Raw genomic sequence first — 72,089 nt, 5'->3', positions numbered from 1 at the left:
TAAAGTGTCTTAATTCGATTTTTTGAGGGAAAACCAGATGAAGGGTGAAGAGTATTGGGCAGGAGGAGAGGAGTACTTGTGCGCTAGTGTATCTGCCTGATTGCATCGCCACACAAGCGTGCCTTCAAAGCCTTCCCTCCCCACCGCCCAGTTTGACCAGATAAGGGCGCCCCCCCTCCCTGTGGTTCAGCTAGGGGACAGGAAGACACACAGAGGGGTCAATGCTAGTGCCATCTGCTCCCCGTGTACAACGGTGTACATCAAACTGCTGATGCTAGATCCAAACATATTGCCCCGATTGATCTGAGCTATTGAGCGCACAGGGTGAATTGCAGCCAACTTATTTATTTGGTTGCTTGTATAAGTTTCACGAACGCAGTAATTTAATGTTAGGTGTCAAATGAGAATATACACTCCCGTTCCAAAGTTTGGGGGTGCTTTGAAATGTCCTTTTTTTTAAGGAAAGCAGTTTTTTTAAATGAAGATATTGTGAAACTATTCAGAAATATGCCCCATACATTGTTAAATGGATGAATGACTATTTTAGCTGCAGATGTCTGAGTAGAGAGGATAGAATTAAGATCTTAAGCCTGAGCCCGACTTGAGCCCAAATTTGAGTCAGGTCGGGCCTAAAATATCAGTCATTGCGTTCAGGCAGGGTTACTCTTTCGCAAACTTTTTTTTTTAAATTAACCACCCGTCATTGTTCTTTGTTTCTTTTTATTTGTGCGATGGATTCTGCCTCTCTCACACGCAGCACAGTCCGCGTTTGAAACAAAGAAAGAAAAACGAAACAAAAAAGAAGAAACAAAGAACAATGACCGGTGAATAATTAACAAAAAAATCAGCAAGAAAGAAGCCCTCCTCTTCGGTCCCTCAAATCAAGTTAATTCGTCGTGCTCGGGCTGTGTCGGGCTTCAATACCCTGCAGGTCTGGACTTTTTAGGCCCAATCTGACCTCTAATAGAAGCCAATTTCCAACAACCAGCACTGTAGTGTTCTCATAGTACATTGTGTTTGCTAAATGTGTTATAAGGCTAATGGATGTTTAGAAAACCCTTGTGCAATTATGTTAGCACAGATGAAAACCGTTTAGATGGTTAGAGAAGCTTTAACACTGACCTTCCTAGTTAAGTATCCAGAGCATCACATTTGTGGGGGTGGCTAAACTTTCAGAAAAAAAGAATTTTCATGTAAAACTTGACAGTCTAGTCTGGTTCTAAGAAATGAAGCCATGCGAGAAATTTCCATGGAACTAAAGATCTCCTACGTTGGTGTGTACTACTTCCTGCAGAGCACAGCACAAACAGGCTCAAATCAAAGAATAAAAATAAGTGAGTGAGGGAGGCCCTGCTGGACAACCAAGCAATAGGACACGTACATTAGAGGCTTTACTTTGATAAATGGACACCTTAGAGCAGTGTTTTTCAACCTTTTTTCCATTTTCCATTGGAAAAATTTTGCGGCACACCACTAACCAAAAATGTTATAAAATGACACTAAACAGTATGTTTAATTACAATATAATTTATAATACCCCCCAGTTTTTACAGCAGAGACACTTGACAATGACATAATATTTGCAGAAAATGAATGATAAATGTTTTATAAAATTTTAAAAAGCGACATTGGATAATTTCTCACTGCACACCTGATGATCTCTCGCGGCTCACTAGTGTGTCACAGCACTGTGGTTGAAAATCACTGCCTTAGAGGTTCTTAACTAGCTGCTTTGGAAAAAGCCATATCTGAGTCTGGCCAACAAAAAGAAAAGATTAGTACAGGCAAAGTAACGCGGATATTGTAAATATGTTTAATCTGGAGTGCAATTGTTGTGTTTTTCCTAACTGAGCACACTGCAAAAAAATACTTTTTTAACCCAAAACATTTGTTCATCCTAAGTATTCAAAGTGTTTATTGTCATACGAACAATTCCCTGCACAATGAAATTCTTACTTTGTTGTCCACACAGTTGGCAGCGTAAAAAAATCAAAAAAAACTATATACATGTATACATAAAAGAATATTTCGAATAACAAAAGATCAAAATACAAGATTAACTTTAGATGAGTTAAGGTAATAAGATAAAAAATAAGATAAAACACAGTTAAAATTGACTGTAGAGAATAGTCCAAGTGTACAAGAATAGTTCAAGTATAATTATTCTAAGGACGTTTGAGCTTGTTGATGTTAAAATAAGAAAACTGATCCTCAAAATAAGCTAAATTACTTTATCTAACAAATTGTCAATAATTGTGCTTATATAAGAAATATTTTCAAAACAAGGCTGAAAAAAAATAAACAGATAAAATGAACATTTTAAATGTGCAGGACAGTCTTCCATCTGCCAGATGAGGCTGGTTATTCTATGGTAAAATTTTACAAGAAAAACAAGTCTTTTCTATCTTAAAACAAGAAATCACTACAAAATAAACGATTAAAATAAGATGAAAATGTGGCCTGAATTTATTTTTTGCAGTCTACAACGCAAAATCCCAAATATTTGTTTGTTCTTTTGGGATATTTCTTTCTTTTTTAAACATATAGTCGCTATCATGTGAGAAAAAATCTTATATCCTAAACTTCTCTTTGTTTACTCATTATCTAGTTATTTTTCGAATGAAATTTGAAAAACAATATTATTTAAAAATAATTGGTCTGGTGAACAACCAGACTTTACAATAAAAAACCAAATTGCTTAAAATGAGAAAAATATCACATCAAATAAGTCCGATTTTTGGCCAATGCGAATAAAGTACACTTGTTCATCAAAGAGAAGAAAATAAACCACCACAGTTAACAATGCACATTTCAGTTATTTATGACTGTTTTTCAATAGGCATTCCAGCTGCACTTCTAGAACACAGAAAACTATTCACATTCCCACAATCTGACTACTTTCCCCAAGCTCTTAGAGTACAAATCAGGCCATGTCAGCACCTGCCACAGCGGTCATATCGGGTTGCACACAGGCGGCCGCGCTCACGCCTCAAAGGCGGCTCACTAAGGCACTGTTTTATCTTCATTCAACACTTGTTTATGACATCTATCGCGATACGTCTTTAGCTGGATTTTTTCTTCGTCTGGGTCAACATTACAAAGTCGTTCACATCAGCCATGTGGAGTAGTCATTATAATTTCATTGAGGAGAATTTACACTTGTGTTTTCTGTCAAAATTCCACAGCAGAACTTCTTCCTAATGATCTCCCTTGAAAAGGTGCTTTCCGGTTTTTTGCCTGAGGAGATTTGCTTCTAGACAGGGAGGGCAATGCACGATCAATTATCAGCCACAACATGACAAGTGTGATAGTGGTTTGAACACTGTATCGAATGAATGCTTACTTTTCAAAGACAACAAAGTAAATATATAGATACAGGCAGTGCACTGTGTCACGAAACCGAATAACACAGCGATGAGTCAGTTTCGAGGCAAACACGGGCAGAAACAAGAGACTTTGGGGAGTGAAACTGCCATGTGGGGGCTTGTCAGTGAGCCAGAGAAAACAGAATCAGCTTAGTTCAAGAGCGATGGAATACTTACACAATAGCTGCCCTAATACCTGGTCAAATAAACCTGAGATGGACGCCTTTTAGAAAAAAGTGTGAGGACCATCATGTGGCTGCGGCAGACTTGTCATCTCTCTGGGTTAGGCTTTTCCCGGTAATCATACGGTACAGAACTTAGTATTAGAGCGGATGGGAAAAAAAACGGGCTGAGCATGTCATCTTAAATTTAAGAAACTCCCCAACTAGCCTACTGTGGGCAAGAGACAAGCTTGCCTCCAATTTGCTTTGGTGTGACTGGGCAATAACAAGGGAGGTTTAAAGTTACCCATCCATCTGCTGGCATGAACATGGGAAATCCAAAGGATTGACGAGGGAATATCATGTACTCGACCACAAGGTGCTCAGATCAGACGTATGAACTGGAGCTAGTCATATCACTGTAATAGACACTAAGACAGGAAGTGACTCAAAGGAGAGAAACTGGGAGACCACATACAGAGTAGAACAATGTGTCTCTTATGAAAAGCCTCTTGATGATAAAAAGAAAGGACAGTGGAAGGTCAAGTGTCAGCGCCTTTTTTGCCTGACAAGCAGGAGAGATGAAGCAAACAAAGCCAAGAAAGTATTACAACCAATGAATGAATAGGTAGTAGGGATGCACCGAATTTGCCCCAATACCTGGTCAAACAAACCTGAGATGGATGCATTTTAGCAGAAAAAATGTGAGGACCATCATGTGACTGCGGCAGATTTGTCATCTTTTTGGCTGAGGCTTTTTCCTACATAACTTTGTATTTAGAGCGGATGGGAAACAAATGGGTCATCTTAAATTCAAGAAATTCCCTAACTAGCCTTCAGTAGGCAAGAGACAAGCAACCACAACCCAGACTTGAAAAGGTGTTCTTTCATCATTTCTAATCTTTGGAACATAAACAGGGAGTGCATCCAACCCGGTGGTACTCCGGGCCAAGGGCCCCCCCCATGACGACGGATGAGGGACAACACAACACTGTGTGAAGTCCCGAACATCCAACTGTGGGAAAGAAGAAAGCATTTCCCACTATCGATTCTAATCTTTTGGGTCAAGATCCTCACGTTGAGGCGCACTTCGCAAAACAGGAGGATGGAGCTGCTATCTCTACTGGCAATTACTTTTCTTGTTTGTGTTTGAAGGAACTTCTGAGAACATCTGCGCGAGTTTTTTACTAAAAAGAATGTTCGAATGTGTTACTGCACACATAAGACAATCAGCTATAAATCAGTGTGTGGCCAAGCAAGCAGTTTTATCCAAAACAATACCTATGATTATGTCCGGGACTGTTTAGATCAGTTCTTCACAGTTCGAATAAGTGGCCTTCCACTTCTGGGTGTTTGAAGCGTTGACCTATTCAACATTTTTTCCCATTAAATTGGATTAACTTGACTTCACAGGTCTACTATGTTTATTTTGTAGTGTTTCCTCCGTTGGCTCCATTGGAAATTTCAGTTTCAGTTTCTGGCTTCAGAACGTGGAGTCCCAATCAATAAATCGCCTGTGAACAGTGATTTTGAGCAGTTGGTCAAAATGATAGGAGGCTACCTGGTTTGTTCGTGGGGTATCCTATCGTGCCTCCTGCCCAAAGTCTATTGAATAGGCTCTAGAATAGGCTCTTTCTGGTTTCGGGTCCGAACTCCACATCTCGCATCACTAAACTCAATATAAACTGTGCCATCAAAACTGGAATTAAAGCGTACAACTAAAATTTCACAGGCATTTATCTGTAGGGTGGAAAGGTGAAAGTGTTATGTACGGGTAAAGTAAAAATAAACTTATCAGTAGAAATCATGCACTCCAAAACCAGGATAAAACTGAATCACTTACGTTTGGGCATGGTTTTCAGTTTTAACATGGTTTGCTAGCACCCTGCACGGATGTTTTAGGAATGAGCTAGGAGCAGCAGACACACGACTGCGCTTCACCCGATTTTGCGCTAAAGCTGTTTTTGGTGGGATATTTGAAAGGATAAGGCCAGTGAGCTAATGCAGACATACTGCCGTAATCCATTTTTTACCCCCCACTCGAACAGCTTCCCTGTGCTTCTGCTGCATATCTGTGACAGATTAGGGCAGATCACTGAGGATTACTTCGACCAGACACATACTCTCCATGCTGGCCAAAGACAAGCCATACTTTACCCCTGTGTTCCAAAGGTATGGGGGGTGGTATTAGTATGGGGCAGATTTGAATTTCAAAAGGAATAGATGAACATATTGACGGTTGCTGTTATAAAGTGTGATACGTATAAAAGTAGATCTTCACATGCTCCACGGTGCCACAAGAGGGTTAACCTGCCTGTCCTTTGGGATGTTGTTGCAGAGTGAAATTAGGTCAGACCTTGTTTTCTTTACGATCTGCCTTTGATTGTAGGATTTTAAAAAAGGTGCCTACATACTGCTGCTAATGATCATATCTTTCTAAAATAAAAAATACAATAAAAACAAGGGGAGCACTCAAGAACCATAGCCAAAAGTCATAGAGGGATATAATTATAACTTTGTCTTTGTTCTGTTTTCATGGTTTCCAATTTAGTGCTGTCTACTGGTCACTTGCGGTATGACACTTCATCTTTTTATTAGGCTATTAGGAGAGAAGCATTCTGTCAAAGGGATTTAATCTCATGTATTTGATGCAAGCCTGAGATAAACTGTATGTGACGACTTGCCACTCTCAAATGTTCCTTCTGATGATATTTAAAAGAAAAGTTTTGGAAATTAATTTAAAAGGACAGAAACTTTTGTTGCAACTGTAACCGAGTCGATCTGATCAGACCCAGGGAGAATATTTGACTCACATCCATCAGAATAGTGCCTTCATCTTAATTCAGAATTTTGATCAAATGCAGTATATGCAGATTTGATAGAGTATGTGTTTTTCCCAGTAGAAATGAGACATAAATCAATTGCAGGGTCATACAGTTACCATGGTAAACTTTTTATGTATGACCCCGTTTGTTATAGTAGTGGAGAGAATTTGAATGAATAATATAAAGCTTAATGGAATGGAGCCTTGTGAGATAATGACTATTAACCAGTCATACTGAATGTTTTGTGAAAGCAAAAAGAAATAGATGGAATTAAGGTTCACCACAGGGCCGTTTGACATTCACCTAAAATGTCATTAAGGTGGTTTCCTTGCAGATGTTAAAATTCCAGGAAAAAAACAATATTAATATTCGTAACAAAAAAAATGCTTTGACTCAAAAGGGTCGGATATTTGAGCATAATGATAGTGTCTGAAATAACGTCTGCCCGGACACCAGGGGCGTGCATCTTTTACGTCGGGTGTACAACTTACAAAATGTCTCCGCCCGGGTGGAAGACAACTTTTTCAAGGGGAAAAAAAAAAAAATATATATATATATATATATATATATATATATATATGTTTTTTCAAATCAAACATTTGCTTTATTCCGATTTCGAAATCTTCGTTCGGTTAAGAAATTTCGGAATTTTGGTCCGTTTAGCAATTTGCATACTCGGCAGCCGATCAGAAACCTGCATCGAATAACTTCGTGCTTACGGACTTTCCCGAGCGTTATAAAGTCGCGGATTTGCATATCATTTTCCAAAGTAGACACACAGAGAACACGAGAAAAATGGATAAGTGGTTAGGAATCGGGCCAGAACCTCAGCCCCAGAAGAAAGATTCAAAAGAAGCTAACAAAATGTATGATGCTACAAAATGTAAACGTACATTAAAAGCACTCCCGAGCAGGCAAGATGCTTGGCAAACATTGCATGAATAAGGATGAGTAAAAACAGGTACATACTGATGGCAGATGGAAAACAGTGATGTCATATACATGCAATGAATGTTATAAGTAGATTTATAATAAACTTCATTTCAAAGAGTTGTTCTGTTATATATTGTGATTTTCTGTTTTTCTTTGCGATTAGTCGTCTTATTGTGTTTCAAGTTGTGAAAAATGGGGCAGGCAACATCATGGCTGGGTAGGCAACTTTTCAGAGTCCGGTAACTTTTTGTCACGAGTTTCAGACACTGATAATGATGAAAACGGAATTTTTTTGTTATGCAAACAATGACAGGAATGATTTTGTGACCGTTTGGTTACTGTATATTTCTTATTTATATTGTTAGTTTACCTAAATGGGAAGTCAAAGACATATTATGTAGTTGACCCGTTCTGAACTGATTTATTTACACAAAGAAGCCCCAACGGACTCTTTCATTTGTGAGTGAATGCCTGGAAGGTAAGGTGTGTGCGCTTAGGTGTGTTTGTGTGTGATTGTGCATGTAAGAGTGAGCGAGAGAGTGATGGAGCAGGTGTACGAGAGAGGGGGTAGTGTGTGTGCATTTGTGCATGCTTGAAGGAGTGGGGTGGGTTCGCAGACTGAGACCCCACCTGGACTCACAACAAGCGGGGACCCGGCTGGGGGATGCGGACACGACATAATGTTCACTACAAAGGGGCCGAGGTGAGGTGCACGGACGGCATAACATCGGCAAAGTCCTATTGTTCTGTCCCTGTTTCATCTCTCCTCCTCTCCAAATATTTGGAGGAAGGCTGTGAATAACATGCTGGTACTGAGAGTATTGCACGGTGTATATTATTGAAAGGAACTCGGGCAGTCGCAGTTTTTGAGTCTTCAAAGACACTGGCTTTGTTTTGTTTGGGTTTTGTTTGCTCCTGTATTGAATCGTGTACCGGGATTTCGTGGATTTTGCATTGTTCCAGGATTTAGAATTGTTGGACAGCTGAGCGCCCACTGGCTCATTTATTTTTATTGCATCATGTGACTCATTGTAATTGCGGCATGTTGGCTAGAATGAGGCAAAGATAAGAATGGCTCGGTCCAGTTTCCCACTGTCAACGCTGCTTGTGAGGGAGTTTTCTCGCCTAATTACAATCATGAAGACATTTGAAGACAGATTCCTGATTTAGTTAGAAATATAAACATTTTAAATTGCCAAAAAAAACACAGATTTAGTGCTGAACACGCACCAATTCTCAAATAACTGAATCAATGAACCGATTTGGGGCTGGGCAATAAATCTCATCTCATCTCATTAGCTGCACCGCTTATCCTCAGTAGGGTCGCAAGGGTGCTGGAGCCCATCCCAGCTTTCTCCGGGCAGTGGGCAGGGGACACCCTGAACTGGTTGCCAGCGAATCGCAGGGCACACAGAGACAGACAACTCGCTCGCTCATTCACACCTAGGGACAATTTGGACGGGCCAATCCACCTGAAATGCATGTCTTTGGAATGTGGGAGGAAACCGGAGTGCCCGGAGGAAACCCACGCAAGCACGGGGAGAACATACAAACTCCGCACAGGAAGTCCGGTAGCTGGATTTGAACCCACACAGGAGGTTCCCAAGACCTTAGAACTGTGCCGCACACGCGCTAACTACTGCGCCGCCGTGCTGCCCCAATAAATCAAATAAGTTAAATTAATTTAATATTTTAAAAAGTTGCTAAATCATTGAAATCAAAGAGGGGAATTTAAGAGTTTCAACAAAAACCTTTTTGATAAGTGGATGAATGATAGAATAATTAGTTGTGATTAGGCAGAAGCTATGAATAGTTGTTGTTGCACAAGCTATTCATGTTACGTTTCTGTTAAAACTGTTTAATATCAGGTAACGAAAAAGTAACACAAATCGCTACTCTCTCTAAATTGCAAGGTTGTAACCAATCGACATTCGGGACTATTATTAAAAATAAGGAGGCAATTGTAGTCACGGAATCTTTTAAGGGCATGACAATCCTCGCGAGTTGAAGGCTTAAAATCTGTTTAATTTTTATTTAGCCATCGCTGTCATATGTTTTAAGCTACATCAAATGGTTGTAATTTTTCGCCTTCTTGACTACTTTCTTAAATACTTGTAATTATTTAAAATGTAAGCACTACCAGTTACACGCTGCTGCTCATCAATGCCTAGTTATGGCTCATCTCTGAGGAGCAGGAGGGCGCATTTACAGTGGAACCTCGCTAGTTCGCTGTTCCACTTTTGCGGGTTCAGAGCTTCGCGGGTCTAAAAAATATACCTTCTCAATTATACTGTTTACGTTTTTTTAAGCATTTTTGAAGGGGCGCCGATTTTCAGTTTTCGCGGGTGGTCTCGGTCCCCATTAACCGCGATAACCGAGGGATTACTGCATACAAAAAACGATGACCAGATGATGAAGGTACTGTATCAGAGTCAGATCAGGAGCCTTCTCCTTCTACAGGTAACCACGGAAACCAGCATTTTTTCATGTGGGGGAGCGATCCCTTACCCCCCCAAAACAGCCTGGAGAGGATGGGCGGTGCCAGGCTGTACTTGCCCAAGACACACCACAGGAAATGGTGCCCCTGCGACCCAGGTGGTTAAGCCCTGTGCACACCTGACGACAACCGCATGCAACACCACTAGCAAACAGCGTTTTGCTTCTGGTATCAGGTGTGCACAAGCACTTTTTGGGGGAGAACGGCGCGGCGCCAATGGCCCTGAGTATCAAACATTTTTGATCATTTTGGTGCTCAGTCACCAAATTCCCTTTTTTTGTGTATGTGTTCGTCTTGCTATATTTTGTATGTTTAAGGTTTATGTATGTTTAAGGCTTGTATAAGTAACCTGTATTGTTTTGAAACTGAAAAATGAACATTTAATAAAATAATATACTCTCTAACGTTACAAAGCAGGCTGAATGATAAAGCATAGTACGTAAGTAAGTTGAATTTGTTCGTAAGTTGCTTCAGTGCTATATTTTGTATGTTTCTCTATCTACTATCTATCTACCCTGGTGGCCGACAGAAAGACAAATGCATACACAAAAACAAAGAAAATTAAAAAAAGGGGAAAAGTAGCAAAGACACATAAAATTATTTTTTTTAAAAATTGACAATGGCCAACCCAAATGCCCAAACACCTAGACAAGTTAAGCACCTCGGCACACAAGTTGGTCATGCTTTCGTCCCCTCCAGAATTTGTATAAGTAACCTGTATTGTTTTGTACTAAAAAAATAAACATTTCATAAAATAATATGCTCTATAAAGATATATAGAGTTGAGCTTGACTTACTTTTGGAAGATGCGCTTCAAAAGTTCCGACTTCCTCCTCTGTGGTAAAAAGTGGCCGAAAAAAAAACGATCCAACCATTTTCTCAACCGCATCAAGCTTTCTTATTCCACTTTCATTTCAAAAGAAACGGCTCGCCTCTTCTTTACACTTTACACTAACCATCTTGAATGGATGCACGAGATATTAAACAATTAAAATGTCAAAGTTCTTAGCGCACTGGAGATAGTATAGACATAGTATAGACAGTATAGAATGTTTACACACAAACTAGGAAGAGGAAGCAGATTTATTTTGTCTCCGGGGTGGATGCTGGGTGACCTCTCGGAGCCCCACAGGCTGGTAGCGGCGGAAAGAAGCACTACAGTACTGTGCTGTACTCGGAATGAGGTGCACACAATACAAAATCTAACTGAAAGCAATGTCCGGATATTTTTCGACATCCCGAAAAAATGTTCGTATCTACGGTTTTACGTAAGTCAAATTGTCGTAAGTTTGGGAGCGTCTGTATGAAGGCTTTTTTTTTTTAACTCAGTTGGGCATTGTTAGCATATAGTTTATAGAGAAATAGATAAACTTTTTAAGGACACATCAAACACACCCCACCTTTAAATATTTTTTTAGGTTAATATTGGTTTAACATTTGTCCAAATTGACTGATAAAATTGAAGAGGCACAGCAATACACCTATTCTCGTTTATCAGAACATGTTTAAGCTCTAAGATGAAAAGCTTGGAAAGCCTTCGACGTGTGCATACGTTTGTGCTCTGCTGAATGGGTTTAGCTCGAAGTTCAGGCATTAATCATGTCATCTCCAGGGTATGGGAGGGAGGAGTATAAATCTTAGAGTTTCAGCATCATGTTATACGCCCGTTTGATGGTCCTTTCTTAGGGACACCAACAGTGATTGAGCCCTGAGGGTGCCCTACGGCACGGTCCTGTTGCCCGGGTCTGAGTGACAGCTCTAATGAAGCCTGCCATCACAGAGCAAGGGACCACTCCCGAGCAGGCAAGCCGGGAACTTCAATCAGCTTTCGTGACGTCCGAGGACTGTTGATTTTTTTGCATTGGTGAGGGGGTGGGAAGAGAAAAACAAGGGGGGGTTGTATTCTTCCTTTGAATACTTCTTCATTAACTTCATGTCATTTCCCTGTTTTGCACAGATGAGAACATTTAATTTTTCATCAGCAAATAGGAGGAAAATCAACAAAAATCAACCTGTATTAGATTGGATCGTATGAAAACAGATTTTGTCATTTGGGGGTGTTAACAATTTCAGTTGCTTGTCAATGTTTGCATGTCAGCAAAATTCCTTTTTACAAAGTTTAGAATGTTGGCAATGGTTTGGCACATTAACATTTCTGTGACCAGAATGCACTAAAAAATGAACATGACTTAGTCATCCTTCAGAGCTAATTTTTTTCAAAGTGTGTCTGTGCTCTATCTGACTTTGTTCATCCAAAAGAACTTCGTAGGTTACTAAAAGTGCCCCAAGAGGTCTTTAATATAGGTTTTTAAGCTTTTCTTGATTAAACCTGCTTTCTACATTAGTAGGAGAAATCTTCATTTGAATATGGACTTAAAGATGCTACTGGTGAAGTGAGAAAACATGGGGGGGAATTTCGACACTCCTATCATTACTTAATTATTAAGAGATGTATCACAATCTTTTATTTCTTATGTCTTAAGGAAATTTCCTGAACTCAAAAGAGATGCACTGTTATAAGACAATCACAATGCAATGTCCATGTTCTTTATGCAGTTGTTGGTCCTACACGAATCAATAATGGCATCAAATTCCAGTTAATCTCTCACCACAAGCTATCCAGGGGTAAGAAAATTCTTAAAAATCATTGTCCACCAAGTTTCCAACGTTTTGCTCCTCATACACAAGTGACTCAATTGTTATGCTCACCAGTAAGATCTGGAGAAGCCTTTTAACAATGCTGTTCATCGTATAAAGTGTGTTAGTAGAGAAAGACTTGGAAAACAAGTAAGAAAACGCTCCCAAATTCCAATATACAGAAAACGCTCATTTATAAAGGAGGTTATGTTCCAAAAGAGAACCCATAATAGGTGAAATCAGTGAAATATAAACAGATTTTTTTTTAAACTGATTATGCAATTGAATATTATATTTTTTCATTGAAACCAAAATACAAAATCTTTATACAGGCCCAAGAATTAGTTTAACAAATTAAAGTACTGTACACTGCACCTGTCAACATTTTTTAAAACGTATTTTACCTGTTTATACGCTCTTGTGGAATGTTTAGCCAATCAGATTGTAGAACACAACGCAAAATGAAAATCCATGAAGTAGGGAGACGGTGAAATTTGAACAGTGTCATAGAAACGAAATACTGGAGTTTGCTTTTTATTCATTTATTGTCAGTCCAGCTAAGGGACACATATCTGATTTTCAGCTCTTTCAAAATAAACTAAATACATTAAAAAAATTGACACAAAAGTGATGTTGTTTTAAGTTATTTTGGTGAAGACTTTTTTTTTACCAGGAAGTAAGAAACCCTCGCATTCACTCATGTCCTGTACTAGACTCATGGTGCATTCGAAGACCAGACACGCAGTTGTAACCTGCAAATATTCAAAGAGAAGTTAGGGGCTCTACATGTGTTTGTCCATTCTGTTTCATATGGTTGACTTCTCAGTATTTCTTTAAAGTTAAAGGGACGGTATGTAATATTGAGGGCCACCTAGTGGAGCAAATAAAAAAAAATTGTACAAAAAAACATTGATATGAAAACTACGCAAAAACACATGGACTATCATGCCAATGTTAATTTTCATTAAAAGAAATCTAGGTCGAGAAATTTGTATTTCTTTTACACTGTAGAATCCATGCCTAAAAGTCAACACCATGTTTGTCTCGGTTCTCGCTGCTACGGGCACCCAAAGCGGCCAAATCTTGCCATGTGTTTTGAATGTTGAAAATAAAAACAAACGAGATCCCGATTTGTCAGCAACTTGAAGGAGACACGACCAAGAAGAAATATTTTGCGTCCTCGCTCAAACCATTGATTCACCACACCGGTAAGAGTATTGTGTCTCTGTGCTTTGAAGAAAATATTATGCCACTTTGTTTTAATCAACTCATATTTTTAGTATTGTTTTCCGACTGCTACTGCTAGCCGTGTTATTAGCTTATTGCTTTCCGATAAACAGGACTCCCAGCCACTCTTGACTTATTCTTACTTGGCAGTTAGAAATAGTTAGCATTTTAGAAGAAAATATTATACAACTGTACTCTGAGTCGATTTTTCTTTCTTCATAGTCCTTGTTTGTGAGGCTAAACATTTCGAGATAATTGTTAGTTGTTAGACGCCCTTGGTGTTTGATCTTGATTTTGTGTTATAGGAACACATTACTTTGGACAACGTAATCTCGTAATGTTTATCTTTGTATGACAATTGTTCGTGTGCGTGAGAGAGAATGGGATACATGTGGTGACATGGACTGCTTTCTCAATTTTAGATATGAGTTGTGACACCTTGGCTGTCAAGCATTTCCATGTCAGACACAGGCAGGCAAATTTTAACTCACATTTCACACAAAAAATGTTTTATTGAATAACTACATCAGTGTCTCAACTTCCCTTTCAGAGATGTTCGTCATGTGGGAAGGTGTGAATCCTTAAATTAAAGTCCTCGGGCATAGGTTTTGGACTTAACATTTGTATCTTACCAAAAATTATTGTATATGTATGTAAATGACAAACACTAAGACTATTTTCTTCAGTAGCCTACATGAGATGATTGATACAGAGACATATAATTACTTCAGGAACAGTTTGTAAGTGATGGTCTTGTTTGCGTTCAAACACCATTCTAGTAAATATCGTTAAAATATTGTGTCTTTCAGCACTGGGCAAAGGATCGTTTTGCAATATATTCACCTGGACCAATTGAAAAAGACAGCTCAGAAGAAGAGTATGTGCCATCAATTTCATTGTGGTGTGTAAATGAACAACTCATGAACAACTATCGCATAATTATATTACAATGGGAGGTGAATTAAAAAAATCAAAAGGTCCTTGATGAGCTTTCAGGCAAAAGTACTTGAAAATGCCAGGAGGTACACTTTGTATGCGTTAAAAGAAGGTAAATTAAACAAGAACATCACATCACAGCAAGTACAAAACCTAATGAGACCTCAGCCTATTCCTATAACCTTTTGTGAACAATTAAAAAATTACGTCACCATTTTGAGCCTTGAAATTTATCATCATATTGATAATTACCCCTTATGTTTTACAAGTAGATAAGGACACAAGACGGACAAATAACATTGAAGTCAATGCTAGTAGGCTGCTAGCTAGCCTGCAGTTGGAGCACATTGGATTCTCTATCTCTATCACTTACTTTCTCTTGGGATGACTGAATGAATGTGCGATAAATATGATAGACTTACTTCAATACATCAGGGAATACTGGAAGTCAAGTGTGATGATATGAGGCTAGCGTGCTAGAGAACGTTCCGAAAAGGCTAGGCTAACAAGGCTAACCTGGTGAATTAAGGCTACTGTTTGGTCAATGGACTCGCCATAGTTAGTTGTTCTTCCTTCTACTTTGTTTGACTAATTTCCGGTCGCATTATACAATAGGGTGACACCTAGTGGTCAAATATTACATAATGTACCTTTGAGTTCACCCCGAAAAAAAAAACACATTTGAAAATGAAAAAAAAAAACGTAACCGAGCATTTAAAAACTATCAATCACAGCAATTTAAAATGCATTCCTGCAAAAAAAAAAGGAACCTTGGAACAAGGCTCCAAACTGCCTGCGACCAATTTAATTGCAAATTAAGCTAAAATCACAAAAAAAGATTTTAGGTCGCGCAACTTGGGTGTAGGATAGCAAATGTATCTCGAGGTACAACGATTTTTTTTTTCTATCAAAGGAAACACTTCTACACCTAATACAGTCACGCTACGAAGAAACAAACACAGATGCGACCAAATCCTGTAACATGCAACCAACTAAAAAAAGTACTTCTGATCGGAAAGCTAGTGTGTCATAAAGATGGGAGTTGGAACACTTGCAGCTAGTTGAAAATGTTTGGGTCCACTTGCCTGACCGCAATTATACTCCCTGAACAAATTAGTCCTAACTGGCTCACAAGATAGCAGTATCTAAGTTTCACACATGTTCCTTCGCCGAGCGTAGAGCAGTCGAACCTCAGAAGACTCATTGCCACTTTGTTCTATTATTCACCACCCCTGGCTTCAGAAATCTCTCGCATCTCCATGGGGTTGCGTCGAAGATCCTGACGGCGAGCATCACGTGCCGCCGAGAGCCTGTTTACGTGCGGGTTTGGACTGCATAGATCGCTCGAGTGTACGACCACGCCCTTCGCATCCACGTGGCATTAAAAATATATCAAAAACAGAGCGACCCAAGTGACGTTTGTTAATCACATGTTGTCTCGTGTTTTGTTGCCATCTTTCTAAATAAGGCAATGGCATTTCTGTGGCCTTTTTAATCTATGACTCACAAAAACAAATGACTGGAATGCACTTTTGTTCTCGAAACACCGCGTGTCTATTGGTCGTCGGCGTCACAAAATGCGCAGAGTGCTCATTTGTACCAGGATAAATCGGCGTTTGGAAGATAAAAGCAAACATGTTTGTTTTTTTGTTTATGTTTTTTAAGCTAGTCTCCGCTCCCTAAAGGCATTTAGAGCACTTTGGTAATAAGGCGCAGGATTTAGCGGGAGCAGGGAAGAGCAGAGGACGCTTTGATGTACTCTTAGATGAAGCGAAGTCTACAGCGATGTCAACGAAAATACATGCAGCTCAACGAGACAAGACGGGCTCCTCTCAGCTGGTCCCAAGCCAGCATGAAAGACGGCAACAGGGGGGCTTGTATGGACCTTGTCGACAGACTCGCATAAACATTCTCCTCGCAGAAACGCCAACCGGAGAGATGTTTTTTTGTGTTTTTTCATGGTCCCGTCTATCTGAAGTCAGAAATGTCCCTCAACGGCATGCAAACTAAACTTTTTAAAGAGTTTCTTTTGATCCACTGCTTGATTTTAAAAGAAAAATCAGATAGAAGACATCATTCTGTAGAGCAAATGTTAAGCAAGTAACAAAATAACTTCATGGAAACTGTTTCATTCAAGTTTGTACTACTTGCTATTGTTGTTCACAGGAATGGCTGTTTGATGCATTTTAATACTAATGTATGAGTGTAATAAAAAAACAAATTCATTTTGCATTACAGCATTGAAATATACAGGAAAATCTCCCCATTTGTTAAATTGTGACTTACAAGGAAATTTGAGTTCACTGGTCAACTATAGCATTCCAGGGTGAAATTTGCAGGAAGTTTACTTTTGAAGTCTTTAAATGTTATGTATGTGCAAATGTCACTTTGGTACTTTGCGTATTTATTCTGCGGCTGTTTGGCAACCAATTAAGGGTCAGCCACCGCAAAGATGGATGTTATGACTATTCCACTTCCTTCTTTGAGTGTTCCGACTATCTGTGAATCATCTCAACCAAACAAAGGAGATCCCAGACACGGCTGCAGATAAAGCGGATGATGAGGGAATGCTGACCTCTAGTGGTCAACAGAGTGACTCTTCAAAAGACAAAAAGCATCACTGCAGAAAGAAAAAATAACAAATTCTCTCATATAAAGAATATCAACAATTACCGTGACTAATACAGAACTTGTCAACCATTTGTTATCAATTAATTATCGAAATGGTATATGTCAAAATGCTGGTATATAGTATTTAAAAATGTGCAAGTTGTTTATCAGCCTCTGTTAATATAATTCTAAGAAATATGCATCAAAAACATTAAAATTGTATTCTTCGATTTGTGTATTTGCTTATTAGTAATTGGACCCTATTACTGTAAGTCGAATGAGTTTCCCACTAAGGGGAAGTGATTGTTGTTGTACCCATCAACTTTTTACCCAGCTGTCAAGGTGTATAAAGTATCAATTCTAAATACTGTATGTGTTGTTAGTGGGTTTCAGTGCCATTATAATTCATATTGGTAAGGATAAAAATATTTACAGATGCTGCCCTACGTACGAAACATAAATTTGTTTGTAAATTGTTTCAGTGCTATATTTAGTATGGAATGTATGTTTAAGGTTTATATAAATATGTTTAAGGTTTATATAAGTAACCTGTATTGTTTTGTACTAAAAAGTAAACATTTCATGAAATAATATGCTCTATAAAGAAAATAAAGTTGAGTTTAACTTTCTTTTGGAAGATGCGATTCAAAAGGTCCTCCTCCGTGTTAAAAAGTGGCCAAACAAAAGCGTTCTGACCACTTTCTCAACCGCATCAAGCTTTCTTATCCCACTTTCATTTCAAAAGAAACATCTCCTCTTCTTTACCCTTTACACCGACCATGTTGAATGGATGCACATGATATTAAACAATAAAAAATTTCTTAGTGCGCTGGAGATAGTATAGACATAGAAAGTATACAATGGTTACACACAAACTAGGAAGAGGAAGCAGATTTTTTTTCTGGGTGGATGCTGGGTGACCTCTCAGGGCGCCACAAGCCAGTAGCGGTGGAAAGAAGCACTACAGTACTGTCCTGTACTCGGAAAAAGGTGCACACAATCCAAAATCTAACTAACAGCAATGTCCGGATATTTTTCGAAATCCTGACTTTTTTTTCGTATCTACCGTTTTACGTAAGTCGAATGGTAGCAAAGTATGGGAGCGTCTGTGTGAAGGCTTTTTTTTAACTCAGTTGGGCATTGTTGGCATACACTTGTACAGGGGAGCGTTTTTACATTTAACAATGTAGATGCATTAACAAATGGCTTTCCTTTCTTTCTGCCAAATTTAAACAGTGTAATTTACTAACATTTTAAAAAGTACTCGTTATCCATCACTTTACCCATTTTTGCCCCCCAGTGGTTAGCGCTTGTGCGGCACAGTTCATGTCATGGGAACCTGTCGTGGGTTCAAATCCAGCTCCAGACTTCCTGTGCGGAGTTTGTATGTTCTCCCCGTGCTTGCGTGGGTTTCCTCCGGGCACTCCGGTTTCCTCCCACGTTCCAAATACATGCATTTCAGGTGAATTGGCCGGTCCAAATTGTCCCTAGGTGTGAATGAGCGAATGAGTTGTCTGTCCCTGTGTGCCCTGCGATTGTCTGGCAACCAGTTCAGGGTGTCCCCCTGCCCACTGCCCGGAGATGGCTGGGATGGGCTCCAGCCCCCCCGCGACCCTAATGAGGATAAGCGGTACAGCTGATGAGATGAGATGAGATGATATATATATATATATATATATATATATATATATATAAAGTCGGTGCCAACATATTGCCTTTCAAGACATGCTCAATTAACATTGTGATCCAAAAAGTGTGAATTATGTATGGACCAAGTATTAATAAATAATAACAAAGAAGCTCTCGGGAGGCGCGGCCTGGTCAATTAGGAGAGAAATAATGGCGATCAGCTCAGTAGCTGATCATCAAATATGCATCCTCCATTATCAGGGTCCTGTCAGGCACAATTACCGTGACATTGCCTTCATCTGCTACTTCAAACAGAAGATGGTCCTGCACTCTTTCACACATATGATTGCGTCTACTTTATTAACAGAGACACATTTTAACTACACTATCAGCATGAATCATGATATATTTTTTTATAATGACTTACAATGTTACTGAAGAGTACAATACAGAGATTCCTCGGTTTTTGTGGTTAATGGGAGGCAGAACCAGCCGCGAAAAGGGGATTTAGAGGAGCTGGGTAGCTGAATGCGCGAGCATCGGAACAGAGTTAAGCCAGGTCTCTGTGGTGATTAAGATACAACCGTCCCGAATGCAGCGGTTTCCCACAGGTTGTTGCTCCAGGTCATCGTTTTGTGGGTAATGGATCTGGTGTAGGTCAGCCACAGGCTTGTTAGAAGAGTTGTTAACGTAGCCGTATCAATAGACACCTCCTAAATTGCTTCATCAACCCGGTAATAATCCATGGAGCACATGCTGGTGATCACCATTTCTTTACACGCTTCTGACTTTTCGGAGAGTCCGAATTAATACACAATATGACGTCACAACATTCGGGTATTTTCCGACGTGGCGCCATTACTGATGGCATGTTATGTGCACTGGGTAGCGGCAAAAAAGTCAACTTGAGATGACAAGGTAAAAATGGTCTTCTCTTGTTGGATCAACGGTTGCTTGAATTGCGCTGGAGGTTCAGGAAAGTTCGGATTTCACCAGTCATAAAACTCTGCGAGTGTGAGAAGACAAACCTTTTGTCTGAACAACAGAGGAAGTTATGGCTAGCAAGGATAAATGCCAAACAGCTCTTTATAAAACTGGTAATGCCTGTCTTTGTTAAACATAATCCCATCTGTACTCAAACAACTGTGTAAACTATTACATGAAGTTACTTAACCTGAAAGGCGCAAAAGGCAAATTGGATAGTCTAAGACATAAAAACTTGTAAATGAACATTAATACGACACCACAAGAATATTTTAGCACTGCATTACAAGTTATGAATTAAGCTAAAATCAAGGCTTTTACAAATAACTAACTTAATGCCTTTGCAAAATTATTGTTTGAAATTATTGTTATTTTTTTCTCTTACCATTAAAGATGGCCGCCCTGGAGTGGTCACATGGTCTGTGGGAACTATGTATTGATGAATTTGTTTTAAATGCAGCGAACCGCCAAAAGAGGGCGGTCACAGTGCTTTCCAGTTGTTTTTGATCCGCAGACATTGACTTTGAGCGGCCGCCCTGGCTGTTTGACAGCGTAAACCAGCCTATCTCAGTGCCTATCTCAGTCTCTCTCTCTCTCTCTCTCTCTTGCTCTCTCTCTCCCTCTCTTTCTCTCTCTCTCCCTATCCCTCTTTCCCTTTCTTTCGCTCTCTTTTTTGTCTCTCTTTTTCATCTCTCTTTATTCCTTTCTTTCTCTATCTCTTTCTCTTCTCTCTTTTTCCTTTCTCTCCCTTTCTCCTCTCTCTCTTTTCCTTTCTTGATCTATTTCCCTTTTTCTTTTTCCCTCCCTTCTGTCTCTTTCCCATTTTCTCTCTCTTTCCCTTTCTCTCTCTCTCTCGCTCTTTTATTTTCCCTTTCCCTCTCCCTCGCTCTTTCCCTTTCTCTCTCTCTCTCTCTCACTCCCCTTTTCTCTCTCTTTCCCCTTTTCTCTCTCTCTTTCTTAACATTTGTTTCGCTCTTTCTCTCTCTCTCTCTCTCTCTCTCTCCCTCTCTCTCTCTCTCACACTCCCCTTTTCTCTCTCTTTCCCCTTTTCTCTCTCTCTTTCTTAACATTTTTTTCGCTCTTTCGCTCTCTCTCTCTCTCTCTCTCTCTCTCTCTCTCTTTTTTTTTCTCACAAGCAGTGAACCAGCGATAATCGAAGGATGAAGTAACGAGGGGTCTCTGTCCTGTAGTTTTTTTAGGTGCCTAACTCCGCTATTGGTTGGTCTTCAATACTAATCTATGAACGCAAGATGGCAGCATAAACATAAATGATTCCAACATATCAAATCCAAATAGCTCCAACCTTAGAGGCATAAAATAATAATGCATGGCATCAATCTGTGGCTGTAATTAGATTAAATGACCTGCAAGAAATACCTACTGCAAATAACTAGAAGAGCTCTCATAGCAAAACCTCAAACAGCTCACACCAAATGCAGGGAATAAATATGACATCCTGTCTGAAATTCAATAAAGAGTCAGCCTGTGTGAGAGCCAGATTGCACGAGACACTCTTGCTTATGGATTGTGTTATTTTGATGAAGTAAGCTTAATTATGCAACAGCTTGTGTAAGAACGAGGGGAATGATGAACGTTGGGCTCCCCAAAAGAAGAAAAACAAAATCTAAGCTAATTGCCACAGGATATTGATTGCGCCCAGTTCTCTGTTGGAGTATTGATGACTCAGCAGTCAAACTGGCTGCATTTCTTTGCTCTGTATTGGAACAGGCACAAGCAGTGCCTCACAGTTACTCATACAGAGACAGGTCGCTTTTGAGAATGTGGCCATATTTATCCTCCATTTACTTTGGCAAGTGCGAAATTACAGCGTCGGCTGTTTGGTGACAGGGCACTGCAGAGTGACTGACATTAACAAATTACTCCAAAGGGTTATTGATTAAAGTGGAAGCAAAAGTCTGGAAAGGTTTAGGAGGGCATCGTAATAAAGGTGGAAAAACTGGTCATCAATCAGTATGATTGAAAATAATGAAGCTGAGGCAAGGAAACTTCTTTCCACATTCATTAGTTTAAACTGAGCACCACAGAAAATGAAAATGAAATTCTAACGCTGCAGATTACTAAAAGGAGGGAATTGTGTCCTCTGAAAAATTAAGTTTCAGATAGTCCCACAGGTACCCGACAGTGGCTTTGGATCTTCACCTAGCTAAGTTGATTAGGAAGAGGATGTTGTGTTTTTATCAAGATGTCTGAAGTACAGAAAAATAGCCCAACAGTTACAGACTCAGATAAGAAGATATTTTTTGGAATTTAACCCCCTCGGAACTGTGAGGCAGACGTGCTAGCCAGTCTGCCACCGTGCCGCAGTGTTTAATTTATTTCATATATTTTACACAGAAGAAAAACAAACAGAAAAGACACACGTTACTCTCCAGTAATCCTATTCAACTGCATGTCTTTGCTCATTTTTCTTAATCATGACTTTAAGTAGAAATTTTGAGAAGGTGTGGAAATCTATGGTTGGGTAGATTGAATAGAGAGGAAGCTATCAGAAGCTACTACAACCACCTGCTTCAGCTTGGCTGGTCCAGGGCGGCAAGACGGAGCAATGTAGGAAGCAACAGAGAGGGACATGAATAGGGGGGTAGTAAAACAGTGGGTGGGATGAAAAGGGCAGATAGGAAGAATATTTGGTAGGGCAGGACAGAGGTAAAGGGACAAAGGGCTAAACGCTCATCAAGTGATCAGTCCATTGGTCGCTTTTCGCCATGTTTCTTTGTAAACTGATATACTTGATATATACTTATATATATACTTATATACATATATATATATATATATATATATATATATATATATATATATATATATATATATATATATATATATATATATGTATATATACATATATATATACATATATACTTATGATATATACTTATATACATATATATATATATATATATGTATATAAGATATACTTGGTTGTTTAATCTCACGCTTGATGTATTTTCTTATCTCATTTTTATCTTATTGCCTTTACTCATCTTGAGTTAATCTGGCATTTTTACCTTTTTAATATTCGTAATATTCTTTTGTGTGTACATGTATATAGTTTCTTAGTCTTATTAGGATGGCAACTGTGTGGACAGCAAAGTAAGAATTTCATTGTGCAGGGAATTGTGGATCTTTACCGTGCATATGACAATAAACACTTTGAAATTTGAATGCAGGTTGCCAGCGAACCAAGTATATGTATACAATTACCGTATTTTCCGCACTATAAGGCGCACCTAAAAGTCTTAATTTTTTTCAAAAGCTGACCATGCGCCTTATAACACAGTGCGCCTTATATATGGCTCAATATTAAATTCGCAAGGTCTCGCAACTTACTCAACAGCCGCCGACTCGATTTTACCCCGAACGTGGAGTAGTCCGCGGTGTATGCTGGGATTTATATACCGGCGTTTCATTGACTAACCAATGTGTCAATCATCATTTGAATCGATCGCTATTGGCTAAAGTTATTCAGAGCCTCGGACAGGCTAGAGGGCCGAAACAAACCCTGCAATCGGCCAAATTTAGCAATGGCGTAGCAAGCTTGCTACAGTACGCCCGCCATAAAGAAACATGTTTCATTAGTCTGTATTTGTAAATATTCTACTCTCCTGGATTTACTTCACTCACGGTTGTAAGAAGACCACGATTGCGTCTCATTATTGAACGTGAGAACTTAGGTGAGTTATGCGGCTTTATATTTTCCCGGTATCTTGTTTTAGAACGATCTTATATAATAATACGAAGGAGGCAATGGACGTTCTCTACCGAACTGTGAGTGAACTGCAGCATGCTTACTCCGAGTGCATTTTTATTGCGGCGGGGGACTTTAACCAGGCCAATATGAAAACAGTTCTCCCGCATTTCCATCAGCATGTAAACTTTGCTACAAGAGGTAGGAACACATTAGACCTGGCCTACACAAACATCAAAGGTGCATATAAAGCAGCCCCCCGCCCCCATCTTGGCTCATCAGATCACCTTTCTATTATGCTAATTCCAGCATACAAGCCCCTGCTGACCAGAGAAAAACCTACAGTGAAGCAGGTGAGGGTGTGGTCTGAGGGGGCAATGGAGGCACTACAGGACTGCTTTGATTGCACTGATTGGGACATGTTTAAATCGGCTGCCACTTACAACAACAAAATAAATATAGATGAGTACGCCATTTCTGTGTCAGCCTACATCAGTAAATGCGCAGAAGACGTCAGCAATAACAAAACTATATGCACCCGTGCCAATCAGAAGCCCTGGATGACTGCTGAAATACGAAAACAACTAAAAGTACGGAACCTTGCCTTTAGATCTGGTGACAAGGAGGCGCTGTTATCAGCGAGGGCTAACCTGAACCGGGCTATCAGACTAGCAAAGCGAACGCACAGTCAAAAAATCCAGGAACGTTTCCTCAGCACAACCAACACCAGGGATATGTGGAAAGGCATTCAGGCCATCACCAGTTACAAGCCAACCACCGCCCCAGTGCAGAACACTAGCATGGACTTTCTGAATGACCTCAACAAATTCTTTGGAAGGTTCGAGGCACAAAACGGCACCCCTGCAGCGAAAGCGGTTCCAAATCAGGGCGAAAGAGCACTCCACCTGGACTCATCTGACGTGAGGAAGACCCTGAGAAGGGTCAACACAAGGAAGGCTCCAGGCCCGGACAACATTCCGGGGCGGGTACTTAGGGAGTGCGCCGATCAGCTGGCTTGTGTACTAACAGACATTTTCAACACCTCGCTAGACCAAGCCAAAGTACCATCATGCTTCAAATTTGCCAACATCATCCCAGTGCCAAAGAAACCCCAGATCTTATCACTCAACGATTACCGGCCCGTTGCACTGACTCCTATCATAATGAAGTGCTTTGAGAGACTGGTTAAAGAGCACATCACCTCCAGTCTCCCCTCCTCATTCGACCCCTTTCAGTTTGCCTACAGGACAAACCGCTCCACCAGGGATGCCATCTCCTCTGCGCTTCACCTGAGCCTGACACATCTAGAGGAGAAGAACACCCATGTGCGGATGCTGTTCCTGGACTTCAGTTCAGCATTCAACACCATCATCCCACAACATCTAGTGGACAAAATGAGACTCCTGGGTTTCAACACCCCCCTGAGGAACTGGCTGCTGGACTTCCTCTGTGACAGACCCCAATCAGTGCGGATAGGTCAGAACAGTTCAGATGTCATCTACCTCAGCACGGGCTCCCCCCAAGGCTGCGTCCTAAGCCCCTTGCTGTTCACCTTGATGACACACGACTGCGTCCCTAGGTCCGCCACAAACCACATCGTGAAGTATGCTGACGACACAACAGTGGTGGGCCTCATCAGGGATGACAACGACCTGGCCTACAGAGAGGAGGTGGAGCAGTTGGTGGGCTGGTGCAGGGACAACAGCCTGGTCCTGAATGTCGACAAAACTAAAGAGATCATTGTCGACTTTAGGAAAAACCAGCCCAACCATGCCCCACTTTGCATCAACAACAAGGCTGTGGAGGTTGTCAGCAGTATCAAGTTCCTAGGGGTGCACATTACAAACAAACTCACCTGGTCCGTAAACACTGCATCACTGGTTAAGAGGGCACAGCAGCGCCTGTACTTCCTGCGGAGGATGAGGAGAGCCCAACTGCCCCCACCCTCCCTCATTACATTCTACAGGGGCACCATAGAGAGTATCCTGACTAGCTGTATCTCTGTGTGGTGTGGAGGCTGCAGCGCTACCGACTGGGGTAGTGTGAGGAGGGTAACGAGGACAGCAGAGAAAATAATCGGGACTACACTTCCCTCCATTCAGGACATTGGCCAGAAGCACTGCCTATCCCATGCTAAAAACATTACCGGGGACCCCTCTCACCCCCATCATGGACTGTTCACTCTGCTAGCCTCTGGGAAGAGGTACTGCAGTGTGCGGTGCAGGACCACCAGGCTCCGCAATAGTCTAGTCCCCCTGGCCATTAGACTGTTAAATGGTCAATCTAACATATAGTTAACTTAAATCTAAACGGCTGCTAATCTGACTTTTGCACTACTGGCAGTTTTTTTTATAGCTTGCCACTCCTTGCACATTGCTCTCTGCACTATTGTAATTACAGCGTTATTGTTACAGTGTTAATGTTACTGTGTACCTGACTTGTTAACCTGACTGCCCATTTTGCGCATCTGGTTAGCTACTCTTCTTGCACTATCGGCACTATGGTAAAATACTATACGTAGCCAAAATACAATACAACATTATTTATATCTGTACATTCAAGGAAACTGTGGGGGTCAGATGCATCGACATTTCGTTCTGTATACACGTGTACTAGAATGACAATAAAGTAGATCTGAATCTGAATCTGAATCTGAATTGATGTTGCTGTGATGAGTTGAGTGAATTAAACTCAATTCCAAGTGTTTATTGTCATATGCACAGTAAAGTTGCGAGCGAAAAAGAAAATAGAAACATAGAAATGTTTGGCATTTCTTGAATTCCAAGACTTCAACCTTCCGAATGATATTTGAAATGACGCATTTAAGTGACATCGTACGGAAACCGCATCCGCACGTGTCTACGACACGTATTTGCTTCTTTGCAAGCTTTGGGAATGTTAAGGGGGTAATCAGTTTGACTGAATCATCTGACTGTTTTGTCGACGTTCCCATTGTAGCGCCTTATAATCCAGTGCGCCTTATCTATGGAAGATATAGGACCAAAAACTATTTTTTGGGGGTGCGCCCTATAACCCAGTGCGCCCTATATACGGAAAATACGGTAGTTAAAGGTCAATTTCCTGTAATTACTTATTTGACTTTAAAATGGTACTAACATTGAATATTTAAAACAAAACACTAAGGAGATGCATCTACAGGTGACATGCAAGTTGGCCAACAATTACCACTTCCTATTTAAATATTGAATTTAGGAGTTTTTGCTTTAGTTGAATGATTAAGTGAAAGTTTTCGAATATTGTTTTCAATGTTTAACAGTCGTCCTTGTTGCAATGCTCTATTGCAAAACTCCTTTTGTAAACTTGCTTTCCTGTTTGGGTTCAATGGAAAAACTTGCCTGATTGCGCTTCTAGATAGCCCAGAAGATGCTGTCCACATTCTCAGCACTCTCAAATGCTCCATGTTAGCACACAGCTAAAGTTGTGTGATGGAGTGTTCTAGATCAGTGGTCGGCAACCACCCGGCCGCAGACCGGTACCGGACCGAACACAAAGAAAAATGAATTCCTTGTTATTTGCTTGTACAGAATACACGCTTTTTTATTATTACAATGTTACGGCAGAGGATTCTAGGAAAGAGTTTAGCTGGAACAATGTTGTACAACATGAAATTGATAGTAGAAATAGTGTGACAATGAGATAAAATTGTATGCATTTTCTATGACCGATAGAACCCTTGTGGTCTAGTAATTATGCAGTGGATTTGGGCTTATTATTAGTGTTATTTTTAGTATTACTAATACTAGTGGTATGTAGAGAATATAGTCAGACATGAAACTGGTCCGTGGTATAGAGAGTGTTGCGAGCACCATACTAGATGAAATCTGAAGAAATGTAGGTTTCTGAAGGAGGAAAACATGCACAAACTACAGTGAATGAATATGAGATATGAAAGGGAAAAAAAGGATTTAAAGTTTCTAGAAAAAAAATACTTTCCTGGAGAAAGGAAGTAAGTGCCTCTTCAGGAAAAAAAAGTTGGAAGAAGGGAGTAACATGACAGACAAGTTGGGGCAGGAAAGAAGCAGGGAACGATCAGTGTCTGAAATGCATGACAAAAAGTTACCGACAATATGACGACTCATCGCAAAAAAAAAAAAAACATTGTTGCAAAGTATCGAGTGATAATATATAATACTGGACTGTCTCAGAAAATTAGAATATTGTGATAAAGTTCTTTATTTTCTGTAATGCAATTAAAAAAACAAAAATGTCATACATTCTGGATTCATTACACATCAACTGAACTATGTCAAGCCTTTTATTATTTTAATATTGCTGAATTTGGCTTACAGCTTAAGAAAACTCAAAAATCCCATCTCAAAATATTAGAATATCATGAAAAAGTATACAAGTAGGCTATTCAACTAATCACCTGAATCATCTAATTAACTCGAAACACCTTGCGAGGGTTTCCTGAGCCTTAAAAACACTCAGCTTGGTTCAGTAAACTAAATCACTGCTGATCTGACTGCTGTCCAGAGGACCATCATTGATACCCTCCATCAGGAGGGTAAGACACAAAAAGAAATTTCTCAAAGAGCAGGCTGTTCACAGAGTGCAGTTTCAAAGCATATCCACAAAAAGTCTGTTGGAAGGGAAAAATGTGGCCGGAAACGCTGCACAACCAAGAGAGATGACCGCAGCCTTAACAAAATTGTGAAGAAGAGCCGCTTCCAGAATTTGAGGGAGCTTCAAAGACAGTGGGCTGAAGCTGGAGTCCAGGTATCAAAAGCCACAGTTCACAGACGTGTCCGGGAAATGGGCTACAATAGCCGTATTCCCATGGTCAAGCCACTTCTGAAATCAAGACAACGGAAGAAGCGTCTGACTTGGGCTATGGAGAAGAAGCACTGGACAGTTGCAGTGTGGTCCAAAGTCCTCTTTTCAGACGAAAGCAAGTTTTGCATTTCATTTGGAAGTCAAGGCGCCAGAGTCTGGAGAAAGGCTGGAGAAGAGCAAAATCCAAGTTGCTTGAAATCCAGTGTGAAGTTCCCACAGTCAGCAATGGTTTGGGGAGCCATGTCAGCTGCTGGTGTTGGTCCACTGTGTTTCATCAAGTCCAGAGTAAATGCACCTGTGTACCAAGAGATTTTAGAGCACTACATGCTTCCATCTGCTGAAAAGCTCTATGGAGATGACGATTTCATTTTCCAGCATGATCTGGCACCTGCCCACAGTGCCAAAACCACCAGTAACTGGTGCACTGACCATGGCATCACTGTCCTTGATTGGCTTGCTAATTCCCCTGACCTGAACCCCATCGAGAATTTGTGGGGTATAGTTAAGAAGAAGATGAAAGACACCAGACCTATAAATGGAAATGAGCTGAAGGCCGCTATCGAAGCATCCTGGGCATCAATAACACCTCAGCAATGCCACAGGCTGATTGCCTCCATGCCACGCCGGATTGATGCAGTAATCCGTGCAAAAGGATTCCCAACCAAGTACTGAGTGCATCAATGGACATTTTCAAATGTTTGATTTAGTTTTGCTGTTATAAAATTATTTTTTTTACTTGGTCTGAGGAAGTATTCTAATATTTTGAGATAGGATTTCTGAGTTTTTTTCAGCTGTAAGCCAAAATCAGCAATATTCAAATAATAAAAGGCTTGAAATAGTTCAGTTGATGTGTAATGTATCCAGAATGTATGACATTTTTGTTTTTTTAATTACATTACAGAAAATAAAGAACTTTATCACAATATTCTAATTTTCTGAGACAGTCCAGTATAACAGAACAACCATTTAAAATTAAGTTTATTATAAATCTACTTATAACATTCATTGCATGGATATGACATCGCTGTTTTCCATCTGCCATCACTATGTACCTGTATTTACTCATTTTCATTCATGCAATGCTTGCGTTGTGTCGTCTGCTACAAGCCACGTGAACTCCTCTTTCCCTGATGCTTTTAATGTACGTTTACGTTTTGTAGCGTCATACATTTTGTTAGCTTCTTTTGAATATTTCTTCTGGGGCTGAGGTTTTGGCTTGATTCCTAACCACTTATCCATTTTTATTGTGTTCTCTGTGCGTCAACTTTGAAAAATGATATGCAAATGTACGATCTTATAACGCTCCGGAAAGTCCGGAAGCACGAAGTTATTCGATGCAGGCTTCTGATTGTCTGCTGAGTATGCAAATTGCCAAACTAACCGAAATTCCAAAATTTCCAAAACGGACGAAGATTTCGAAATCGGAATAAAGCAAACGCCTGATTTTTTAAAAAAAATCTTTCGGGTTTTTTTCTTTTTTCTTGAAAAGTTGTCGGACACTCGGTCGAAGACATATTGTAAATTGTACGCCTGATATAAAAGATGCACGCCCCCGGCGTCCGGGCAGACGTTATTTCAGACACTGGAACGATTAATGCAGGAAGGAGAGGTTAAGTAAGAAAGTAAGAATGTTAGAAATAAATTAACTCATTTATGCATTTTACAAATATCTCTGCAATGATTAAGATGAGATCGTCCTGAATGTAGTAGCTGGAAGAAGGGACACTGTTACAAAGGGGGGTAGAAAAAAAGAAGAAAGAAGGACAGAGTGAGAGAGCAAAAATGAGAAAGACAGAAATAAAGAAAGAGAAAGAAAGAGAGAAAGTGGGAAAAAGAGAATCAACAGAGAAAATTAAGAGAAAGATTAAGGGCTATACAAATAAACAAACGTGACTTTATTCCCAAAAAAGTCTTGTGTCGGTCTCGGGGAATCGTATTGTATAAACTATTCTTGAAAAAAATGTATTAATAGGGAGAAAGAAAGAAGAAAGAAAAAAGAAACAAAAAGAAACAGAGAAAGAAACAGAGACAGACAGACAGGCAGACAGACAAGAGAAAAGGAGAAAGAAAGAAAAAAAACAGGAAAAAAGGAGGAAAGACAAAAAAAAGAAAAACCGAGAGACATAAAGATAAAGACAGAGAGAAACAATGAAATGACAGGTGTGATGGAATGGTGACAGGGGAAGGCAACCTAAATAAAACATTTATGTTGTTTAGAAAGTCTGAGGGAAAGAAGGCAGGTATAAGAGTAGGAATAGATTCAAATTAAGTAAATGGCTTAAGAAAATGAATGACACGTGAAAATGGGGGAAGTCGTAAGTAATTAAAAGATGAAAATTGAAGGATATAATATACAGGGTTGGGTAGGGTTACTTTAACTTGATTACTTTCAATTACTTTTGGATTACTCCAATACCAAATATGCTAATAAAAGACAAAAGAAACTAAATATGAATAAAATTACTACATTTTGTGCAGGCTTGGGGAGTAACGGAATACATGGAACGGCAAAAATGATGTTGGCAAGCTGTTTGGATTTATTTTCATTTTGTTTCTGTCACATTTTATGTTCGTTTTGCCGGAGATCAAATCCAGGAAAGAAAGCTTACCACGTGTTGTGAGTCATAATTTTATTCATATTTAGTTTATTTTGTCTTCTATTAACATATTTGGTATTGGAGTAATCCAAAAGTAATTGAAAGTAATCGAGTTAAAGTAACCCTACCCCACCCTGTTAATATACAATAATAAAATAATGAGCCATTTTTTAATTTTAGTTTGAAACACTGTCCAAGTTTTCTTACCCTGCTTTTAAATAATATGACAAAAAATACTCACCGTGCAACTGTAGTCATGATATCGCTTAGCAGTTAGCTAGCACTCTGACAATTGGTGTTTAAAAATGGGGGTGGATCTTCCCCGCTTGCTTCTGCTCCCTGCTGGTTATTTTGTGTTTAACAAGCAGCCGAGAGGAGCCAAAAGGAAGGAGGGCGGGTGGCCGAAGAGGAAATCCGTTTCAACTGGGCTGCGCCTTCTCCAACTCTCCTGGCTTCTATTGACACGCCATATCACGACGTGGGAATAGGACTTCTTCTTTTGACATCTTTTTTGGGGAGTGTAATCCTCCTTCCGTACCCCTCAGCCACTTTCTCTGCGCGGGGTCTGCTGCTTTTTCTATTGGAATGCTCCGACTCGGCTGCTAAACACTCCCGGCCTGAAAATGGCTTCGCTCGTCGGCAAAGTTGCGGGGAGACTTTTGGGAAGTCTCGGTGTTCGTTGCCCCGCATTGAAAGCGGCCTGCCCGGCGACGTTTCTTCACAAGGTAAATACGCGTTTGGTCTTCACTTAAGTGCCACAAAGATTTCTAGGTTTTAAAGACTCAGCTGTGGATTTGTTTTTTTATGTTATTTTGTATATGTGTTTTTTTGTCTACAAACGCTGCTCTTTAAAAAAAATAAAATAAAAAAAGGACCAGTGCACCGCTATTAAGCACATACCTGAACAAGTTTGGCAGCCTCGACTGAGTGTCGTCGCATAAAAAAAGAAGGAAAGAAAAAAAGTAAGAAAGATAAATAGAACAAAAAAGGAGAGGAACAAAATAAAGATAGAGAGAAATGATGAAATGACATGTGTGATGGAATGGAGACCGGGGAAGGCAAACAAATGGTAAATGGTCTGCATTTATATAGCGCTTTTCAAGTCAATGAAGACCTCCCAAAGCGCTTTACAATGTGCTTCACACTTTTCCCTTTTACACACTAACTAACCGATTGCAGCGTCAGCCATGCAAGGCAACTACCTACTATCAGGGGGCATTAGGGATTTAGTGTCTTGCCCAAGGACACTTCGACATATACAGTGGAACCTCGGTTCTCGACCATAATCTGTTCCAGAACCCTGTTCGTTCCAACACCCTGAATGTTTACCTTGAATGTTTAACGTAAACATGAAGCTAACCCGGGCTAATCATACGTTCACGTTATCGTAATCTTCAGTACGAAAGATTACGCCAACATGAACGTGTAAAAATAAAAAAATCAGGCTGTTTACAAGTCATTTAGCACCCGGGTCTCCACAACAAGTGGTGAGCGGTTCATTGGAAAGGGGGCTGCGTTCCAACACCCTGAATGTTGGGCTCCGTTCCAACACCCTGAATGTTTACCATGAATGTTTAACGTAAAAATGAAGCTAACCAAGGCTAATCGTACATTCGCGTTATCGTAATCTTCCGTACGAAAGATTACGCTAACATGAACGTGTAAAAATAAAAAAAAGGATAAAGAAAATAATTATGCATAGGATTTCGTACCTTTGTGGTGGTCAGCAGAAGGCGCAGGTGGGCGGTGGGGAGAGGATCAGACACTCGCACACCTCCTTCATATTTTGCTATTATTTCTTTCTTAAATGCAATAGTTGTACGTACTACTTTTCTTTTTTCACCTGTAGCAACTTTGCTGCTTGCACTGACTTTATTCGGAGGCATAATTAGGGGCCACTTCGTAGACCTATATTAAAAGTGAAAGCAAAACAAAGCACGTCCGCACGCGATAACAGTTGGTCACGAAAAGAGCGATCTACACCCGTACGCCGCTCAGCATCGCACCCTAACGTATGCACTCACGCATTACCGGCGTTCGAACTCCGATTTTTTTGACCGAACAGCGAAGCAAGAATTTCTCTATTTTTGGTCGGACTCCGATTTGTTCGAACTGAGAGGCGTTCAAAAACCGAGGTTCCACTGTAATACGGAGGAGCCGGGAATCGAACCTGCAACCTCTTGATACCAAGACGAGCGCTCTACCTCCTGAGCTAAGAAAATGAATGACTCATGAAAAGGGGGGGAAGTCGTAAGGAACTAAAAGGTGAAAATTGAATGATACAGACGCTCCCCTACTTACAAAGAACGGCAGATTCAAACATTTTTTCGGGATGTGGAAAAATATCCGGACATTGCTGTAAGTTGGATTTTTGTATCGTGTGCACCTTTTTCCGATACAGGACAGTACTGTAGTGCTTCTTTCCGCCTCTACCGGCGTGTGGCACTGTGAGAGGTCACCCAGCATTCACCCGAAAAAAGAAATCCGCTTCCTCTTCCTAGTTCATGTGTAAACATTCTATACTGTATCTCCAGCGCACTATGTACTTTGACATTTTTATTGTTTAATATCTCGTGCATCCATTCAATATAGTTGGTGTAAAGAAGAGGCAAGCCGTTTCTTTGAAACGAAAGTGGAATAAGAAAGCTTGATGCGGTTGAGAAAATGGTTTCGGCCACTCCCGAACACGGAGGAGGACCTCCTTGAAGTCTTCCAAAAGTAATTTAAACTCAACTTTATATATCTTTATAGAGCATATTCATCTCATCTCATTAGCTACACCGCTTATCCTCAGTAGGGTCGCGGGGGTGCTGGAGCCCATCCCAGTAATCATCGGGCAGTGGGCAGGGGACACCCTGAACTGGTTGCCAGCCAATCGCTGGGCACACAGGGACAGACAACTCGCTCGCTCATTCACACCTAGGGACAATTTGGACCGGCCAATCCACCTGAAATGCATGTCTTTGGAATGTGGGAGGAAACCGGAGTGCCCGGAGGAAACCCACGCAAGCACGGGGAGAACATACAAACTCCGTACAGTAATTCCGGTAGCTGGATTTGAACCCACAAAGGAGGTTCCCAAGACCTTAGAACTGTGCCGCACACGCGCTAACCACTGCGCCGCCGTGCTGCCCCTATAGAGAATATTATTTTATGAATTTTTTTTTTTTTTTTTTTTTTAGGACAAAACAATACAGTTTAATTATACAAGCCTTAAACATACTTATATAAACCTTAACCATACAAAATATTGCACTTGAGCAACTTACGAAAAAATTCAACTTACACACAATCGTCCGGAGCCTATCTCGTTCGTAAGTAGGGCAGCGTCTGTGTTAATATATGAGAATAAAATAGTGACTCTGTTTTTTTTTTGTTTTTTTTTTGGCCAAGTTTTCTTGCCTTGTTTTTGAGTGTAAGACATTTTTTTTGTTTTAACAATTGCTGCTCTTTAACAAGACAAAACAAAACAGGACTGATTTTATGCCTGAACAAGTTTGACAGCCTTGACTGAATGTCGCCTCTTAAGTGCTTAAAGTGAACATGTTTTAAATATTGTAATCATGAAACTACTAAAAATGTTGGATAAGATGTTTTTTTTCAGTCTGATGCACCAATCTTGAGTAGTCCTCGATACCAATAACGTATACTGACAAAGTAACACCTCTAGTACCTAAAATTCCATTCCTCTTACATGTTTCCCCAAAGAATTACCTCCAAACCCCAGCAAAATATTGTCCCTTTAAGCAGTGGTTCCCAAATTATGGCCCGGGGGCTGCATCGGGCCTGACTACAGATTTCATTTGGCCTGCGGGGCGATCCTGAGAAAAGCGTATGAAAAAATGACCTGCCGTTTTTAATGTCCATTGATGTCGCCAAAGCATGCAATAAAACTCTTTTGAAGTAGCCCTACTGTATTGTTTTCAAATGTAAAGGTATTATTTAAATATTAGATAGATAGATAGATAGATACTTTGTTCATCCCCGAAGGGAAATTACTCAATTAAAGTTTTTATTTGTAAATTAATATAATTATATGTGTAGAGACGCTGCCCTACTTACGAAAGAGATCGGTCTTAAGTGGAATTTGTTCGTAGTTTGCTTCAGTGCTATTTTTTTTTGTATGTTTAAGGTTTATAAAAGTATCTTTAAGGCTTGTATATGCTCTATAAAGTTAAACTCAACTTTTGGAAGATGCGCTTCAAGAGGTCTTCCTCCATGGTAAAAAGTGGCTGAAAAAAAACCTTCCGACCATTTTCTCAACCGCATCAATCTTTCTTATTCCGCTTACATTTCAATAGAAACGGCTCGCCTATTCTTTACACCTTACACCAACCATATTGAATGGATGCACTAGATATTAAACAATAAAAATGTCAAAGTTCTTAAGGCGCTGGAGATACAGTATAGAAAGTTTAAATACGAACTAGGAAGAGGAAGCGGATTTTTTTTATCTTCCGGGTGGATGCTGGGTGATCTCTCACAGCGCCACACGTCGGTAGTGGCGGAAAGAAGCACTACAGTACTATCTTGGACTCGGAAAAAAGGTGCACACGATACAAAATCTAACTTACAGCAATGTCCGGATATTTTCCGACATCCCGAAAAAAATGATCGCATCTACCGTTTTTCATAGGTCGAATGGTAGGGGAGCGTTTGTATTTTGTGTGTTTCAAAACCAATTGGATAAAATGGACCTTTTTTAACAAATATACAATGAAACAAAAACCCGTGCAGGTAAATGCAAACGAGAAATGCATTCACTTATATTATTTATTTTCTTCATGTTTTGCCAAGGTATCAGATTTAAGGCTTTCTATCAGCATATACAACAAAAAAATTACATCAGCTTTTTTTTTTTCTTCTGCCCGGCCTCTGTGCAAATTGTTTCGAACCAAAGCAACCCACAACTCAAAAGGTTTGCTGACCCCTGCCTTAAAGGGAAAGTGTGTATTATTCAGTGCGTTCTAGTGGTAAAACAATCTTCATTAACAAAAGAATCAAACATTTTATAAAAGTTAGCAAAAGTATATGAACTATCATGTAAACTTAAGCATACTTTCAAATGTTTGTAGGTCGAGAAATTTTTAATTTCACATAACAAGAACTTCACCCAGAGGGAGCTGAGATAATTATCAGACAGCTTGCTACTGCGGATACGTGAAAACCAAAAATCTCACGAAAGGCCTGGCCAAAATATGAGAAGAAAAACGATGTGGTTTGATCACTTTGAGTCTCCGTAATTCGTATTCTTCCTTGTGCTTTTTTTATCACTTGTTTTTTAGTTGCACTAACAATATAGTGACATGTATTGGTCTAATTATGCATATTGTTCCCTAAACATTGCATATATTTAATGAAAATGTCCCGTTCCTGATTGTCACATGAGCATGGTATCGGCTGCCATTGTAGCTATTGATATGTCAAAAAAAGCTGTAAACAGCGCCAATACTCTTCCATGCCTGTTTATTACGCTTTCATTGTCAGACACAACTATCATAAATGCGTAAAAGTATCAGGCAATCCATGATTCATGTTTACGCGCAAGTGCACACAATCATTGATTTGACTATTAGAAAGAGATGTCAAACATTTACAACTCTTTCGTAATGTCTAAAAAACCAACCAAAGTAAAAGTTGCTCTTTTATGGGGGGAACTTAGCGATAGGGTTTCTTCTTCCAAGGGTGACGTGACAGGAAAATAATTCTCAAGCACTGGGTTGAATGCACATGATTTGTTTTTGCAATTTTTTTGTATTTTTGGAGTAAGTGGCTGACCTTGACTATTTTTCAGTTTTGAAAGGACTTTGCATGGGTTAAGGAGTCTAGTGTGAGTGAAAGTTCTTTACTTCAAGTGCATAAAGTGCACACAAGCACTCATCACACACATCAAGTAAAGGGATTTATTTTTTGTTTCGTAGTGTGCGGTTTTCAGAGCATGAGGTTTGCTGTGTGATCTATTTATTCTTATCACATCTACAGGAGTTCAATATTACAAGAAGCAAATAAATATCTTTCATATGTAGCATTATTACATAACTTTTTCTTCATCTGTTCAAGGACAGCAACACAATAAATTATTCAAGTCCATTACTACATTCTGCAGGGCTTTAAGTAGTGTAAACACGTCCATCTGACTGATCATTACGGTGAGCACGGCCTTTGCACAGCGGTGCTCATTCAATTAATTCCGAGTTCGAGCCCTGGTCTTGGAAGACCAACCGCAATTAAGCGCTAACGTGTGATCTTAGGTTGTAATGATTGTTCGGTTTGGCTGATGTTTCTTTCTGACGCTGCATTGCTACGACAGCTTGTTCAGCTCCAAGTGCTGCTGAATATATTCTTCACCCAAGAAGGGGGGAAGGGCGCCACTCCCCCCAAGACCCACCCAACAGTCTCTGATTTATCGATCAGCTGTTAAAATGCCATCTTTAACTTTCGGTTGGATCATCCGTTACCATTAGCCCTGAGAAGGACGGATGAATATTATTTATCATCGGTAATGGGCCCCCGGTTGATGGTGCCGCAAAGAAGAGGAGTGTGTGTTCTTTCAGGGTTCACGCTCGGCTTTCAAATTGATTAAGACGAGCCGGTGCATTTGTTCCGGGACACTAGAAGCGACCTCTGGTTGACTTAGAATTGTGAACATTTTCCCCCCAAGGAAGATAACGTCAGTCTTGGGTTACTCTTGGGCCCCGACAAATCTTTTACTGTTCAGACAATGTGTTAAAGTAGGCATGTCAAACATGTGTGCCGGATCCGGCCCGTTGGATGGCTTAATCCGGCCTTCCATCAATGTCAAAAATAGGAATCAAATTAAAGCATGTCACTATAATTACTCACCCAAAACCAAAACTTGCACAGAAAACGCACTTTTCTTTTATCATTGAAAATCGCATCAAAATTCCAATGCTGGTCTTAAAAATCGCAATTGTTTTTTAATCTAAAATTGTATAGCTCTAGTATCATTACAGACGCTCGACTTACAAAAAACGGTAGATACGAACATTTTTTTGGGATGTCGAAAAATATCCGGACATTGCTGTAAGTTAGATTTTGTTTCGTGTGCACCTTTTTCAGAGTACAGGACAGTACTGTAGTGCTTCTTTCCGCCACTACCGGAGTGTGGCGCTGTGAGAGGTTACTCAGCATCCTCCCCAAAGAAGAAATCCGCTTCTTCTTCCTATACTGTATCTCCAGCGCGATAAGAACTTTGTTTAATATCTCGGCATCCATTCAATATGGTTGGTGTAAAGTGTAGAGAAGAGGAGAGACATTTCTTTTGAAATGAAAGTGGAATAGGAAAGCTTGCTGCGGTTGAGAAAATGGTTGGATCGCTTTTTTCCGGCCACTTTCTACCACGGAGGAGGAAGTCGCCTAACCCCTAAAGCTCATCTTCCAAAAGTAACTTAAACTTAACTTTATTGAGCATATTATTTTATGAGCATATTTTATTTCATTTTCATTTTTTATTATCTCATGCATCCATTCAATATGGTTAGTGTAAAGAGGAGGCGAGATGTTTCATATGAAATGAAAGTGGAATAAAAAAGCTTGATGCTGTTGAGAAAATGGTTGGATCATTTTTTTCGGCCACTATTTACCCCGGGGTGAAAATCGCCTATCTTTTGAGGCTCATCTTCCAAAAGTAAGTTAAACTTAATTGTATTTATCTTTTTAGAGCATATTATTTTATCATTTTTTTATCCAAAACAATACAGGTTTTGTATACAAGCCTTAAACAGACTTATATAAACCTTAAACATACAAAATATAGCACTGAAGCGACTTGCAAACAAAATCAACAATCTAATTTGTAAGTTGGGCAGCGTCCGTACCAATTTCTTGAATTGATATGGTTTCAAGGGATGTATTTGATTTTATTTATTTCGATTCACACCAATTTAATATTCTAGTAGTATACTCATATGAATGGAAAATTCATTCTTTTATATGAAAGAAAAGATAAAATAAAACTATTGTTGTTAATTCCTTTTTTAGATGGAGTAACTGGTCAAACAATGCAGTTTTATACAGTTTAGGGCGACTTTTATAATCTCAATTCAATGAATTCTGATTTGTTTCTGTGATGAGTAAGAAAATAGCAAAATACACAAATGTTTATTGGAAGGAATGGACACAGAAATGATAGATTCATTGTTTTTTGAGTTTATATAGGATTACTTTAACAGGGTTAAAAATCAACATTGATTTTTATTATTTTTGTCCATACCTAGTAACACCTACAACTTGAGGGTTTCTAAGCTATAGGCAAACATTTCTACAGGATCTAGTCTCCAAAAATATGAAATTTGCAAACACTGAACCAGACCTATGCAGAGATTCACATGTCTATAAATCGCAGAAATCGTATCTACCCAGAAAACGTCTGAGTTGCAGTCAACTGTTTAACCACTACCCTCGAACTTCTATCAATAAACGGTATTTTATAGAGAAATCTCTACTAGGACATGCATCGACGGGGCTGTTAATCTAAAGTGCTGCATCATAGTTTTCATATCCCATTTAGGATTGTTGGGATTTACCTTCACACCCGGTTTTCTTGCCATTATGTTTCATTAAGTTGATTTTTTTTCATTGCTAAAGTGGTTATAACCTTTGTTGGCAGTAGTAAAACAAGCTTAACACTCCATTGATTTTCTAAGGCAGGAGTCATTTTCCTCCTAAAACGATACAAGCATATAATAACAATCCTGTTTTCACTACGGTGTTCTCAGAAAAGAGGACCGAAAAAGTACAGACGCATGGACAGAAAAGTACTTTTTAAGCTTTAATTCATATTGAAAGAAATATACAAATTGATAGATGGAAAATGAGTCCAATAGGCTGATAATGAGCAATGAATTTTAGTACTTTTGATGTGAAAGGCGTATTTCGTTTTGCATACAAATGCTGAAAGACACTTATGTAAAAATGTAGTTTGATTAGTTGTAATAAGGCAGATCCAAAATATTTTTGTTAGGAATACGTGAAGGCTCAAGAGGCTGTACTCGAGATTTCAAACTATCCATTTATATGAATTAAAATAAATAGTGGTGTCACAATTTTTGGAAGACTGCACATAGAATTAACCTCGAAACAGTTGAATCACCCCAAAAATTACCCAAATTAGGTCAACAGAGGACCCATCCAATACCTAATTTAATTTGGCCAAAAACTGTATTGTCTAAAAATTTGCCGTTTAACAAGGTTGTAAAAAGATTTATTTATTTTTATTTATTTTAGATATTAGACTACATAAAAAAAAATTGTCAGTGTCCTTTGTACTTTTAAAAAATCTCATTTTGTAATAGACCTCTAAATTGTGTTACCTGTTTACAACATTTAGTCTTAGCAAAACAACTCACAAATTTGGACCAAGTAACAGGTCGATTAATATTTGACCAAATTAAATGGAAGGAGACCAAGAGGAAGGCCACGATTGACGTGGATGGATGGGGTTATGAATGCACTGCAGAAAAGAGGTCTAAATCTAGTGGAAGCTCGAGCTCTTGTTGGTAATATAAATGAGTGGAGAGGTGTTGTTAAAGGATAGTGGGATGTTTGGACGCGTTCTAAGTGATGGGCAGGGCACCCTTATGATGCGGCAGGGGTAAACCAGTGAAAGCTGTTAGGCCCTGCTGTTGAACAGAAGAGTGTGTTGTGTCACCCTGACCCAAATGACATGGCTACTTTCTTGTTTCCCGTTTCATCTGGAGGGACGAAAGCATGACTAACTTAGGTGCCAAGGTGCTAAATTTGTTTGGGTGTTTGGGTTGGCCATGGTCCAAAACATTTAGTCTTTTTTCATTTTCTTTGTTTTTGTTTGTGTTTGTCTTGCTGTTGGTCACCCCTCTCAAGGGGATATGACCAGGGTAGATAGATATTTTATGGTAGTGGTCGGCAACGTTTTATTTACCACGGACTGGTTTAATATCTAACTATATTCTTGTGGCCTGGCCCAATAATAACATTAGTAAGAATATCTATAATACTAATAATAATCCCAAGTCCATTGTGTAATCACTAGACCACTAGGGATCTATGTGACACAGGAAAAGGCATTTGATTAGATCTAATCATTCAACTATTTTTACTTATTGTACCACATTCTTTTCCATAATGCTCAATTACAACATGGCACTGTGTTTAAAAGTAGTGTGATCAGATAAAATGCAATGCGTTTTACTTTATCATCTACAATCCCAGTAGCCTAGTGGTTACAATTTGGCGCTCTCACTGCCGTGATCCGGGTTCCAATACCGTTGCATCCTATGCTGAGCAAATGAGGTCTGCGATATTTATCGATTGATCATTGATCAATTACGGTATATACTACCGTAAAACCTCGCTCTAAGATGAATCCAAACATTGAGATTTCTCTGGGTTAAAACAAATGCGTGTATTCTCGAATACATAGGGTATAAGGCAAATTATTTTTTCTTTGTGTGCGGCTCGGTATCGGTCCGAGGCCCGGTGGTTACCAACCACTATTTTATAGGTTGTTTTTGTCCTCATTATAGTTTATATTTTTCATATCCTTGACCAAAAAATGCTGGTTTTGGGGAAAATACACCCACACGTACATCTCTGAGAGAAAAAAAACGTTGAAGCATTGCACGTTGGTAAGCTGAATCATGATTGGCTAAGTTTATCCAACAGCAAGTGGACCAAAATGCTGCCTCAAGGGAAAAATAAGTGACTTTTGCTGTGAAATTTATAGTTTGTAAAGGACATTTTGTGGGAGGCCTCAGGTAGACCGTGACAATTGTGACCAGGCTTCTCATTGAAATAGTAATAGACATGAGTTTATTTGATGCCATCATAATAATGTGCAAGTGCATTTCTTAGTCTACTTTATAGGTTCTTATTCATGTTCTGTTTCTTAGCTGCGTTTCTCCTCTAAACTTGCTCGGATCAACGCTTCACTGCTTCCACTTTATCACAATGACAGCTGGGAATAATTGAATTTTCTTCCATAGTGCTTGTCTAGTGTTTTTTTCCCCCCCCAAGCCTTCTGGGGCCCAATGTAGTGTTTTTCAACCCCCTTCCTGCAACGTTCACCTGCCATTTAAATGAATGATCACTTGCTGTATCCATAAGGCAGCATAGCTCAACGCTTCTTATTACTACAACTGGACTGTGACAGGATTCGGTAAGCGGTTAAGCTCTCGGGCAGGAGAGGCCCACTTTGTTTAGTGCAACTAGAAAGCATTTTCTCATTTTGTGCCCTTGACTGCATCCTATAAATGGGAGAATGCATGACTCTAGTGGTGAGAAGGCTACTGTTTAAAGCTGTCAAATGGATCTAATGATATCCATTCATACATTATCTACACCGCTTATCCTCAGTAGGGTCGCGGGGGTGCTGGATCCCATCCTAGCTATCTTCAGGCAGTGGGCAGGAGACACTCTGAACTGGTTGCCAGCCAGTCGCAGGGCACACAGAGACGGACAACTCACTCACTCATTCACACCTAGGGACAATTTGAAGGTTAATTAACCTTACAAGCATAATGTTTGATTTGGGGAAGGAATCGGAGTGCCCGGAGGAAACCCACGCAAGCACGGGGAGAACATGCAAACTCCACACAGGAGGGTTCGATCTCATGACCTCAGAACTGTGCCGCACACTGCGCTACAAAGACAAAAATACAGAACTCCTGGGAAATGCATTGAATTACACTGGGTTTTTTTATATACAGAATCAAAGATTATGCATTATAAAGGATGTCTATATGTCCAAAATATGTGTGTAGCAATGTTTTGTCTATAGTATGTGGTTGGTCCCCAAATGCAGTTACATGAAAATCACAGCACAATGCCTCCAAAGGTTCCTGAGACAGTGGAATTCTTAGCCTAGTTTTTACACATTTTAGAGCAGAGAAGCTTCGCTCACATGCAACCTGAGTAGAGGAAAGTGTCAACAGGAACTTCCAGTGTATGTCAGACCAATGTCATGTTGGGTATCTGTGAGGACGTTCCCGCTCACCTGCTTTTTTCTTCTTTTCTATTTCTTTTTTTTCACAAGATTTTTTCTTTTTTCCAGGTTTTCCCTTTTACTTATTTGTTCGCTTGTCCTTTTTCTCATTTCCTCGTATTCTTTTGATTCATTTAGCCTTTTACTTTTTTTATCTTCCTATATTGTTATTTCTTATTTGTTCTCTATGCCTTAATTTTTTTTCCTTCCGTTTTCTTTTTTAATTGTTGTTAATAATGTTTTATATATTTTAGCTTAATTGTTCCCCAAAAGTAATTTTGTGCATAATATGACATAATAATTTTCAAAATATGGATACAGGTAACAAACACATTCTACAAAGACTTTTGGAAGCCGAAAGAGACAACTCTATTTAGTGAGCCGAGTAGAAAGAGCCGCTTCTCGAAAAAGAGACAGAATTTCCATCACTCCCAGCTTATTTGAATGACAGGAACTACTTTTTGAAGGCAGTTAACTGCTAAATTCTGCAAGCACGTAGAACAACACCTAACCGGGAACACACAGATGACAGGCAAAAAGTGCAAGATGAGTGAAGTGATAACAGTCCTCCTTTTAACGCATTTATTTTTCTTTTCCTGCCTTTATCGGTTCTAACTAGCCCATTTCCGTACCTGACTCGTATCATTCTTGCTGTTCTGTGTTAATTTTACCACTACAGGAAAGAGTAGTGGTGGGCCGAACCAACTTCAAACTTGGGAGGCAGGAATTCCCCCAGATTGTAAATCGCCTCATCTGAATGTGGCCAAGTAGCTTATTACAGAATGATAGCACGAGTAAGTTTAAATTGTGTCTGATACATATTTACATTATTTTTCTAATCCAGCCAGCCCAAACTCAACCTTAACATGAGCCGGCCCTTCGGGAAATTTCACGTTTTTCCCGATTAAGCTCTCTGACATTGCCCTGGAGTGCCATGTCCAATCTCATTGCAAACGTTGATATCAATACCGTAAAGACAATTGTATTATATTCTCAAAATAAATGTCCAAATCCCAATGAAGTTCTTAATCCAAAACCCATCAGTCTTTAGTCCAAGTCGATGCATACTGAGTGACTGCTGCTCCTGAATAATAGAGCAGCCATTAGAGAAATCAGAATCCAGTCAGTGAAACGTGTTACATTTTGTCAGCCTGGTGAATGTCAGTTCGCCTTCTTAGACTTTTCGACTGTGGGCTGCCTCTATGGCTCAGCTTTTAATTTACTATTGATTGAATGCTTTGCTTGCTGGAGGACAAAAGATGATCGGGACACCAGAGGATTTGTGTTATTGGGGCGGCGGGGACGCTCACATCATGAAGATGTCACTCGAACAGAAGGGCAGAATTCATCGTGACACCGAGATAAACAAAGTCTTTGATTAAAAACCTGACTTGAGGGTAAAATTATAGTTAGGTTATGGAGAACAAATAGGTAGGACTGTCCTGATAGCATTCCCATTTGTGATCCAATAATATTGCAGACTTTAGTATTTTTTTTTAAATGTTCTAGTTTCTAGTTTGAGTAGATTTTGGTTAACATTATGGTATGGGGTGGGGGCGCGCTTATTTTAGCCGACTCCAACCGCTCCCGTCCATCCTGGTCCCAATTTTTAAGCAATAAGTGTGATAATAAAAATTACTAATGCAATTGGGCTAGCATAGATTTAAGCTTTGTTTTTGCTGTGTTAAATTAAATAAACATCTTAAAAATTAATCCATACTGGAAAAAATAGCGAGTGCAGAAAAATGTTTGCAGCTGTTGGCCTTGGGCACAGTAGACATACAGTGATGATAAGTATTTGAACACCCTGCTATTTTGCTATTTCTCCCACTTAGAAATCATGGAGGGGTCTGACATTTTCATCGTAGGTGCATGTCCACTGTGAGAGAGATAAACTAAAAAGAAAAATCCAGAAATCACAATGCATGATTTATTTAACGATTTATTTGTGTAATACAGATACAAATTTATTTGAACACTTGTGTATCATCTAGAATTCTAACCCTGAAAGACCTGTTATTCCGCCCATTAGGAGTCCACCTGCACTTCATGTATCATCCTGAATCAGATGCACCTGTTTGAGGCATAAAGATAATTGTCCACCCCGTACAATCAGTAAGACTTGAACTTGTAACATGGCGAAAACCAAAGAGCTGTCTAAAGACACTAAAGACACCAGAGAAAAAAATTGTACACCTCCACAAGGCTGGAAAGGGCGACGAAGCAATTTACCAAGCAGCTTGGTGAAAAAAGATCACTGTTGGAGCAATCATTAAATGGAAGATGCTAAACATGACGGTCAATCTTAATGTGAGTGGAGCCCCATCCAAGATATTACGTCGTGGGGTCTCAATGATTCTAAGAAAGATGAGGAATCAGCCCGGAACTACTCGACAGGAGTTGGTCAATGACAAGAAAAGAGCTGGGACCACCGTTTCCAAAGTTACTGTAGGTAATACACTAAGACGTCATGGTGTCAAACCATGCATGGCACGATAGGTTCCCCTGCTTAAACCAGCACATGGCAAGGCCTGTCTTAAGTTTGCATATGACCATTTGGATGATTTGGAGGAGTCATGGGAGAAGGTTTTGCGGTCAGATGAGACCAAAATAGAACTATTTGGTCATAATTCCACTAAGTGTCTTTGGAGGATGAAGGATGAAGAGTACATTCCGAAGAACACCATGCCTACTCTGAAGCATGGGGGTGGTAGCATCATTCTTTTAGGTATTTTTCTGCACATGGGACAGGATGAGTGCACTGCATGTAAGAGAGGATAACTGGTGCCGTGTATTGTGAGATTTTAGGGAACAACCTACTTCCCTCAGTCAGAGCATTGAAGATGGGTCGTGGCTGGGTCTTGTTATTTTTTGGTCTAAGTGAAGTGAAAGATTAGTCATTTTATTTAGTCAATTTATTTACTGTTAAAGATTTTAGAGAGCTATTAAAGTTTTATTTGAATTTCTAACAAATATTATTTGTTTCCTTTTGCGTTAAACATCTCTCATGCACATTTTTAAGCTTTTTACAGAAAAAGAACATCGGCTCCAAATATTGGGCATTGGCAAACTCTTAATACTAATAATCTGTATCGGCCCTGAAAACCAATATCGTCAATCCTTATTGCGCACCCATGGATTAAACCATGATCTGCCTATAGCTCATTTATGTATGTGCATTGTATTTATACAACTCAAAACAAATGGCCTGGAGCTCAAAGTATTTTGGCAATCTGATCATTCCCACTCCTACCTGAATTGACAATAATCTAATCCAATTAAGATGCGGGATCCCATTTTCTACGTGTGCATGCACGGCTGTGCTTGCTAATTCTCAACCGCCACACTCACGCTGACTGCCAAGGAAAGCAGACGCCCCCCCGCAGATGCGTGAACACTCCGTTTATTGCGATACAAATATGAAACGTGAGACAAAAACTCGAGTTGGCAGAAAGCTTCACTTTTAATGAGCAGGATTTGTACTCTGAGGCTGTTTTGGATCCTTAATATCATTAGGCTGTGAAGTAGAATTCAGTGTGCACATTTTTTTTTAGGAGGAAAAATCTGTGTCATCACAATTTCCAGCTTTTGTTTACATTAACAATTTGCCAGTTGAAAGTGTTAACAGGAGAGCTTTTAGTAATGATGGATTCTCTTGTTTTTGCAGGTGCCTCAATTTAGGATTTGTCAAGCAGTGTTGTGTAGCACTGGCCCACGCCCTGCAGGTGATTGTGCTTACTGCATGAAAATTCTACCACCACCATTTACAACAGACATGTCAAATATATGGGCCAGAGGCCGGATCTGGTTTTAGGGCTATTGAATCCAGCCTGCCATAAATGTCTGTTGCAAAAAGGAAGCCTTCTCAAGTTATGATGTTTTTCTAATAAATGCAATCCAAACGCTTCTTTCCACCGGTAGAGTACAGTAAAGGTGTAAAAGAGCTGACGTCCAGTCTGGTTTCATGTTAAAGACAATACTGTGCAGTATTTTCATAGCTTCTGTAGGCCCAACCTAGTAGTTTGATGTGATGTTATTGCACGTTGACTGCAAAAACATTCGTTTTGTATTCTTTATTTATTTCAAAGCGGTATAAACATTGATGCAATCATAGCTCCCACTTGAATGTGTTTGCACCTTTACTCCATCAATTATCTGCACCGCTTATCCTCAGTAGGGTTGCGAGGGTGCTGGAGCCCATTCCAGCCATTTCCGGGCAGTGGGCAGGGGACACCCTCAACTGGTTGCCAGCCAGTTGCAGGGCACACAGAGACCGACATCTCACTCATTCACACCCAGGGACAATTTGGACCAGCTAATTCACCTGACATGCATGTTCTTGGAATGTGGGAGGAAGCCGGAGGGCCCGGAGGAAACCCAAGCAAGCACGGGGAGAACATGCTAACTCCACACAGGAAGGTTCGATCTCATGACCTCAGAACTGTGCTGCACACGCGCTAACCATTGCACATTTACTCAACTGTTAAAATAAAATGGAAATAAACACATGCAATGCCAAACATGAAAATCACTTGTTTTCGTTTCGATGGATCAGATATTTATAAAATACAAATATTTAAGTTTTGAAAAAATGGAAAAATAGTGCCCAAAACCAAATTTTCTATGATATAAAACAATAATTAGAAAATATCCAAAAATACATATATGCTAGACACTTGTAAATATGTGTTCTACCATTTTACCCTAAGATATTACATTCATACAAAGAAATATATCAAAAGTGTAAACCTGCTTTTTAAAATATTGTCCACATTACATTTTTAAACATTTCATCATTAATATTTCTCCTTTTATTTATTTTCCGATTGTTTGCTGTATATCTGCAGCACTTTCTGTTCCCTTGAAAATTTTTAACTATGGTTTTACTGTTTCATGCCAAATTTGTTTGTAATGATGCAATGTTCAATAAAATAATGATTTAAAAATCAAATGTAAGATAATCAGTTTTTATTAAAAAAAAAGTCTTGAGTCACTCTTTGCTAGAGCAGACTTGTACCAAAACCATCTTGGGCCGGGTTTACACTGCAGGAAAATCTGTTTTTTTTGCACGGACTCTACCTGTATTCGATTCCAAAGATAGTCTGAACTGAATGTATCTGAAATTTTCACACCAGACCCAGGCCACGTTCATATGTAATTGTAAATCCGATACATGTCTGAGCTTTTGAAATGCGACTTCTTTGTGAACGGTCGAGGCGCATTCATGCAAGTCATCGATAGGCGAGCGACGTCACTATTTTGCATTCAACGAGACGGAAGGAAGCATAGAAATCAACAACCATGGCGGACAAAAACATGGAGAGCATTCAATGGAAGGAAAAGAGGTTTAGAGAGGAAAGAGGTATGGCAATAACTTTCAAATTGCTAGATATGCTACGTCATTCGCATCCATGAGTACTTCCGTAAACATCGAGCGCATTGCGTGTGACTTCTCGTCCTCTTCTGCGCAGGCGGGACACAAATCACGTACAAGTCGCATTTAGTCGGAAATGTTAACTATTTAACAAAAACATGAGATTTCACCAGATAATTTTAATTGGGCCTTGAGCTATGCAGTGTGAATCTAGCCTTAATTGCCTTGATTTAACATGCTAAGTGGCTCATAAATAGCACAACACAATTATTATATGATTAAATCAGATGCCAACAATTATAACAATCGTTTTTATCCATTCGTTGTTACTGCCTTACTTTTTACCCCATTGTTTTATGAATAAATGTGGTGTGCTTAGAAATTATCCATTATAATCTGTGATTATAATTTGTAGAGTAGGCCATGGATAGCTGAATGATAAACATAACACTGAAAAACTGTGGTAAGCTTAAAAAATTGCAATTTTATATTCTTTTACTGATCCAGCCTGCCTTAGAACGGAAAGTCTGGATCCGACCCTAGAGCGAAACTGAATTCGACTTGCCGGATTTGAATGTTCAATGATTAATAGATCTGTTCGTGTTGTAAGGTCAATGTTACTCAAATGCGACACTTTGGCACAAAATTTTGCAGACTCGTTTCTGACGGTGACTTTTATCTCAGCAGAGGTGTCACTCAAGTACAAGCACGGCCGCCTTGCTCTGGAGGTGCCGCTGACTTGCAGGAGCGAGACATGCCTCTTCTTTCTGCAGCCCATGCTGATGACGGTGGGCAACCTGGTCAGCGAGCTGCAGAGGGAGGACCCCGGCGCCACCGCCACGGTGCTCTCCAAAGGTACCTGTTACATTCGAACCCCCAACCCTGTCTGTGCTTTTTCCTGGCATGTCGTCGGACAGGTTGTGGAGAATGTAGGAGGTGTAATACCTCAAAGCCAAGCAACAAACGGATGTTTTAGTTCTTGGTAATACATGTATTACAATCACTTTGATATTTGGGTTTATTTTAGATTAGAAGAAAGGTATGCCCTAGACTGGGGTTCGGCGACAGGATCTGCGGCTCTTTGGCACGCCCTAGTGTAGGGGTTGTGAACCTTTTTGACACACAGAGCCATCAGAGAAAAATATTGTTTGAGAGAGAGAACCATACCATAAATTTTCAGACAAAATTCGGCAAGACCACCAAACCCGTTCTCCAGACAAAATCCAAATTTTCAGCACATTTAGTTCACTGTGTGACGTTAATAGGGTCTATGGTCTGTATTTATATAGCTCTTTAAGTCAATGAAGACCTCCCAAAGCGATTTACAATGTGCTTCACACACACTTGCATACCGATAACAGCGTCAGCCATGCAAGGCCACTACTTGCTTATCGGGGGCATAAGGGATTCAGTGTCTTGCCCAAGGACACTTCGACATATAACACGGAGGATCTGGGAATCGAACCTGCGACCTGCTGAACCCAGGGCCTTTGTCCCATAATAACATACCACAGTTTAAAACGGGCTCTTTCTTAGTTACTGAAGATCGGTAAGGCTCATCTTGACTTTCCCTTTTTTTCTTAAATAATGGTTTCAAGACATAGTGGAGGCGGAGTTACTTAGTAAAAAGGTCACAAAACGAAAAGTTTATGGATAGATTTCCTTTCAATGCAGTGAGCGTGTGTGAGAGAGGGGAGTGTCCTTTATGTATACAGAGATCTGGCCACCCCTACACCCCCCCACCCCCCACTCTTTTTCTGTAGGTTTTTGTCAAAGTGTTTGAACAGTGAACATACATTATTTAATGAGCTTCCACATAAAGGATTCTTAGCAACGTACTGCCAAAACGGTATTGTTGTTGCGAACCGTGACTGAACTTAAGTCAGAACTGTGCCCTTTATAAACTGGACCGAACATCTGTTGTTATCAGTGTTTCTTTGGCTATGCACAGACCAAAACTTTGAGCATGTTGAAAGCCACAGTGGAACTTTATAAGAGTAGCATCTTATCTTTGAGCCATATGTACTCATGAAAAGAGCCATATCTGGCTCACAAGCCGTAGCTTCCTGGCCCCTGCCATAGTGGCTTCCTGGAGCTTTTTCGAAAAAATGTTTTTAATGGAAAATGATATGGTTTCTGTACAACAAACATAACAGTCAATTTCCAATCAATCAATGTTTATATATTAGATAATATATATATTACACACAGTATGCGTTGCCTTTATTATAAGGCATATATAAAGTTGTTGTTTTTTTTACACTGTGGTGACCAGTTGGGGTGCCCCTGTGTGCATGTGTATATATATATATATATATATATATATATATATATATCACCAGGCAGCACGGCGGCGCAGTGGTTAGCGCTTGTGCGGCTCAGTTCATGTCATGGGAACCTGTCGTGGGTTCAAATCCAGCTCCAGACTTCCTGTGCGGAGTTTGTATGTTCTCCCCGTGCTTGCGTGGGTTTCCTCCGGGCACTCTGGTTTCCTCCCACGTTCCAAAAACATGCATTTCAGGTGAATTGGCCAGTCCAAATTGTCCCTAGGTGTGAATGAGTGAATGAGTTGTCTGTCCCTGTGTGCCCTGCGATTGGCTGGCAACAAGTTCAGGGTGTCCCCTGCCCACTGCCCGGAGATGGCTGGGATGGGCTCCAGCAAATCCGCGAGCCTAATATGGATAAGCGGTACGGCTGATGAGATGAGATGAGATATCTCACCAGTGCCGGGTCATTGTGAGTTTCAAGTAAAATGATTTTTTTAGATGTTGACAGTTCATTTAACCGCATTCCTAATATTTAACCATAGTTGTCACAAGTTATTTTAGAAATGCATATCAAAGTGGTTGTCCTTTGCGTTTATTAGTAACAAATAGTAGCTTTTAGTTTGAAAAAGGCCCCTGCACTACACAGCCACATCTAATAGTCAAATACTACATACATTTGAAATGAAATCCAAAATTCTTCACTTTAGTAGCTTTGTCTTCAATATAATATAATCCATATATCATACTCTCTGCCGAACCTGCGTTTGGCCATAATCAATATGCGTAAACAAACGTTACTGGTCATTTTATGTGGTGTGAAATAGCGGGTGTCATATGGCCTTAGGGTTGGGCGCCGGCCCTGGGACTGGGAGGTCACAGGTTCGAAACTTGGTCAAGTCATACATAAGACTTGCAACATTGGTACTCATTGCCTCCCTGCTTGGCGCTCTGCAATTAGGGGTTTGATTGGGGTTTGTTTACCTAATGACTGGTAAAAATGAGGAAAAAAGAAAAAAGACGAAAAAAAATAAATAGCGGGTGTCAACTCGCAACTTTGCTGGGCATTATCGCCATCTAATGTTAAGGAGTGTCATTGACCCTCTGTTGTTTTTTAGCTTTATTTTGCCAAGAAAGGGCCCGGCCAGAACAGGTCTGCAACCCACTTTTGGGTCCAGACCCAGCAGTTGAGAAACCCTGGCCTAGACATAATTTTACTCATGTGGCTCTAAAGGGCTACTTGAAAACACCACCTGGGGATCCCTCCTTTAGCAGCTGGTTCTAAACATGTCGCTCAGACAATCCCCAACCAAATGTTTTTGCGATAGGAATGCAACACAGACATGTTTCCATAGAAACCAGTCAGCAATGGAATGCAACTCACGACGCCTGGAAAGATAAACAGTTTATGGGGTCTTGCCTTCCCCTGTGGGCACTTTGCATCTATTTACCGATTACATTGTGTTTTCTGTTTGGGACAGATGGCAAGCGTGTAGCATACAACACGCTAATAGAAGCCCTTCTGATAGACGAGCACTTCAAGCTGGTCATCAACAACACCGTTTACAATGTCCATGCGCCTGAAAAAGGTAAAGACATGTACACTATCGACATTGTAAACGTTTAGTACAACTACAACCCGGTGCCCACATACGGTGCATCAGACTTTTAAACATGCTCATTAAACAATATTAAAAAAGTACAACACATTTAGAGTGCATATTATCAATGTTAGTTCTTTAAATTGGACCATATAACTTTGCTTTAATTCTGTATGTTTCAAAAACAATTTGATGAAATAGGTCCATAAATATATAAAACGTATATATATATTTTTTTAACATACTAGAAAAACAGGATATATGTGCCCCAAGGTAGTGTCAAATTTTTAACACAATGTGGCCCGTGACTCAAAGTTTGCCCACCTTTAGTTTAAAACTTAACTTATTTTAGTTAAAAACCTTAACTCTCAAAACAGTTTTTTGAAAGTGTACTTTTAAGCTAATTGTGTAGTTGTCAGGGTTGGGTAGGGTTACTTTAACTGGATTACTTTCAATTACTTTTGGATTACTCCAATACCAAATATGCTAATAAAAGACAAGACACTAAATAGGAATAAAATTATGACTCACAACACGTGGTAAGCTTTCTCTCCTGGCTTTGATCTCCGATAAAACTAACATAAAATGCGACAGAAACAAAATGAAAATAACTCCAAACAGCTTGCCAACATCATTTTTGCCGTACCATGTATTCTGTTACTAAATTTTGTGCAGTCTTGGGGAGTAAGTTTATTCATATTTAGTTTTTGTCTTTTATTCGCATATTTGGTATTGGAGTAATCCAAAAGTAATTGAAAGTAATCCAGTTAAAGTAACCCTACCCAACCCTGGTAGTTGTAGCCTAAAAGGTGTGCACTTGTAGCATCAAATACATTTGTTACTGTAGAAGTAATAATTAAAAATTATTTTAAATAAATCTCATAAAGAAAATATACTCGTAAAAAATGTGTCTATGTGAAAAAAGTGTTGAAGCAAAATCATTAATGTGTACTTGAGGGCGTTAAAACTCACCACTAGGTGACACTATTTTTCGTGTTTTTTTTAAGGACCTTTGGCTTTTCAAGCATCTATGGTGCAATATGCATTGGTGGAAAGCGCCGATTTGTACAGTGCTGAAGATAAAATATAGTTTTGCACCTATGTCACTCTAAATGTGCCTCTATACCTGTCGCGTTATTTAAATGCTTCTGTTATCGCTTTTGTGTAGTCCAAGAAATGTCATTTGTGACATTAGCTCCAACATTCGCCATCCCTTTTGGTTTCTCTTCAGTGTGCAAGTCCAGCGAGCACGCCGTGCAGCTTGACGACATGAAGCACGTGGTGCACCTTCTGCACGCTGCACTACACTTGCCCGATCATCAACTGATTCAAGAGCGCCATCTCCTGGAGAGACTGGACAGCCTCAAACAGGAATTGTCGCCCTTGGAGAAGGTGCGCGGTAATATTTGACAGGCAATGAAAGGAAATTAAGAACATTATGGTTTAGTAGGTCCTTTAAATGCACAGTACTGTGTATTTTTATCCTCTGAAGAATGAGTAGTATTCCTGCAGATTATTGAATAATTAAGAGTAACGAATGTATTCAAGGTCGTGTATAACGCGCACCCCAATTTTTTTTTAATGAAAAGTCAGTATTTATTTTTTTAACTTAATCAGTACAAACTTTGCAGATAGATTCAACAGTGATTGAACCTGGGTCGCTGCCGTGAGTGTGCCTAATTCTAACCACTGTGTTACCAGTGGTGCAGATGACATGAAAAGTGATATTTTCTCACGATCATACTACTTGTAGACATGGCATCAGAAACGAACGCTTATTTGTTGTGCATTTTACATGTTACAGTCCCAATAAATGATATTCTATTTCGCTCTCCATAAGCATTGTAATTGACATGTTTATTGTCCTTGTAACATGTGAAATCCAAGTCAAGTCATGTTTATTTGCAAAGCCTTTAATCACAAAGTGTCTCAAAGGGCTGCACAGACCGTAGATTATTGCCAACCACAGGCTATTATCACACATAAAATATAGGTTATTCGTATGCTATAGAATAGAAGTGTGTTTCAAGCCTAGATTTAAATAGTTCCCCTGAGGTTGCAGATCGAATATCAGGGGGAAGACAGCACCGGGGCCCGAATGGAGAACATTCTCGAACCTGCGAATTTCTTCTTGGCTTTTGGGATCACTAGTAGACCAGCATTTTCAGAGCGAAGGCTCCGGTCCACAATGCAATTAAAATTCTAATCTGGTAACTTGGCTGAAAATAGAGCGCTAAAGTTATAAAATCTAATTGTTTTTCGACTGTTGTCTATAACTGTTTTCCATCCTTTTGTGGAGCCAAGGCACATTTTTTAAAGAAAAATTGAGGCTAACCTTCCATTGAAAGTTTTTTAAAAATCATTCCTGGAACCAGATTATGTGCTTTTATTTAAAGCTAAGATGATCATGCTGTCTGAATTGACAGTAGGCCTACCACGATTTTCTTATATGTGGTCACAGTGGCTCAGGAGTCAATAGGGGTAACTCATTTTGGTATGTTTTTGCTGATTTTTCATTTTATATTTTTTTCTTATTTAGAAAAATTACTTGCACTTAAACTGAGCATGACTATGTCAGTGGAATTTTTTTTTTCCTGTGTTGTTTCTTCTTTTAAAAAAATATATTCTAGATTATTACTCTGATAAATATTGTTATCGCAGTAACAGCTTCATCGAACAAAATAATTAATAAGATGATTAGTATACAGAATTTAAAAGAAAAACATAACATGCCACACCTACAAAGAATGTTGGTTACCTGGCTGATCACTAAAAGAAAACAACAATTGATACAAAGATAAGATTAGTCAATTTCTTGCGGCACACTGGTTGAAAAACACCGATTTTTATCTTTGGTGATCCAGTGGTAAGGATTCAGCGCTCTTACCGCCGTGATACTGGTTTGCTTTCCGTGGCGTCCAATGTTTTGTGATAATTTTTGACTTATCAATCGGTAAAACACGTACCAAAACAATTTTTTGGGGGGGGCGGACTCAAAACAAATGCTCGTTGTACACTAATAAAATACAGTACATACATGCATGGTAAATAATATGTAGGAAAAAAATGACGCCGTTGTTAAAACTACCCACTTGTCTTTCTCTCTATTTTAAATGTCAGATGAAGGCGCAGCTCTCTCAAACGGCCGAATTACAAACGTCCAGGGCAGTTTGGACGGGCTTGGCACTTTTGTCCGTGCAGGGCGGCGCCCTCGCCTGGCTCACATGGTGGGTGTACTCGTGGGACGTCATGGAGCCAGTCACCTACTTCGTCACATATGCCACGAGCATGGGGGCCTTCGCATACTACGTTCTCACAAAAGAGGCAAGGAAGCTAAAATATGTCCCATGTGAGCAATACTAATATCATTAGCCTTCACATTTTGTTTTCCCTCCAGGATTATATTTATCCCGTTGCTAAAGACAGACAGTTCCTGCATTACTTTTACAAGGGGGCGAGTAAGAAGAAGTTCAATGTAGAAAAGTACAATGGACTGAAAGATGAGTTGGCTAAGGTATGTTGCTACATGCCTAAAACAAGATAGAACGTCATCTGGACATCATTCTGCATTCATATTTCCTTTTATCTAAGTAAACTAATTATATATAAATCATTTCGGGTTTTTTTTTTTAAGGTGGAGGATGACCTGAAACGCTTGCGTAATCCAACAAAGCTTCAACTCCCCATCGAACAGATCCAGCCCAAGCCATAAAAAGAACAAAAAAATACATTTGGGATTTATTTTCATAATGCTGTATTTTTAATTGGAAATATTGACAGTTTTCTTTGGAAAGGCAAATACAAAAACTGGAATATTGAAATAAAACGTATTTGCTGAATCATTTCTCTCAGCTGTATTCAGACAAGGAGTATAAAGTTGGAATGTGTGCTTTTCTTTTATCCTGAGTAGTGTGCTTTTGGAAAAGTAGCAGAATATTATTCAATACCACACTCCCACCCATTCTCGCTGAGGTACAGTCATTGTTAATGTCAGATGCTATCTAGAGTGCAAAACAATCCCATTTTCAAATCAAGTTTAGCCACCGATGGACACAACTATAAAGACACATTCACAACAATTCCCTTTAAATAGCAAATGGAAGACAAGTCGCAAACTGGTCCACTCTGTGGTAAAAGATGCAGGTGGTCATCATTCAAATGTGAAAAACATCTGACATTGAGCGCCAATTGTAAAAAAAGAGGGCATGTGTAGTTCAAGATCGGCATAACCGATAAGCTGAAAAGAATTAACAGCAGGGCGCTGCATTTGGAATTATGCTCCATTGACAAATCACGACCGATTGGACGGGATTAACATCCTGAGTTTTGTTGGTAACTTTACGTTTTCTTCAGGACCAAATTTCTTGGGTTGATTTGCCGGAGCATATCTCCTTAGAATGTTTTTGTTATGTACAATATTACCTTTGGAAATCTTTATCAACTGGCAACATTGTGGAAAAAGTGTTGTAAAAAATGGTTTTCTTTTAAAAATACCCCTTAAAACTGTCACATCACAATAGCTATTATATTAAAAAATTGATGTTTTTAATTCAAAATAACACCTCAAAATTGTTCTTCTTTTTAAAAAAAAAAGTGATAGTTTTGTAACAAAACAATTATTAAATTTCAAGTGAATAATCATTCTACTATAGACCCAAGTGATTTAGAGTGCAAGTTTGATGCTCCTCCAAATAAAAAATGACCCACTGTAAACTACTGCTTATTCCGTTATTGTGAAGTTATTTAGGAGGAATGAAGGACCTGGCGGAGCTTTTACTTTTTAGGACGGAAGTAAAGCTTTTTGGTAAGCATGGAGGCGAAGCACGGCACCTGCTTCTTTCCGATGGATTCCCTGTCCTTGCTCCTCAAAACGCTCCTCTGCGACACTTTACGGTTGACCAACGTCAGGAGTTCGGTGAATTCCAGAGATTCGCCAAACTTCTTCAGCAGCTCGCACAGGTCCTGGATGTACCACGAACCGTTTACGGTCTCCCGGTGCGAGTAATAACCTTAAGGGCAGAATGGTGTTGACATTGTCGTTAATGTAGTATGACAAACTGGTTAGGATGGGAATAACCACAAATGTGGTCCTTTTTTCTTTAAAGTTTACATATTTAGTAACATAAATTCTGGACTACAGAACACCTGATTGAACGCCGCATGCACAAATGTATGTACAAATCTGGATTTGGTCTGATTTAGAGCCACAGGCTTAAACAGCTTTGTAGATGGATGTATTCACGTCCATTACATTTAAATTTAAAGTAAAACATTGTTCTTCATTTAGGGCACTCATTTGCTAACTCTGTCCTCAGCTGTCAGCACAGCAGTCATAATTTAATTGGTATGAACATATGCACGAACGCAACAAAAATCCTTATTAAAATCAATCACCTTAATTATCAATCTGAAATTAGAGTTGCACTACAGTCAACAAAATATACAATATCAAATATAATGAATAGAAATATATGAAGTATTCACCTCAAATAAAAAACCTATACACAACCAGGACATTGCATTTAAAACTAATTTAGTGTGTTGATAGCTCCTGTTAGTTCGGGCCTTGTGGGGATCTGAACTGTCTGCCCGACTAACAGTTTGAAAAATCCATGAGGAGTCCTTTAGGATGTGTTCAGCTGTGCTGAGGTAGAGGGAGCTGGCAATGTCCATCAGGCTGGGAAGGGAGCAGCCAGTGATCTTTTGAGCCGTGTTTATAGATAGATAGATAGATACTTTATTCATCCCCGAAGGGAAAGTCACATTTCCAGCAGCATCCCTGAGCTGAGTACAGTACAGTACAATAATTTATATAATAATAATATAATCCTCTCTAGGGCTTTACAGTCCACTGCAACACATCCTGCATACCACGGAGTGATGCAGTGCTACAAGGTGCTTTCTATAGTGATGCTGAAGAATAACACCATCGCGAAAAGGTTTAATATTCGCAATTAGACAGAATTGGCACAACAATAAAGCTTTGACAGACAAGGCGTTTAAAATGTCGGGGAAAGTAGCCACTTGTAGTCCAGAATGTACAATAATTATTATAGGCTTTAATGTTTGGCTCTTACAACAAATTTAAATACACGATTATAAAAATAAAAGGCTTAAGCTCTGAAAACTGAAAGGTGTGATTTCCATACTCACCTTCCGCCACTGAGTAGCACATGATGAAATCGGCTCCTGCTGGGAGCGTGTGAACTGCACTGGCGTCAACCACCACCTCATTGGTCTCACTGTCCACATCATCATAAGGCACCACGGGGTTGTCGTGTTTGTCACCGCGACACGCCTGGTCGTAGGAAAACAGCCATTCTTATCTAGCTGAGCAAGACCGCACTGTTGAACAAAGAAAGTACGCACCTGCCACACAAAGATCTTGGGCTTTCCGACCAGACTTTGGCATTGGTCACCTTTGAAGAGTGAAGTAATGCGCTGGATGCTGATCTTGCCGTCGTAGGTGTACACATGCTCATCCTCGCCGTGACTCAGGAAGATGAGCATGAAACAATCAGAGTCCGAGTGGTTAGCCTCGGCAGCTAGAGGAGGCAGCAGAAAACACGTCCGGTGGAACCATTATTTAAAATGCAATATTCAAAATGGGTTTTTAGAGAGTTGGGTTTTAACATAACCATGGCAAAAAGAACAAGTAGAAAGAAGCTCAGAAGCAGTGACCTTTGTAGATTATCTCCAGGACTTCTTCGTTTTTGAAGTTATCGTAAACCATCACGTCAAAGTTGAGGGCCTTAAGCCTTGGAGGGAAAAAAAACAATGCTATTTTGTACAACAAATTAAAGTATAAATTGGGAAAAACACTATACCTGATCTCTAGGTTGTAGCGGTCAGTGTTGGTGCCATTCCGATCATTCATCCCAAGGCGCCAGAAAAAACGTTCTTGGTTAAAAATGATGGCCTGGCCTCGCCGCCTGTAGTTCATCTTGTACTCCTCACCAGGATCCATAAGCTTGTCACTGTGTGCCCGTGGAACACATTAAAGGTTGCAATTGTTACTGTAGCGAGAGCTTTAGCATTAAAAAGTAGATGCATACCTTGTGAACGCATCAGTCTCAGTTAGATTCTGGACGCAATGCGCTGAAATAAAGCATAATTAACCGATTACTCTGGGTCTTTTGTTTTGGCCAAAGAAGCTGTGCTGCATGGTTACTAATGTTACTATGGAAATAATTCCCCATCTAATTTGCACTTTTTTAGGGCTGTAAAAAAGGGATACCATACCAAAGACAAAAAAACAGTTTTACACGAAGCTTGGTGGCACAAACCTATGTTATGTACAGTATGTCACAAAAGTGAGTTCACCCCTGACATTTCTGCAGAGATTTCATCATCATGTTTAATTGAACAACACTGAAGCAACATCACTTTTACACAATGAAAGGTAGTCTGTGTTAAGCTTATACAGCAGTGCCTCTATTTACTATTTTCACCTAAAAAACTCAAAATATATCATTAGTAGCTAAACCCCTGGTAACAAAAGGGGTTACATCCTGAAGTCAAAGTTCTTGAAGTTGAATATTTTGTGTGGCCACAATGATTTTGCAGAACCACATTATTTCTCCTCGCCATGGATTTCAACAGTGTCTCACAAATTGCCACCAGAATGCTCTTCCACTCCTCCATGACAACATGACTGAGCTGGGGGATATTTAAGATATTTTCCACCTTCTGCTTGAGGATGCTCTAAAGATGTTCTTTTGGATTTACCCTTAGCCCCTATAGAAAAGCCTTCGTCATCTTGGAAGTGTATTTGGGGTCATTGTCAGGCTGGAACATTTCCCTGTGACCCAGTTTCTGGGGGCAGTGGATCCTTCTCTGCTCCACTTTTTCACAGTACACTATTGAGTTTCTGTTTCCATTAATGAAATGCAACTCCCCAATTCCAGTTGCACTCATGCAGCCCCAAACCATGACATTCCCAACACCATGCTTGACTTTAGGCACGACGCAAACATGTTTGACTCCTCACCTGGCTTCACACCATCTAAGCCAAATAAATGAATGTTTGTCTCATCAGACCAGAGGATATCTTTCCAGTAAGCCATGGCCTTTGTTGACATACTTCTTTTCAGTGTGTCAAAGCGATGTTTCTTTACTGATGTTTTATTAAACATAATCGAATCTCCGCAGAAATCTGAGGGGTGTACTCACTTTTGTGACTGTAGTTTGTAAGGACTTTTGTTAACGCACACAATCACAGCTCGAATTAAACTTAAAATGAGCACAGACGTGATGTTTCCCCTTTGTCGACGTCAATTACAGGTGCATCAGCACTGCCAGCATCGGGAGGTCAAGCAGCCTTTGTTTGGCCAGCTTAGAGTGCTAGCTGCTTTCAAAAGCTGGTTGACAGCTGGAGAAAGATGACACCCTAACTTTGTTACGCTGTGCTTTTTTTGTTTTGTTTTTTTGTTTGTAGCTTTTACTAAATGTATTTACTATACTTTGAAGTAGAGTGCAATAATGTTTCGAGGGAGGAAAAAATGTGGATGATTAAGGTAAATCAAAATACAATAATATTTTAGGATGCAAAATCCACTGATAGCCGTTCATCACAAAAAGTTGCAGTGCAATCTTAACTCTTATGTATTGTTAGGGTCTCTAGTAACACATTTCAAGGTTACAAAATGTAATAACTGATGCGTCTCAGCCTCAGGGGTTATTTATTCAAATAGTAATGTTAATAAGTTGTTATGGCTGAATACTTTTGTTATGATGTTGTATTACCCATGTTGAGTGATACTTTGTTGTTTTTAGTTGTCAGGACTTATTTAGATCCAGGGTCAAAATTGACTGGCTAATAACTCTTAGGGGTATATTTCCTTGTACCACCTCATGAGCAGATATAAATCCATCCATCCATTATCTGCACCGCTTGTCCTCAGTAGGGTGGCGGGGGTGCTGGAGCCCATCCCGGGCCATCTTCGGGCAGTGGGCAGGGAACACCCTGAACTTGTTGCCAGCCAGTTGCAGGGCACACGGAGACATACAACACAATCGCTCATTCACAACTAGGGACAACTTGAACCGGCCAATTAACCTGAAATGAATGTTTTTGGAATATGGGAGGAAACCGGAGTGCTCGGAGTAAATCCACATAAGCACGGGGAGAACATGCAAACTCCACACAGGAAGGTTTGATCTCATGAGCTCAAAACTGTGCTGCAGATGCGCAAACCACTCAGCCTCCGTGCTGCTTGCCACCATTAACAGTCACTTTCAAATTATTTTTTACATAGCATTATTTTTTCATTTTCAAATCATACCTGTCAACATTGCGAATTAAGTACACCGTAAAACAATTTTTATATGGGACTTCTTTTAAATACTGTATACTGATAGTCTACATAGGCCTATAACATGCAACACTACATTTTCTTCAAGTGAGGAAAGAGCTGAAAGAATAGTGTGTGTAAATAATTTGGAAAATTAAGAAGAACTTGGTCACACAAGTTATATTTGTATTTATTCTACAAAGCCTGTCTTTTTATGGGTAAAAAGGTGCCGCGTTGTGCGTAGTGTTTATTATCGCTTAATAATGTGACCATTAATAAGGGGAGCCATTGCCTAAGGTTGACAGGTATGCAAAATAAAATAAAAATCTATTCCTAATCCTTACTTGTGCTTTTTGAGACGGCGGTACTGTCCATGGCAACACTCGCTGCTTGAAGAAAGTCCAGAAAGAAAAGAAACATTTACAAAATACAAGTTAAATGGCATTTTCGTAACTTTGTTGTAAGAAAATGGCGTATGGCTAACACAAGGTTTTATTACAAATACTAGAACAAAACGACTTGTCAATTTATACTAAAATGAATATACGAATTGAGTATTTTACCCGTGGCTTGTTTCATCCTTGCGCAAAAACTTTGTACATATCTAATTCATACACGGAAATGTCACTTTACCTGTACCGCAAGGATTTCTACTAGTGAGGTCCATGTTGAGTGACTGTTGTTTGCCCTACCTTCGTCTTGAAAAGTGAAACAATTCAAAAGCTCCGCCCCCAGAAACCGAAAATAGCTCCTCCCTCTACAATGCTCATTGGTCAATAGCTACAAGACAATTGGCTACCATGGGCTGTCAATCAAACAAGGCGCTTCCGCGCTACACCCAACCTGAAGTTCACGCCTAGAAACTTGAGTAGTTTGTATTTACAATTCAAAAATATTTTAACTACTTAAATCATTCATTTTTAGAAATTAAATTATTAAAATTCAAACTTTTAACAGTTGAAAAAACTAAAATAAATAATTCTATTAAATCTGTTTCAGAACAAAAACCAAGTAAGTCAAATAAAACAGCTATGAAACAAAAATACACATACTGTATAATAAGGTCAACATGTCAACTATACCTTCCATTGCACAGTGTTTTGTAAATAAAGTGAGAAGGTGCAGATAGTGGGCAGCACGGCGGTGCAGTGGTTAGCACGTGTGCGGCACAGTTCTGAGGTCTTGGGAACCTCCTGTGTGGGTTCAAATCCAGCTACCGGACTTCCTGTGCGGAGCTTGTATGTTCTCCCCGTGCTTGCGTGGGTTTCCTCCGGGCACTCCGGTTTCCTCCCACATTCCAAAGATATGCATTTCAGGTGGATTGGCTGGTCCAAATTGTCCCTAGGTGTGAATGAGCGAGCGAGTTGTCTGTCCCTGTGTCCCCTGCGATTAGCTGGCAACCAGTTCAGGGTGTCCCCTGGCCACTGCCCGATGATTGCTGGGAGGGGCTCCAGCACCCCTGCGACCCTACTGAAGATAAGCGGTGCAGCTAATGAGATGAGATGAGGTGCAAATAGTGTTAACCAGGGGTATTGATTTTGGCAGTCTTTGTACAATCTTAAATAAATTGACCCTCCGTGAAAGGTTTGCAGTCCTTTGCGAGCAGCGTCACGACCTCGTAGCTCGCCTTAGTAGCATTATCATTTGACTCGCAGGGTCTCGTGAAAATTCGCTGCTGTGCTGTTAAAACAGCTTCCAGTTGCTTCACCAGTTCACAGTGTTCGTTTCCAGTTAGCTTTTTGTAATCAGCATATTTTGTCTGACAGTACCTCTTGATAGTAGATGCTTTGAAAACAGCCAAAGTCTCTTGACAAAATGACCGACAGTTATTTCGGATTTCGGGGAAAAATACTCCAAAGTCCATTTGTCCTAGAAGCGGCAGCTCTCACAGTCAACTTTGCTTTTTATTTACAGTCGCCATGTTGGAAATTGGGTGAGATAAAATCGTCAACATTACTGGCGGGCCACATAATATTAATTTTATGACAGAGGCCGCAGGGCAGTGAAAATGTGTTCACGGGCTGTAACTGACCCCCAGGCCTGATTTTGGACATGCCTGGTGTAAATAGTACAATCTGAAAACTTTCGACTTATTAGATTCAATGTCATATGTATCAATATGTTTCCAGAAGCATTGTCCATGAGTGGCAAACATAGAAATACTTTTTTAATTGGTATTATTTTAAGAAGATTATTACAAGGGGTTTGGGCTTCTCATCAGTAAGTATCAAGCCTCTTCAAATGATTTCTATATGATAAATCATGAGATGGCAGGAGTGGCTTTAATCAGACCTTTGTCCACACATCGAAGAACCCCAACTTCCTAGTGTTGCTTCTTGTACCCAGCTATTAAGAGTGTAAAGGCAGACCCATATGGCGAGTAAGCGTGGTGAAGCAGTGTGGTGAGAGAAGTGAAGAAATGGAAAAGTGCAGACAGAACTTTTTTCTTCCTGAAAAAGATGACAAAGCCCCGTTGTCATCGTCGGGGAGGACAGAGATTGTGATGGTGACGCGTCACTGGAAACTCGGCCGCTGAAAAGTTCTTGCAAAGTTCATGCATGAGTTCAGTGTTCTTGCAGTAAAATGTTATTTTGCAAGTGAAGTGCCCTTGTATTTATGGAAAGCATTGTTTAGATATGGCAGAAATAACAAACGTAAAACTCTTTTTTTTTTAAACACAAAAGTGAAATATTGCATAAAATGCCTCCTTTTACAAAAAGCCGTTTTCTCAGTTTTCTTGGAAACAAATATTTTCAATAAACTTAGCAATGTTCAACAGTTTTTTACTAAATAATAGTAAAAGTTAAAAACATACATTTTTTTCCAATGTTTACATTTTGGGTTGCAGCTTGTTGCTCTCCATAGAGCTAACATTTTTCATGTGTTTATGAAAATTTGCCACACCATTGTCTCTTTCTGTTGTTTGAAAAAAAAGTCCACACCGCACTGAGCTTCCTGTTTGCCTCAGTCATATTTAGTTTCTGATAAGGAGGAAAGATGCAGCAGCAGGCCAGGTAGGGAGAGGTGCTGAAAGTTTGCCTGTCAGTCACACAAACAGGCATAAATTAACAGAGTGGCTGAGGACGCTGTGTAAAAGAGAGGAGGACTGCACTATCTACAAATAGGAAATTGGTGGAGTGGTGAAGTATCTATCCCAGGACAATAGTATCGCTCCAATCCAAGAACTTGCTTAGTATCGATAATGCCAATATTTGGATCGATTCCCCTGCCCCTTCTAGAAACTTGAGTGCAGTTGGTTTGACCGGGATTGTGGCAAATTCACATATACACATAAAAAAAAGTTCACCCAACAGAGCCAAGCTGCCACCAGGGATCGTTTCTCCATGGGTGTGTTTATACGTATTCGATAATCCGATTGAAAACGAAATATTGCCAGTATTCTTGTAACGTGATTGTACAGAAATCCGATTAAAGGGACAGTGTGTATCATGTGACAACTAGATGTCGCTGAAAGTTGCATTGCAACGGAAAACGAGTGATAAAAAGCACAATAATAGAATCAACGGAGACTCAAAGTAAGGCTGATCTTATGTAAAATAAATGCCACTTTATCGACTTACCTGTATTAGTATTTTTTAATAATACTTGTTTTATTAATGTATTATTTGCATACTTTTTAAATCAATATTTTTTTACCACTAGGAGAAGCTAAATAATACACACCTTTGAGGTCTAAGTTCAACTGTGAGTACACTTTTCTGATAGCAATAGTTTTTTTTAGTCCTTTTCTTTTTGACAACTTTTGCATGTACAATATACAACTTTGATATTATTTACATATACACACACATATGTATGTATGTATGTATGTATATATATTATATAATTTACTGTGAGTCCATATACCAGTGATACAGTATGTTTTAGTGGTTGACTGAGCCTATTTAACCCTAGTATTTAACAAAGAAATAACATCACACAGAGTGACTCAGTTAAAAATGTAGGTGTCATATTTGACCCTGATCTATCCTTTGAAACGCATGTAAAGAAAATTACTAGAACCGCTTTCTTCCATCTTCGTAACATTGCTAAAATCCGTTCAATACTGTCTCAGTCGGATGCGGAAATTATAATTCATGTTACCTCCCGTCTCGATTACTTTAATGCACTACTCTCTGGTCTCCCGAAGTCTAGAATCAAGTCTCTTCAGCTGGTACAAAATGCCGGCTTTTAACTAGGACAAAAAAGTACGATCACATAACACCGATTTTGGCTAACCTGCATTGGCTCACAATTAGCCTTAGATGTGATTTCAAGGTTCTCTTAGTATTATACAAAATCATACATGGACTTGCTCCCTCTTATCTTTCAGATCTGACTTCCCCCTATGTCCCGGTCCGAAGCCTACGATCTGAGAGTGCCGGTCTTCTGGTGATCCCAAGAGAAAAAAAGTGTTCTGCTGGTTCGAGAGCGTTCTCCATCCGGGCGCCGGTGCTGTGGAATGCTCTTCCCCCTGAGATCCGATCTGCAACCTCAGTGGAAATGTTTAAATCTAAGCTTAGAACTCACTTGTACTCCATAGCATATGAATAACCTACTCTTCTCGTCAGCTGAAAAATAGTCTGTGTAATATAGTGTAATAATCTGTGAAGCCCTTTGAGACTCTTTGTGATTTAGGGCTATACAAATAAAAATGACTTGACTTGACCAATTGTTTTGTTTGAAAAAACATATAACAGTGGTAGCCCTCGACGCTCATCAGTAACAAAAAAGTAGCTCTCTTTTCAAAAGGTAAGTGACCTCTCCAGGCTCTTGTATATTTTGTTGCATAGTATAATTCTAATGTGCATGTTTTTTATTTTAAGTTGTTGAAATTGTAACTCCCGTTGTGTCTTGTTTGACGAGTTTCGTTGCCAACGTATGCCTGCAGGGCTTGTAAAACAAAACGCCAACCGAAATGTAATCATCATAACTGAGATCATATTATAACTGTTCATAAAATAAGCATACAGTGCAGATAGCATGGTCAGTTTCTTTTAATGCCAAATAGGCATTCTTTAAAAAAAGTTGCAATATGACACATGACGCCTGACACACAAGTCGTAAATATATGTTCTCTTTAATTTAATTATCTTTTCGGGACTCAAAAAAAATCTTACTTGCATTGTGCTGGTATGCATCAGTAGTATTAAAAAACATTTTTGCAAGTACCAAGACTAACCTGTGAGAGGCAGCAGACTTTAAGACCGCCAACAAGTGCAACAACCAAAAAAAGAAAAAGCAGTTTGGCATCCTTCCATTTTAAATCACAATTTAATTACATGTGTTCATTACATGCAAAAACTCGAAGTTGAAAAACACATTGATTTCATTTATTTGGAAATATCGAATATGTTTAACAATTTTGATGGTTGGTCACTCTTCACGAAAAAGAATTTAGTCTAAATCAGGCCGACTACCAGTGTGTCTTTCCCAAGTTTGAAGAAAAAAAAAAATACAGTGCATCAACCAATTAAACAACCCACACACACTACATAAATATGAATCGAATGTACTTTCAATTATACAAAAGATGTCAGTCTAAAGTCAGTATGTATGGAGTACGCTGTTTAAAAGCAGCTTATCCCTGAGAAATTCAATCGCCATCAAATTAAAAGTCCATCTTCAAACTTGTTCACAGTTCCTTTTTCAACTCGTACTGACACACGCAAGACTCTCGCTGGCTGTCCAAGTACGGTTTGCATCCCAAGTGCATCACGGCGTCAAACAGCAGCGTCACCGCAGACTCACATGCTGGATGGAACGTGGAAATAAAATGGCCGGATGAGTACACAAAAATCCACACAAAACTATTAATTCACTCTCAAAAACAGTTACATTAGATTTTTAAAGTTCATTTTACTGTAAGGCATCATGTTTTTCAACCAATGTGCAAGGGCATACCCAGTGTGCCGTGAGACCCTGCCTTGTGTGCCACAGGAAACTGCCAAGTCTTATCTTTGGAAAAAAAACTATGCCATTGCTCAATATTTTTGATTTATTACAGTGATCAGCCGAGGAATTGACATTCATCCATATCAGTAGTTGGCAGCATATTACCCTTTTCCTATTTATATACTAATAATCTGCTCAAGAGGTATTACAGTATATGTAATACCGGTAACTTATTTGGTTGTTGAAGCTGTTTACGATTGCACAGCAAACAAAGTAAAAACCTTGCACATTATTCAGCTGATTTTAACAATATTTTTAAATATTTTTTTGTTTAATGGTTAGAACGTAGTTAAAAAAACAATTGTGTTTTACTGCAGATCATTTCTGCTCATCTTACATGCATGCACATTTCCCAGAAGTCAATTACAAAAAATATAGTAAAACTTGAAAAACAGGTTAAAAAATATAGTGAAATCCAAATTTACTGTACAGCAAAAATAAACAAAAATGAATTACTGCGGCCAAAAATAATAAGAAAAATCTTATCCTGTCAATTTAGACAATTTATGGTTTTAAAACACACATTTTTAACTTGTGCCATGAATTAATTTTTAAACACGTTCGATAGATGGTGTGCTTTATGATTTTTTTTAATGGAAGGAGATTCGCTTTGGCTCCAAAAACATTGGAAAACACTGCTATAAGGAACTGAAATAAAATAAAATTAAAAAAAAGCTCATTTGCATTCTTCGGGGGATATTTTAGCTAATGAAAAACATTTGATCATTCCTAAATGTTTGTTTCAAATGCAAACAAAAAGAAAATATCACCCCTTAATTTTACAACTATGTATACAGACGCTGCCCTACTTACTAAGTACGATCGTTCGTACGTTCCTTAAGTGCTATATTTTGTATGTTTAAGCTTTATATAAGTATGTTTAAGGCTTTTATAAGTAACCTGTATTGTTTTGAAACTGAAAAATAAACGTTTTAATAAAAAATGCTCTATAACGTTACAAAGCAGGCTGAATAATAAATCATAGTACTGAAAAACAAAGCTTACACATCAGGCGTTGACATTCTGTGGTCTGTGAAGCCCTTTGAGACTCCTTGTGATTAAGGGGGGGGGGTTTAGGGGTTTTAAGGGTTATTTAGCTTGTTCATAAATCATTATCCATTATCCGTTATCGGTCAGTTCATAATACGCTACAAAGCCTAGGAGCCGGGACACTTACTCTCAGCCAAGGGCGTCACAAATAAACACGACTTAACTATGAAGATAAATAGGGTTAAATTTAACTTACTTTTGGAAGAGTTAGGCGACTTTCGCCTCCGTGGTAAAAAGTGGATGAAAAAAAAAAGCGATCCATTTTCTCAACCACATCAATCTTTCACTTCCGCTTTCATTTTAAAAGAAACGTCTCCCTCTTCTTTCCACTTATCGAATGGAGATATTAAACAATAAAAATGTCAAAGTTCTTTGCGTGCTAGAGATACAGTGCAGTTTGTTTACACACGAAATAGGAAGTAGAAGCCGGATTTCTGCTACGGGGTGAATGCTGGGTGACGTCTCACAGTGCCACACGGAAGAAAGAAGCACTACAGCACTGTCCTCTACTCGGAAAACGGTGAACATAATACAAAATCTAACATGCAGCAATTTTCGGATGTTTTTCGACATCCTGAAAATTTTTTTCGCATCTACCATTTTACGTAAGTCGAATGGCCTTAAGGGGAGCGTCTGTAAATGCATTCATTAAGTTTAAGGTCTCGGTTTTAACACAAATTGAGTTGATTACAGTCAATACAAATTATTAAAATACAACACGAGTTTAATTGCTGCTCTGTAATTGTTAAAAGTAAAAATAAAAACAAGTAAATTCCAAAATGATTATACAAGTAACAATTTTAAATAAGCGTGGCTGGCAACCAGTTCAGAGTGTCCCCTGCCCGATGATTGCTGGGATGGGCTCCAGCACCCCCGCGACCCTACTGAGGATAAGCGGTGCAGCTAAAGAGATGAGATGTTTTTACCTTAGCAGCTTAATTTTGAGAGATTAAAAGAGGTTGCAAAAAACAAAAAAAGAATATCTTTTTGAAATGATCTGCATTTTTTTGTGGCTATTAATCCTGCAAAACATTAAGTTATCTGATTTATGAAATGTGCAATATAAATCACCCTCTTTCAGGCTTACTCCCTGCATTACCTTGAACACTGTGGGAAAGTCCCAAGGTCCGCTGCACATTCCTGCAGATTGTCTCCAGACAGTCTTGAAACTGCTCATCGCAGTCGTTCTTTTCGCGGCCGCATGTGTCGTAGCAGCGGTCGTGCTGGTTACAGCATTTGGTCATGGACGGGATGCCGACATCAAGCTGGGAACACAAAATACTTTCACGTTGAAGCATTCACAGATCAATATGACTTTTTTCGGGCATTGTAGGTCCTATGAAACTCCCATGTTGCTGTTCTTTGACCTCAAAGTATGATTTTACTTATTTTGTCTTCAAACATGACAGCATATTACTATTAAGCAACAACACAGAGTGAAAAAAGTAAAATGGAAGAATCCCTGCAAACGAGTCCAGGAAATCATAGCTTCTATCTCCCCATATTAAAAAACAAAACTATCCTTTTACACAAACACCAGTTGCATTACCTGAATTCCAAAGAGTGGCGTCCCACATCCGTTCGGCGGCGCTGGCTTGAATTCGGGACGGTGCACCGGCTTGTAACCTGAGAAGAGAGCAAAGGTGAATAGGATAAAACTTATCTACTAGAGACTTACGAACACACAAAGGAGATATGAAAATTGTGGGGGGTTTTCTTGGTCGGTTAACAATTCCGTTTATTACAAAAATCATTGTGGTCGCAATCGAAGAAACCCGATTACTTTTTTGGTTAGAAACTAAACATGAGTATACACTTGCGTTTTCATTACAACTTTGCGCAGTACTTTTCCTGCCTTCAACCGTTCTAATTCTTCGTCTACACTCAAGATCTCGACTTACAATTACAATTCCTTGGGGAGAAATACATTGGATTTTTTTTGTCATATAACTTTTTAAAAGACAAGAGGAGACGCTGCAGGAGTGTTACCTCTGAGGATAAGAACTGATACTAGGTTTTGGTGTCAATACAAACCCCTTTTTTAGTATCAGTACATGGGATGGAGGAATACATCAGTATCGGCCATTTAACAACAAGCAACTAAAAGCTATAGGATTATTCATTTGTCATTAATTAGATGCAATATTAAACATACATTCATTAATTCATTATCTGTGCCGCTTATCCTCAGTAGGGTTGCAGGAGCTATCTTCTCGCAGTGGGTAGGGGGACACCCTGAACTGGTTGCCAGCCAGTCGCAGGGCACACAGAGACAGACAACTCACTTGCTCATTCACACCTAGGGACAATTTCAACCAGCCAATTAACCTGAAACGCACGTTTTTTGGAATGTGGGAGGAAACCCATGTAAGCACGAGGAGAACATATAAACTCCACACAGGAGGTTCAATCTCATGAACCCAGAACTGTGCCGCACACGCGCTAACCACTGCGACGCCGTGCTGCCCAATATTAAACATGTCGAGATTTAAAAGTATTTCTATTAGAAGAACGCAATAATTTTGTGCCATTTTTTCGACTAGTGGTTTGGGCACCTAATATCTTTACCAATCACTACCCAAGCATTAAGTATCACTCAAAAAAACAGGTATCGAGGATCACTGTTTTCCATGTTACTTCAAGTATTTTTTTATTTAAAAAATAGCTCATAAGTCTATCATCACCCTCGTTTTAATGCAAGTTTATGTTGAGTTGAGCTTCGTAAATGAAGTGAGGTATTTCAATTACAAATTTGGAACACCCCTTTGACTGTTTTTAAAATTGTAGGGCATGTTTTAAGTCTGTCAGTCAAAAAAAGTGATGTTACACTAGAAAATTGTTCGTTTAACATAACAACTACTGTTGTTTAACCGACCAAATACTCATGTGTAAATAAACGGAGTGATCACAACTACCTGTTGACAACAGGCAGGATCACCAAGACAGTGAATGATACAACAATGACGCAATACTAGAAAAGTAAAGCACATTTTAAATCCGTTTACCATCGCTACACTTGTAACGACAGAGGCCGTCATCGCCGCCGAATAAGTCGAGAGCCGCGTTGAGGTACGTGTCGATCTTATGGATGCCGTTGCGAATCGTTTTTAGCGTCATCCGCCAGTCGTGGGTTTTCTCCCCACAACAATATGCAGGCGGAACGCATAGGAACAAAACAAAAGCGACATTTTTTATAGTTAGCATGTCCGGCTGAATGAAACTAAAGCTCTGAATAGGGATGAAACGTTAATGCAGGACGCGTCGTCTAAACGGCATTTTCAGCTCTATTTTCATTTCCATGCTAAAGCGTTTACTTCCGGATTTGAGGCAATCACGTGACTGATGCTGCTTTATTCCGGTACATTTGGAATTTTATAATTTTGTCAATACTCCGCAGCCGAATAATGAAAATTGTATTTGTATTCTCAATTTTTCTATTGATCACATGTTTTTTTTTTGGGAGCGGTGTTCTCAATCGAAGTTGGGAAGAATGAGACATCCGGGTGACTGTGATAGCAACGGCGCTACCCGCTAATAAGAATTTTTCATTTAAAGTTATAAACAAATACACTACGTATTATACGTCATGACAGCTCAAAACTTCAAATTACTTTAACTACAAAAATGGACAGTTTGTACTAATTAGCGCCTCCTACTAGTAGAGG

The 72,089-nt window shown here is 39.5% G+C and overlaps 3 protein-coding genes across 4 annotated transcripts; 1 reads left to right on the top strand and 2 right to left on the bottom strand.

Annotated features, from left to right (window-relative positions):
• Positions 1 to 31,237: 31,237 nt before the first annotated feature.
• Positions 31,238 to 55,965, top strand: LOC148360981 (calcium uniporter regulatory subunit MCUb, mitochondrial-like). 2 transcript variants are annotated; one of them, XM_088341847.1, is made up of 8 exons: positions 31,238 to 31,632; positions 46,555 to 46,612; positions 48,946 to 49,116; positions 52,007 to 52,114; positions 53,358 to 53,518; positions 55,247 to 55,450; positions 55,524 to 55,640; positions 55,761 to 55,965. In XM_088341847.1, the coding sequence occupies exons 1-8, from the start codon at positions 31,531 to 31,533 to the stop codon at positions 55,836 to 55,838; spliced, it is 999 nt and encodes a 332-aa protein (XP_088197973.1). In that variant the 5' UTR covers positions 31,238 to 31,530; the 3' UTR covers positions 55,839 to 55,965. The 2 variants fall into 2 exon arrangements, with proteins under 2 accessions (XP_088197973.1, XP_088197975.1); XM_088341849.1 differs by having other exon boundaries at positions 31,239 to 31,632; positions 48,949 to 49,116.
• Positions 55,966 to 56,712: 747 nt separating this feature from the next.
• LOC148360980 (caspase-6-like) lies at positions 56,713 to 62,136 on the bottom strand. The gene is made up of 8 exons (XM_088341850.1): positions 62,053 to 62,136; positions 61,764 to 61,808; positions 59,182 to 59,224; positions 58,954 to 59,103; positions 58,808 to 58,884; positions 58,496 to 58,671; positions 58,280 to 58,424; positions 56,713 to 57,135 (listed from the first exon to the last, which is right to left on the bottom strand). The coding sequence occupies exons 1-8, from the start codon at positions 62,084 to 62,086 to the stop codon at positions 56,900 to 56,902; spliced, it is 906 nt and encodes a 301-aa protein (XP_088197976.1). The 5' UTR covers positions 62,087 to 62,136; the 3' UTR covers positions 56,713 to 56,899.
• A 4,344-nt stretch (positions 62,137 to 66,480) lies between these two features.
• Positions 66,481 to 71,760, bottom strand: pla2g12a (phospholipase A2, group XIIA). The gene is made up of 4 exons (XM_088343074.1): positions 71,430 to 71,760; positions 69,974 to 70,050; positions 69,524 to 69,689; positions 66,481 to 67,173 (listed from the first exon to the last, which is right to left on the bottom strand). Exons 1-4 carry the CDS (start codon positions 71,626 to 71,628, stop codon positions 67,055 to 67,057), a joined length of 561 nt encoding a protein of 186 aa, XP_088199200.1. The 5' UTR covers positions 71,629 to 71,760; the 3' UTR covers positions 66,481 to 67,054.
• Between the last annotated feature and the right edge of the window lie 329 nt (positions 71,761 to 72,089).

Source organism: Urocampus carinirostris, chromosome 8, assembly GCF_059441175.1.
Source record: "Urocampus carinirostris isolate Australia breed hairy pipefish chromosome 8, RoL_Ucar_1.0, whole genome shotgun sequence".
Lineage (NCBI taxonomy): Eukaryota > Metazoa > Chordata > Actinopteri > Syngnathiformes > Syngnathidae > Urocampus > Urocampus carinirostris.
The sequence above is the reverse complement of the archived record's forward strand: the minus strand, read 5'-3'. Positions and strand labels throughout refer to the sequence as shown.

Excerpts from the sequence above, each read along its gene's own strand:
- pla2g12a (XM_088343074.1), bottom strand. The coding sequence starts at position 71,628 with ATGCTAACTATAAAAAATGTCGCTTTTGTTTTGTTCCTATGCGTTCCG. Across the intron at positions 70,051-71,429 it reads TCGTTACAAGTGTAGCGATG|GTTACAAGCCGGTGCACCGT; the intron begins GTAAACGGATTT and ends CTCTCTTCTCAG. Across the intron at positions 67,174-69,523 it reads ACTTTCCCACAGTGTTCAAG|CATGTGAGTCTGCGGTGACG; the intron begins GTAATGCAGGGA and ends CGTTCCATCCAG.
- LOC148360981 (XM_088341847.1), top strand. The coding sequence starts at position 31,531 with ATGGCTTCGCTCGTCGGCAAAGTTGCGGGGAGACTTTTGGGAAGTCTC. Across the intron at positions 49,117-52,006 it reads CGCCACGGTGCTCTCCAAAG|ATGGCAAGCGTGTAGCATAC; the intron begins GTACCTGTTACA and ends TGTTTGGGACAG. Across the intron at positions 52,115-53,357 it reads TGTCCATGCGCCTGAAAAAG|TGTGCAAGTCCAGCGAGCAC; the intron begins GTAAAGACATGT and ends GTTTCTCTTCAG.
- LOC148360980 (XM_088341850.1), bottom strand. The coding sequence starts at position 62,086 with ATGGACCTCACTAGTAGAAATCCTTGCGGTACAG. Across the intron at positions 59,225-61,763 it reads CGCCGTCTCAAAAAGCACAA|CGCATTGCGTCCAGAATCTA; the intron begins GTAAGGATTAGG and ends GCTTTATTTCAG. Across the intron at positions 57,136-58,279 it reads GTGCTACTCAGTGGCGGAAG|GTTATTACTCGCACCGGGAG; the intron begins GTGAGTATGGAA and ends TCTGCCCTTAAG.